At 35.2% G+C, this 72,089-nt stretch overlaps 1 long non-coding RNA gene across 1 annotated transcript; it reads right to left on the bottom strand.

The window, feature by feature from the left end:
* Positions 1-28,440: 28,440 nt before the first annotated feature.
* Positions 28,441-51,558, bottom strand: LOC129882627 (uncharacterized). Its single transcript, XR_008765812.1, has 3 exons — positions 50,875-51,558; positions 40,004-40,066; positions 28,441-28,784 (listed from the first exon to the last, which is right to left on the bottom strand). It is a non-coding gene; the product is annotated as an uncharacterized LOC129882627 (long non-coding RNA).
* Between the last annotated feature and the right edge of the window lie 20,531 nt (positions 51,559-72,089).

Below are 72,089 nucleotides of genomic sequence, written 5' to 3'. Positions count from 1 at the left end.
AGTTTCTTGTTATGTTTTTTGGGCTAACTAATGCCCAAAAAATATTTATGGATTTGATGAATTGGGTGTTTCATCCATATATGGATTCATTTGTTATTGTCTTCATTGATGATATCTTGATTTGCTCCAAGACTGAGGCAGATAATGTGCAACACTTGAGAATTGTACTCCAAAAGCTTAGAAAGGAGAAGCTTTATGTCAAGTTTTCTAAGTGTGAGTTTTGATTGAGTTTAGTGGCGTTCTTAGGGCATGTAGTGTCCAAGGAGAGAATTAGAGTCAATCCGGCTAAAGTCAAGGAAGTCTGAGGATGGACTAGACCCATCTCAGCTACCGAAATTCACAGTTTTAAAGGTTTGGTAGGGTATTATTGCCGTTTTATTTAGGTATTCTCTATAATAGACTCCATCAACCAGGTTTCCTCAGAAGAATATGATATTTCATTGGTCGAATGAGTGTGAGGAGAGCTTCCAAAAGCTCAAGGTATTATTGACTACTGCACCTGTGTTAACCTTGCCTGAGGAGGGTGTTGACTTCAACATGTATTGTGATGCATCGGGAGTAAGCTTAGGTGGAGTTTTGATACAAAAAGAGAAGGTGATTGCCTATGCTTCGAGGCAATTAAAGGCTCATGAAAAGAACTATCCCACCCTTGATTTAGAGTTGGCGGTGGTTATCTTTGTTTTAACGTTATGGAGGCATTATTTGTATAGGGTTCATTGTGAGATATTCACTAATCACCAGAGTCTGCAATACATCTTGAGCCAATGGGACTTGAATTTGAGGCAAAGAAGGTAGGTTGAGCTTCTAAAGGGTTATAATTTGACTATCTTATAACACCTCGAAAAGAACAATATGATAGATAATGCATTGAGTAGGAAGACTTCTAGTATGGAAAGTCTTGCAGCTATTTAAGCTGAGGAGCGACCCTTGGCTAGAGATGTTCAGAGATTGGTCAATGGTTTGGTGAGATTGAAGCTTTCTGATGAAGGCTGAGTTCTTGCTTTTATAGAGGCCCGCTCTTTTTTGATGGATCAAATTTAAGAGAGGCAGTTTGAGGATGAGAAGTTGTGCCTCATTTGAGATAAGTTCATGAGAGGTAAATCTAAGGAAGCATTACTTAATTCTGAGGGTGTTTTGAGGATTAAGAGTCACATTTATGTGCCCAAGGTGGGTGAGTTAGTAAGATTGATACTTGAGAATGACCATTACACTCGATATTCTATTCATTTAGGGACAACAAAGATGTACCATGACTTGATTCAACACTATTGGTGGTGTGGTATAAAAAAGACATCATCAAGTTTGTGTCTAAGTGTTTGACATGCCAACAAGTTAAGTGTGAGCACTAGAGGCCTGGGGAGAGTTTCAGAGGATGCCTATTGCACCTTCGAAGTGGGAGAGGATCACGATAGATTTTTGGTGGGTTTCCCTCTACTGTGGGAAGATTCAATTCTATTTGGGTTATGGTTGACCGGTTGACCAAATTGACTCATTTCATTCCAGTTAAGGTTAATTTTAATGGCAAATAAGTTGGCTCAGCTTTATATTAGTCAGATTAATAAGTTTTATGGGGTTTCTATTTTGATCATATCGGATCAGGACTCATTATTCATATCTCACTCTTGGGAAGCCATGCAGTATGGATTGGGTACCCAATTGGATCTGAGTACCACATTCCACCCTCAAACAAACGGATAGTCTAAGAGGACTATTCAGGTATTTGAGGATATGTTACGGGCATATGTTATTGATTTTGGTGCTTGATGGGACCAATACTTGCCCCTGGCGGAGTTTTCTTACAACAACATCTACCATTCCAGCATCCATATGGCTCCTTTTGAGGCCTCGTAGGGCCGCATATGAAGGTCGCCCATTGGATAGTTTGATTATATGAATATGGATATCCTAGACACCGATTTACTCTGAGATGCTATGGAGCGGGTTCAGTTGATTCAGGGTAGATTGTTGAAAGCTCAGAGTCACCAAAAGAGCTACGCTGATAGAAGGGTCCGACCATTGGTGTTTATGGTTGGTGACCTAGTATGGTTGAGGGTCTCTCCCTTAGAGGGTTTCATGAGATTTGGGAAGAAAGGCATGCTCATCCCTAGGTTTATTGGCCCATTTGAGATCTTAGATTGAGTGGGAGAGGTGGCCTACAAGATTTCTTTGTCACCTAGTCTATCCTCTGTACATCTAATAGTTCATGTCTTGATGCTACGAAGCTATATTTTAGATGAGTCTTATATGATTTCCCATGATTCGGTTGAGTTGAGCCTAGAATTGACATATGAGGAGGAGTTTGTGGCTATTTTAGATAGGCAGGTTAGGAAATTGAGGACTGAAGAGATAGATTCGGTGAAGGTTAAGTGGCGACATTGGTCCGTGGGGGAAGCTACTTGGGAGTTAGAGTCAGACATGCGGGCTTGTTACCCCTATATTTTTGAGACTCTAGGTATGTCCCTTTCTATATGTTCGAGGGCGAACATGGTTTTTAGTAGTGGATGATGTAATGACCCTGAAGGTCATTTTTGAAATTTTTGATAAAATTACCATTTTACCCCTCCCATTAATTTCCTTGCGTCACTTTTTGTTGAGTCTGATAGTTAATTTTTGGAAATCTTATGAAAAGTTGAGATTTTGCTTGAGAAATGGATTTTTAATGGCTGAAGTTGTCAAATTTTGAGTTTCAAAGTTGTCACGACCTAACCCCGTGACTAGTGACCGAATTGGACCCTCATATACACACCTATTATCTATAGTCAATCGGCAATTAAACATGATATAAGATTTATATGGGTAGCACGTCGTCTCAAATTGTTACGTATATATATATACCAAAATCACCTATTTCTTGGGGAGTCTTAATTGTCAAAAATAAGATAACATAATATGTAAGCCGACAAGGCTTCCACTCTGAATGTAAACGTCCAAAAACATAAGTCATATTAGTACACCGGACAACATCTATATACAACCCATTCATGTGTCTACAGACCTCTAAGAGGATTAACAATAGTATATAACGGGACAGGGCCCCGTCGTACCCCTAAATACACAAATATATACATTATAAGGATTAGTACCCAAAGTTTGGGCTCCGAGACAATGGAGCACTTCAAACCCGTTGAGTAGAATCCTAAGTTGGCGGCTCTCCAAAATGAGTATTTGTACCTGCGGGCATGAAATGCAGCCCCCCGAAGAAAGGGGGTCGTACGAACTATGTACCGAGTATATAAAGCATAAAATACCGTAAAAGAGATCACATCTGCAATAAAGATTCAGGAGCTAATCACTATACCTGTGTCTTATGAAATGAATACATGCATATCATCATCATATATCATACCCGGCCCATTAGGGAACTCGGTGTCACAATTATATCAATATATTGTTATATGTATATATATATATATACCATACTCGGCTCTTTAGCAGGGGCTCGGTGAATAGAGTAGTGTACACTGATACCGTACCCAGCCCATTATGGGACTCGGTGCCATAATTATATTGTCATATCATCCTAACATCATATTATCATATCACGTACCCGGCCCTCTAATAAGGGACTCGGTGAATAATGTAGTGGAATCCATACATGATAACATACCCGGCCTATTGTAGGACTCGGTGAATAATACCATAAAAATATGCACGAATAGGGTATCATTAGCAACCTTGTGTAATTTGATCATTATCGGAGACTTAATGGAATAACCAAAACAGTCCATCATTTGACACAAAAAAAGATTTATTATTGACAATAAGCCTAGAATGTTTCCACCCGACTCATGTTACCAAAGCAGTAAATTCGGAAAGCCAAGTACCTCAAGTTGTATCTAAATTTTGAAAATGAAAACAGCAAAACTGGACTTTATGACCTTCGTGAAATGTTTAGATCTCTGTCTTAAGTTTCCAATGCAAAAGAAATTAACTCAAAATTCATTTTCTGTAAAAACGATATATCATCAAAACACTAACAGTTATACATGAGGGATTTTTCAATCCAAAATCTGGACAGAATTTTTCTTATGCTTCATCCTCATTTTTTGACATAATAACAGCAGATATAGACTACAACATAAACATAAGAGTTGTAGGTACGTATATTAGATTTCCAAAACATATTTAATATCTAAAATCGGAGGTCTACACAATGAGATATTCTAGAATTACTACCAGCTACACAATTCCAAAAACGGATTTGAACATTCATAATCTTCATACACCTTATTCCTCCAAATTCAAGAACAACAACTCATCAACAACATCAAAACAATATCAACCATTATTATACATCATCACTAAGCTAATTCCATCTATTTAAGCTACCTAAAACAACCCTTTAACCCATAAATCTCAACAAATCACCAAACGAGTTTATAACACTATTTTCTCCGTTCTAATCCGTTAAAACTCTAACTAAACTTTTTAACATTGAAAAGAAGACTTTAATATTATTTAAATTTGTAGAGACCACATTGAATATTCTCCTTATTGATTGATATCTACCTCAAATTGAAGCTAACGCGATGTACAATAATTTTCTCTTCATGAGCTTCGGATTTCGGAACTCGAATTTTGGTCGGATTTGGTATTTCTCTCAAGAACTCCCTTTCTCTCTCTCTCTGGAAATTTCCAGAATTGTGTTGGTCTAAAGTATGAAGGAATAGATACAAAAAATCAGATTTAATTTCGTGGGCATTGGGTCTGACCCGAATTAGAATTGGGTTGGGCCGAATCCACTATTTAGTTTGGCCTGTCAGACTTAAAATATCTATATCTTATTACTCCGATATCGTATTTTATCCCACGACCTATGGTTAGAAAGATATTTTCATTATCTACAACTTTCATTTTGAGAGTTTTCCCAAATTCCCAAATTCTAAAGAGGTTATGGCCTCCCGAAGTCAGCTTATCCGTAACGTGACTTTAAGAAAAACATATCTGATGGCTTCTATTTTAATTTGGCCCAAGGGTCCTTCTTGAGATGTATTTTACTTCACATAAATTATTCATATAACTTAACATCTACAACAAATCATGTCCTTTTAAAATTCAAAATTAAAAATCCTTGAATTTATAACCGTTAGCTTACGAATAATCCAAGATGCAAAAATACGGAATGTAACAAAAGTCATTTGCAGTTTCAGGTCTCGAAATGGAATTTTGTTGATTCCATCAGTTTTAGAATATGAAAATTGGTCTAGGAGAGTTGTCAAAATTAGATTTTGAGTTAAAAAGTAGAATTTAGGTCCGAAGTAGGAAATTGAGTTAAAGTTTGATCCAAGTTTGACTTGGGTCAACATTTGGGGTTTGGGTGCTCGGATTGGATTTCTAATGGTTCCAATAGTTTTGGAAGGTGATTCTAATGCTAGAAATGGTTTTGTTATAATTTTTAGAGGCCTCGAGGGTATTTTGGATATTTCAAGTGCCGAAACTAGTTTAGTTGCGAGTTATCTGATTTCGGGTTAAGGAGACCTCAAATTCGAATTCCAATAATTCTATTGAGTCAAAAACATCAAATTTAGTAGGGTTACATATCTGGTTTGTGCTCACGGGGTTTCGATCGAATCCTGAGTGTCCATTAGGAGACTTAGCCTTATGTAATTGTTGCTGTCAATTAGTGCCTCCAGTTACTCTTCGCGTTCGCGGAGTAGCCCTGCCATAATGACAATACACCATTATTTTGACATCTGCGTTCTCGAGGTCTTGGCCATGATCATGATGAAGCAAGGTTCTGACCTTTGCATTCACGATGTAAGTGAATCGCGATCGTGAAGGGATAAGTTGACCTAAACAAAGTCTTTTCTAAAAGAAGGGAATAGGCTCAATTTCCTCCATTTTTATCATTCTAAGCTCGGGATAGGCAAATTTCAAAGAGATGTTTTGTGGAAAATTATTGGGTAATTCATTTTCAACTTATAACTTTGATTTCCATTGATTAATTCCGGATTTTAATTTCAGAATTTTGATTTCAAATTCGAGATTTTGGGATTTTTAGCCTAATCCAAAATTTTATCAAAAGTTGGGTTTGTGAACTCATTTTAACTCCACTTTTGAAACGGTTTTCACCATTAGATTTCTTATTAATTGGAGAATATTTTCATCTAAAAATAATTAGATTTCAAGTTCAATTTCTGATATGAGATTTTTGACCATTTTACCATTTTCACCCGAATTGCTTGATTTTAGTGTCAATAGCTTCGAAATGTGATTGTAGTCTATAATTAATTATATTGTGGTGATTTTGAGTATCTTCGTAGAGGAAAAATAGTGACTTCAGATTGTTCGTGACTTTAGGCTATGGCATATGGAATTCTAGCATTTGTTAAGTATGTTGAACCTTGTATTTTTTCTATGTGAGAGGACTAGAGTGCGTTGGGTTATTAGATTGAATTTAATTATATGAGTTTAAGTGTGATAGTGGAATTTGGATAGGGGTAATTTTCTAAGTATTGTAAATTACGAGACATTGATCTATTGTGTGATTGTAGACTATATTAAGTCTTATTGAATATTTATCCTGTTTCACTCATTACTTGTGCATATATTTTATCTGTGATGGCTGAGAAATTTATGAGTGAGGTACTAGATATTTGGACCGAGGTTTTTATCGGTCGAGGTGATTTGCTAAGGTATCTTTCGGCGGTCGAGGTTTTCCAACGGCTATTATGGTCGAGGTTTTTTTCGACAGATATTGGCTGAGGTCTTTTTCAGCGAATACATGGTCTATGTGAGACCCCCATTGGTTTCATTCTGAGGTGATCAGCAGATGTGTATCGTAGGACAGACATGCATTATGATATTTGACATTACATTTACATCTATTTCATCCTATGATTGATTCTGATTTGATATTTCTAGTTTTTGCCTGAGTATGGTGGTGAGAACGTATATGTGCTTTCTACTTGTAGACTATCTAGTATTCTGGTATAATTGTGACATAAATTATAGAAATTGGGCTATCTGAGTGCATGTGTGTAGTTGTGGAGGATTGTGGTTGAGATGTCAGGAGTACTCCAAATTGCTGTACTTAGTGTTTAGTTTCTATTTTAATGAGTACCGTGTTTGTGATGACCCTCTCTCTGGGTCCATATATTCAGGTAGTGTCTATGCCAGGGTCATTCAATTCATTCCTTTCTTCACCCTGCAGGTTTCATGAGAATCAAATTCAAAACCTCAGGCTCTTTTACATCCACTCTAGAGGATTGCATTTCACCAATTGAGCTTCTCTAATACCAAGTTTGTCATGCCCTAAGAGGGTACCTTAGGTGTAACCAACACTTAGAATCCATTGCTACCTTCCAAGTGAACTACTTGGTCTGATCACACATTCATTCAAAATTTAATTTAAGAGAAAAATAAATCTTAGCGGGCTAACTCAATCAACAATCTCAATCATTCAAATTGGAAACATAATTTGAAAGAAAACTAATCAAAAGTTATAGATATCAAAACAAATCCATCACTATTTAGTCTATGAATCCTCTATCTCTACTATCTAGATGGTGCCAATGACATGTTCATGGCTACCTCAAAAGAACTACTCATAAGCAATAGAAAGAATGAATATGATCCCTCCGAAAGTAAGGAGGTCTCACCACTATTAGGAAAGAAACAGATCTTTAACGAAGCACCTATTAATGATCTCTAGTACATGTCTCTACATCATAAGACCCAAATGGATGTCAGTATATGGAATGTACGAATATGTAATATGGCAGAATGATACAATAATACGTCAAAGGTACTCATGATAGAATGAAACTCACCCAACACAATATGATATGTAAGTATAAAATATAACAATGCTTTAAGAAGGGGTCAGTAATATGCATCTTATTCAAAACATGTCATATACTTTCATGCATAATCTGGGAGACTTTCTTAACTGACAACAATCCCACCACCCATAAATAGGTGATGTACAATGAAACAACATCGTTTTCACTTCCATCCAATATTATTGCCAAGGTAAAGGACGAATCTACCAATTTTGGATCCACAATCAATCAAGTCCTATCTTGTAAGAACAATGAAAAGGGAAACATCTGGCTTAACGGTTCAATCCTCTTCTACGCTAGCTACGTAGTTATTGAGTTTTACTCTCACTCAATTCGATGCTTCATACTACTCTCAAAACTCAATATGCTCATGCAACTTAAACCAATTAGTTCAATCAAAACTTTCAACTAGTCTCATTAGACTCTTATCAAAACTCAATCTCATCTCAATCATTAATCTCTTTCAAATCAATTCAATCCAATCCACTCATTTAGATTAAATACTCAACTCTCTTAAATCTCTTTAAAATATGTAATCTCGACTCAAAATAATGTATAGTGAAAGCAGGATCAAAATAGTTATAATCTTAAAGACTCTTTCAATTCAACTCGGGTTCGACTCATGCTCAAATCATCAAGTTCTTTCAATATATATATATATATATATATATATATATATATATATATATATATATATATATATATATATATATATATTCAAAATCAATCACAACTTATTAAAACTCTATCTCGAAACCATCATTTATGCCCAAAATATTCATGTTCAAAATAATAAAAACTTTTAAAGACTCCTCAAACTCAACTCATGTGAAAATTCAAACTCTTGTAAAATCAATGATCAAAATCAAATATATTCCTCAATTAGGGTTCATGTGAATAAAGACATGAGCATACATTTAAATTGAAATACTCAACCAATGAAACATCAATACGTATTTAAATAAGTGCAAGGAACTCCAAAAAAGATAATAGATAACACAAGAATTCAATTCAGGAAACTCGAAAACTCCAACTAAACTCAAAATAGTGTATAAGATAATTAATCATTCTTTAAGAACTCCATCAATGCATAGAATAAATAAATGATATATCAATTGGGGTTCATGTGAATGCAAACATGAATTCATACTCTTAACAAGACTTGACTCAAGAAATCATTAATGAATATTAAAATATATACAAGACCTATTAGGGCTTATAAAGAATTCAAGAACTTAATTCATGAACCTTGAAACTTAATTCAATTTAAATTAATGAAGATGTAGGGTGCATGGATGAACTCAATCCAATGCTATGATTAGCAACAATAATATCAACAACAATAGCAATAGTAACAACAACAACAGCAGCAGCAATAACAACAACACAAGCAACAACAAAAACAACAACAACAACAATAACAACAGCAATAGCAACAACAATAATAGCAACAATAATAACAACAACAACATCAACAACAACACCAACACCAACAGGAAAAAGAACAACAACAACAACAATAGCAACAAAAAGAGCAACAACAACAATATCAACAACAGCAACAACAACAGTAATAACAACAGCAATAACAATAATAATAATAGCAACAACAACAACAGCAGCAACAACAGCAACAACAACAACAATAATAGCAACAACAACAGCAGCAATAGCAATAACCACAACAACAACTAACAACAACAACAACAACAACAACAATAGCAACAACAGCAACAATAATGACAACAATAACAGTAATAACAACAACAATCAGCAAAAGCAACAACAACAACACCAACAACAACAATAAAAACACTAATAATAATAATAACAACAACAACAATAATAATAAAAAAATAGCACCAATAATAACAATAATAAAAATAACAATAACAGCAACAACAACAGCAACAGCAGCAATAACAACAACAATAATAAAAACAACAACAGCAGCAACAATAGGAACAACAACAACAACAATAGTAACAGCAACAACAACAATAACAACAACAACAACAATAACATTAACAACAACAGCAGCAACAACAGTAACAACAACAACAATATCAACAACAGCAACAACAACAGATTGAAGTAGAAAATTAAATTTTTAATGATTGATGTATAGTCATGACTCATTTTCAAAAGATAAGTGAACTTTGTTTGTTTTTTGGGGGGCCCACGGTTGATATATTACAATTGAGGCATCTTTTCAAAAGATATTTTTTATTTATTAATATATTGAAGGTTGATAGTGGCCTTAATTGGTGGATTGGTGTCCCCATGTTCAAATATAATAATAAAAACAGCTAAGTGGAGATTTTTAAAACCTGTCCGTTGCCAGCCTTACCCCTATTTCTCGAATTTTTTAGAAAAAAAATCATAGATTCATGACTTCTTCTTTCCATATCTTTTTCCTTGAAAATCTGGCTTTCACCTCACCACCGTCGTATGCCATTATCGGCGGAATTTTCTCTCAAGCAATTGGTCAAAGAAAAAGAGAAAAGGTAAGATTTGTAAAATCTTTTTCTCACCTTCTCCCTTAATGCCTTCGTTTTTCAGTTCAAATCTAGATTTTCAAGTCCGAATTTTGCCTATAAATAACCGTATTGTTCACTTCCAAAAGGACCCAGAATTCACATCTGAAGACACACACACAGATTCACAAATCTACTAGCTTTACTACTTTCTTTTTATCTTCTCTGATTTTTGAGTTTTGAGTTTCTGGCCGGAATCTTTGAGAAGTCAAAGCCCTAATTTACTGCTCCACACATGGTCAGTAATTGCCCTTGTATTAAGTTTATTTTTTCAGTTTCTGAAAGTAAAATATTGTTTGTATCTTTTATCTTGATTCTGCTCATTTGAATTCCTTTAGCTAGTCTATTTTCTGAATTCTAGGCATAAAAAATAGTTAATACGAATTAATGTAAGTTCGAAGAACTGTTGATTAATTTAGCTGATATGCGTTTGTTTAACTCCTGTTAATGTGAATATTGCTTCATAGATATTTTGTATGGGTGAATTAATTTTAGGTAGTAAGCTAAAGTTACATCACGAGTACATACTCTGTTTCTATTCTCTTTTGTTTACCTCACTATTTTAGTTACATAGGTTGAGATTAGAAATGTATCCTTGAAGATGTTTTTTAGTCAAAAATCAACACCAAGTTTGGGTCTTCATGTCTAAGCTAAATCCTCGTAGAACAAGTATGGTGTTAACTGCTACATCTTATCTGTTAAGATCCAAAACTACTCGAAATAAAATGGATTCATGACCCTCTTATCTTTCAATTTGCATTTTATTTCCAACAAATTTTAACCAAATACTTATTTTGTTGCATTTACTTCTCGCGTAATTCATGACTTAGGTTCTATCTGAATATGGGCCGTAAAAATCTAATAATAGTAGATTGCAACTACATTTTTTATCAAATAAGAGAATGAGTTGTTGGTGGTATCTTCGCATAAATGTGTATCTGCGATCCTATACTCTAAACTAGTGCTACAAGTTTTAGCTTAAATCTGCCATTTTTCGATGTATATTAAGTTGAGAGTTTCTCCTCATTGTATAGTTTCAGAACTATGTTTTATGTATTTTTTTTCACTTGATCAAAATACGACTCAAACTTACCATTTCTTTAATATGTAAAAGGTGTAATAGCCAACATCTCCTTGTATAATTTTAAGGCCTCGGTAATTGATTTCTTTAAAGAGAACTCTTTGTGGAAATTTGAATAAATCATCAAGCTCACTTTCACATTCTTTTGTCTAAACATGATCACATTTTGAGTTTACAATGATACATGTGATCTCATTTCAAAGTTTCCCCTTTTTACAACTTGAATTTTTTATATCACCTCAAGTTCGCTTTCACGTGCTTTTGTTTGCTTTATTTTTTATTTCATTTATTTGTTTAGGTCTAGAATATGGTATTAATCGTTTTTCTCTTCTTATGTTTCATGTACACTGTTGGAGAGCTGGAGTTCCAATTTGAAATTCATTTTGGCCCAAAATACTGGGCCACCAACTATTAGGATCGTCAGAGCTCGGAGTCATGTAAATTAAGAATCAATATCTCTTAGCCTTCCTTGTTACTGCTTTAATTATGTTTCTCTTGATACATTAATTTATTTATATATATGTTTACATATATGTGATATTGATACTAATCTCTCTTCTTTTTTTGAGATTTTTATGTGAGCTAATATTATTTGTTAATATGTGTAATAGTATGTTTAGAATAAAAATAAAATGTATTCTTAAGAATAGATGAATGTTTAGAACTTTTATTTAGGCATTTAAGTTAAGAGAAAGGGAATAAGAAAATTTATCACTTAAGATTTTTTTAAATCTGTTAGAAACTAGTTTAAAGGCTAAGAGAGATATACTTTTTTAATCAAGAATAGATATGGTTTCATATCATATTTCTACAAAACTAATATATTTATAGAATGAATCTCAATAGATAGGCCTTCTTAGATTCTTTTAATTAATTTCCTTATAAAAATAATTTTTTATTATTATTTTGGCCACTTAGATTATTTTTAAAAAAAAATATGATTTATTATTATATCTTTTCAAATCGAATATATGGCCTAGGTACTTTACTTTTGAACTAATGTATTATTTCAAGATTTCAGATTTATAAATACAAGGTATATATATGTCATACACACAAGGTATATATTTTATTTTTATACTAAGTTTTACTATATTTGATGTATTATTTTGTTATACACAATATTTTTTTTTCCATATCTACTATCCCTTTATCAATGCTATTTTTCTTCTTTTTTTTTTTGTAAATGCCTACACGTTAATTCACACATCATTTTACTACACATGTATTTATCGCAATTTTGTAATAATAAGCTCTCATAAATGTAAGCAACATACATATGCATATTTTATTTTGAATATGTGTAAGATCACCAACTATACATAATATATTAACATTTTGTATCATTATTATTTTTGCGAAAACTCCATTTTATTGAATTTTTTGATCAAATGATATTTATTATACATCACACATATTTCTATATATTTACACCTTATTTATTATTCAATTTTGTATACATCATAATTCCATATATGTTAATAAAGTTAATAATTTATCATATCCTTTAAACTCAACATTTATATACAATAAATTTATATAAGCTCATTTATTTCATGTGAATTTAACAAAAATCTATATTTTCTTAAAATGGCAGCATGTGCACTAAAGCTCCCGCTATGCGCAGGGTCCGGGGAAGGGCCCGACCACAAGGATCTATTGTACGCAACCTTACCTTGCATTTCTGCCAGAGACTGTTTCCAATATATAAGAAAATCTATATTTTCTTAATATATAAAATTGTCGTACACTTCAAGTACATTTACTTATTTACTTATTTATTTTACCATATGATAAATAGACTACTATTAAGTTTGTTTCACATATACTATAGATATATATGTCATATCTTGTATTTTCACCATTTTTCTCAAATTAATGAAAACTTTTCTTATCAACATTTTCTAAAGAAAAATAAATGAATAAAATATCCCTAATCATTTTTCTAAACTAAATTTAAGGATTATCTTCGGATAGACTCTGATGGATGTTTAACACCTTCCCCTTGAGTAAGCAAAATTCTTACCTAGAAGATCACTGGTTTCGCAAATCAAAACAGCGTTTACATTTACATTTTTTTAAAATTGGTTTTCCTAATATTTTCCTTAAAATTAGGTGGCGACTCTAAACATTTTTAAAAAGCAAAGGCATAGCCATTTTATGTTGCGGTCTATTTTGACCAGTTCAAAAATAGGGTGAGACATTTGATAACTTGTTTGAAGGGTACGACATTTGATAAATATTTCGACCAGTTCGAATATATGTCTTCTCCTAGATTCACTACTTCAGTCTCATCACATTTTTCGAACTCATCGTCATTCACCTCATTTTGTTCATTCTTCTTATAATATGACATGATATTGACATGTTTTAGATTATTTTTACTGAAATCATAAATAAAAACAATTACATAGCAAAAGTAAAGTTTTAAAAGTAAATTTTCATAATAAAGGAGGCTTTCATTTGAAATATAAAGATGCAAACTTTGTCCATGATCATGGACCAATTTGTCTTTTTTGAAATCATTACAAAGGAAATTAAAGCTTAATAAGGTAAAAGTGACATAAAGGGTGGGTCTTAGGCCTTAACTGGACTACCACTAATTTTAAAAAATAACATAAAATTCATTTTTATCTATCAAGACGAGCGAGGAACTAAGAGAGGAGTGGTGGTCCAATTTGGCACTTTCTCCTTTGGCTTGATATCTCGAATGCCTAGCATTTCGATCAACACTTCAAGAACAACATCACCTTCTTCAAAAAGATTCCCAATTCCTTTCCCAAAACCATCATCATTGTCATGCTTTTGCAATGAAAAGGATTGGTATAAGTGAGACAAAGATTTCGGTAGAGCATGATCAACTTCCTTCTTGTTCTGATCCTCCTTTGTCACAAAAATAAAAGCTTGATGGGGTGCCATAATCACAAATTCAGGTTTTTCCTTTTATCTTAGCAATGCTATAAATTTCTCAAAATTATCAGGGTTAGCTAGAATTATATCTTTGTCACATGCCAATCTTCTTCGATTTCAATCATATTAATAATATCCCTTTCATGATTTGACAGGAGGTTACTATTTACAGTGGGAGTGATAGTTTGAAGAGTGACAACTCTTTAATCAATTAAGTCCTGAATTTTATTCTTTAAGTTGATGCAATCCTCAATGGTATGTCCAACACTTCCTAAATGGTAGGCACAATAAAGATCAGGTCTATAAAATATGGAGTTTACATTGATATTTTTTGGATCAATTGTTTCTATCAAATCAGTAGCTTTCAACCTTTTTGAAAAGTTGTGTTGGGCACTCAACCAAAGGAGTAAAGACTCAAGAAGGGCGGGCTTTCCTCAATGTTTGAGCGAGGAGGATTGTATCTATTTCGTGGAGGTGGAGGTACTTGACGGTAATTTAGAACATTCTGGTGAGTAGGTGTTGGAGTATACAATTTAGGTATTATAGAGCTTGATAGCTTGGAAGGGTATTTTGGTAATATCACAATAAAGTTTGGTAATTCGAGTGGAATTTTAGGTTATTTGGTGGTGGAGCTTGGTAATTCGATTGGAAATTTGAGAAATTTGGTGGTGGTTCTTGGTAATTTGGTTGGACATAAAAGATAGTGTAATGATTTTGTTGAGCTACGTGGTAAGTTGTGGGTGGAGAAGTCTTTTGGACATTAAATCCAACATGCCTCTTTGATTTTGATCTCGGTTCAAATAAAATAGAGGAAACATCTTCCCTCTTCCTCCTCAACAACCTTGAGGATATAGCTTGGGCAGCCACTCGAGCGATATTTCTGATTTTGAGACCATCCTCAATAGTCTCACCAACTTTGACTATCTCAGTGAATTTTGCTCGTACCATAAGTAATATCCTCTCATAGTACTCCAGTTCTTGCATGCACAAAAAATTTCAATGATCTCTTTCTCAGTCATAGGAGGTCTGATCCTTGCAGACTCTTTTCTTCAACGGTAGGCATATTCTTGGTAGCTTTCAGTAGACTTCTGCTTGATTCTCTCTAAAGAGTGTCGATCGGGAATGATTTCCAAATTGTAAGCAAAACTTTCAATGAAATTTTTAGCCAAAGAATTCCAACTTGGCCATTGTTTCATTTCTTGAGAAGTAAACCATTCCAATGCTTCTCTGCTTAGACTTCGGCTAAAGAGCCACATCAACAACGCCTCATTTTTACAAACTCCTACAAGTTGGACACAATAAGCCCTCAAATGAACTAAGGGATTCCCAAATCCACTAAAAATGTCAAATTTTGGTACTGTGAACCCTTCTGGGAGATTCAAATTCGAATGAAATCCACAGGTCTTCATAATTGAGTCTCATAACATCTGGGGTGTAGTGAAACTCCTTCATTACTTTTGCAATTTCTTTCTTCAAGCTCTATTTAGTTATTTCCTCTTTGGACCTCCATTCTTTCTCCTTCTCCTCATCCTCATGGTGGTTGGTTTTGAGATATGTGGTGAGAGGAAGGTATGGTTCTAATAATGTTGGGTCATGAAAAATGGCTTCTGAATGTATGAGTTAAATGATAAGTGGGTTTTGAATGCCTTGAGCAGGGGTTTGATATGCGAAAGGGAAAGTTTGGTAGATGTCGGTGTTTGAGTTTTTAGGAGGAGGTGACTTCTGGTATGAAGATGTCAAGACCCCGACCCACCGTAACTGGCACCCACAATACTTATTTCAGTGGAAGAACTATTTCTACAGCCAAGCTTATCAACTTAAGAAATAAATATTAAAAACCTTGCAGAAGAAGGAATATAACCAGAAAATAATATTGAGTTCCCATAAACTCAGCCAATAATTTTAATAACTACGAAATTGCGAAAGTCAACACATCCTAGGAACTGAAAGTCATCAGTACCAAAACTCTAACCAGTGTCAATATAAGAAAAGGGGAAACACTCCCCAAACAGAAGTCAAAATACTAAAACAGAGTCTAAACATCAGAGTCCCAAAAGAAGGACTGAGATTAATGGAAAAGTCCACAGCAATATGAGAAAATAGCTCACCCATAGAATTTGAACAAACTTCTAATATTTCAACTGAGGTCTCTCTACAACCGATTGAATATGCCCTGTACTCAACAAAAGGTGTTGAATATGCCCTGTACTCAACAAAAGGTAGAGCAAGAGAAGTATCAGTATAAAAAGATAATGGTGTACTGATAGGATCATTAGGTTAGCCAGTAAGAGGATCATAGACAAGTAAATTTAACACAATAGAAATATACATATACAAAATAAGTCAAGCAATCTCAAGTTCAACTATAATTCAGCAATATCTCAACTCAATAACTTCCACATGCTATAACTTTATACTAGGGTCCTCTAAAGGGACCTATAAATAATCAACTTTATGTCGGAACGTGACACCCAATCTAATTATGTGTTGGAATATGACACCTGATCCAAATATATGTCAGAACATGACATCCGATCCAAATATATGTCGGAACATTACACCCGATTCAAATTATGTTTTGAAATATGACACCCGATCCAAAGGTACCACAATCACAAATATATTTAGTATTTACAAAATTTATATCACCAAGAACAAGTTCCTCATACAAACAAGCCAGTAAGTGATCATTTCACACATAGTCTAGCATGTTTCCCTATTCATATACATACATGCATATGATGAAGCAATTTAGCAAGTATATGAAACACATACGGGAAACTAGACCATCACCTACCTCAAATTCAATCTTCAACAAGCTTACAATGCAAGAGTCTTTCCTTTTCGGGTTCATTCTTCTCGTTCCTGGTCTAGAAATCAGTAAATGCATATAAAGAATCAACACAATGGCCCAACTATCAGGAAATATAACATAATTTTACACCCTAGGTCAACCCTTGATCCTAACCTTACCCTAGGTTTAATTCCCACCATAGATTTTCAGATCAAATCCTCCCCCAATAATTACCACCCATACTTTCTATTTTTTAGGAATCAGAGTATGAATCTAGGAGTAAAAACCTTATATTATGCGTGGAAATCTGTGGAAAATTGGTAGAATTCTCTCTAGGTTGCCTCTTGAAGTTTTAGAAACTGATTTTGCAGAAAAAGACCATTTCTGAACTTTTTTACGACTTATGTCGCTACTGTCCTGCTATGGCAGGATACATCCCTCTCTGGAGGGAATAATCCCACAATGGTGGGATATGCAGAAATAGTGAGATTAGAGTTTGTTCTCCAAGCTCCCATTTCACAATATACCACTTCCAAAGATGTATTAAAAGTATACCCTTCACACCAAATTTAATTCCAAGAACTCGCTCGAGTGTGATTTTGCAAAACTGTAAATACTCTGAATCTTCTTGGATATTAGCCTATCTAATAAAATTATAGACTTGACTTTTGATCATTCACATGATCGCCCTAGATTTCACCTAACTCAGAATTCGTCCAAATCCAGCCTAGGCTCAAATTTTCCAAAGTTACTACCCAAAGTTTTCTGGCCCAAAATCCTTCCCCATTGTCCTATTCCTAACGACGGGGATGGGTCGTTACAATAGATACCAATTTATCCATCACTCATCCTTGAGTGACTGACTAAGGAAAATAGGGTTAAGGTAAAGATAGAGTAGTATCTATTTCGTCGAACTATTAAGGATACTTGTTTCGCATGTCTTTCTTAGTCACCCAAGTAGCTTCGTCTTCCGGATGATATTTCCATTGCAGTTTAACCATGTTGATCTCCTTATTCCTTAATTTTTGGACGTCATGATCAAGAATTGCAATTGGCTCTTCTTCATACTGAAATTCCTTGTCTAATAACACCAAGTTCCATTTAGTGATGTAGTCCCCATTCCCATAGTACTTTTTCTACATAGACACTGGAACACCGAGTGTACTCCAGAAAAACTAGGTGGTAAGGCCAACCTGTACGCCACTGGCCCAACATAATCAAGAATTTCAAAAGGATCAATGCAACAAGGACTGAGTTTTCCCTTCTTGCTAAATCTTATCACCCCTTTAATGGGTAACACTTTTAGAAGTACTTGTTCACCATCCTCGAATGTCATATCCCTTACTTTTCAGTCAGCATACTCCTTTCGACGACTTTTAACCGCTAGAAGCTTATCTTGAATGCTTCTTACCTTATCTTAAGCATCCTTCACTAAATCAACCCCCAATGGCTCCACTTCTCCAGGTTCAAATCACCCTATGGGAGACCTATATCCCCTCCCATACAGCGCTTTGAATGGTGACATATCAATACTGGAGTGATAGCTATTTTTGTAGGAGAACTCACACAAGGGAAAAAACTTGTCCCAAGATGCTCCTAAATCTGAGCCTTAAGCTTTCTTAACTCTGCCAGAGCCATACGATTTGGAGGAATGGAAATTGGACGGGTACCCGACTCTAATTCAATGCAGAAATCTATGTCTTGGTCAGAAGGCATACCAGATAAGTCTGAAGGGAAAACTTTTGGAAACTTACACACTAATGGGATAGACTCAATAAAAGGAGACTCTACTTCCACATTACGAATATAGGCCAAATAGGCGAAACAACCCTGCCCCACCATTTTTTTAGCTTAGAGAAAGGATATGACCTTAGCTGGCTTAGGCTTATACACCCTTTCCCTCTCTATCTTTTCCCTCCCCGTAATCTCTAGAGCCACAGTCTTTTCTTTGAAAGTAAGTACAACAAAGTAGGGGTACAACCAAGTCATGCCTAAGATCACATCAAAATCTGTCATGTCTAGGATCACTAAGTCAACCTAAGTATGGTATCTCATAAACACAACAAAACAAGAACGATATACATGGGTGACTATGATTAAATTTCCAACAGGGGTAAAAACATAAACAGGGACATCCAATATGTCACACAATGTATAAAAAATAAAGGCATATCTTACAGGAACATAGGAATAAGTGGAACTCGGATCAAATAAAATAGTAGCCATCCAGTCACAGACAAGAATAGTACCTGTGATAACAGTGTCAGACGCCTCTGCCTCAGTTTTTCTAGGGAATGCATAAAACTGACCCTGGACATCCTTTTAGGCCACCTCCCTGCCTGGCTGGACTTCTCCTTGACCTGCACTACTACTATCTCGGCCCTCACAGCCTCTCAAATTTCCTCCTCGCCCACTTTGTAGACATCCTCTACTATTGTTCGCTCCAACTACTGAGACCACTGCTCAGGCCTGCTAGGGTGCTAAAACTATCCCGTTGGGGTGAGGATATTCCCTCCGTATATGTCCCATCTATCCACAGTTAAAATAGCTACAATTAAAAGACGGGCGGCTACTTGGGAATGATGCTCCCTGGCCTTCATGGGCTTGATGCTGCTGTGGAGTACCTGAAAAAATCTTAGTGAAAGAGGGCTTCGCTGATTGAATTAGCTGAGCAGCAATCACCTGCCTGCCTGACACTCTGGAATAGGATCCCTAGAAGTTACCTACACTCTTGGGCCTTTTAGCCAAAGCCTTGGATTGCCCATCCTTCCTCACACCTTCAACTTTCTTAACAAAGTATGTGACTTCGTTGAAACTCCTATCGGATGAAGTCATATGAATAGAAATTACTTGTAACTCGGGGTTCAACTCCTTTATAAACAACCTGACCCTCTCTTCTTTAATAGTGACCAGATGAGTAGCGTACCTGCATAGTGCATGAAATTTAGACTCATAAGTAGCCACTGATAACCCTCCTTACTCAAGGGACATAAATTTGTCCTTTCTTTCCCTCAAGGTACGAGGCACATACTTCTCTAGAAGTAGAGCATGGAACTAAGCCCAAGTGAGTGGGGGAAACATAGGCGAACGACACTCTACATGGCTCTCCACCATTGCTTGGCCTCACCCTATAGCTGGAAAGTCACAAACTCCACTCCATGCTGATACACTATACCCAGCTTGTGCATCCTCTTATAGCAATCAAGAATAAACTCGTAGGCATCCTTATTTTTCAATACCATGGAAAATAGGAGGTTTGAGTTTGAGAAACTTAGTGAGCATGTCATGCTCAGTACCCATCATCATCGGACCCATCAGTGGCCTGAAGAAAGAATTTGTGCCTACCACCCCATCTGTTGGTGGAACTTCAACAGCAAATGGATGATCAACAGGAGCTGGTGCTGCAGGCATGGTGGGGATGGCGCCCGTGCCAACTAAGACACTCAGGAAGGCCATGATCTGCTGGCCCAAAATTGGGTCTAGAGGGGCAATTCCAGCAGCCTCAGTTTGGTTATCCTCCTACTGTTCAGCCTGCTCCTGTTTATCTCCAACTTCCATCTCTCCCTCAAACTTATTTTTGAGAGCAGAAGGGGTCTCATGTACCATCACCTCCTCAATAGGGACCTCTACTCTAGCAGATGTTGCCCTTCCTCTGCCCCTACCTCGCCTACCTCTCCTGCCTCTCCCTCTGCTATGCCTTTGAATGACTGGCTCTTCTTCGGGCTCAACTGGAGCTAGTGGCCTGACATTGTTGTAATGTTTTTTAATCATCTGCAGACAAAGTGAAAGTGATTAGATACCAATTTGGATCACCATATACCAATTGAATCAAGTTATAACATAAAGAAAAGAAGATAGTGAAATTTTTCCTAAAATCCTGTAGCCTTTGGAAGAAAAGCATGAAAATATAACACAATTTTAACTCTCGGCCAACCCTTGATCCTAAACTTACCTTATAATTAATTCCCACCATAGATTTTTGATTCAAACCCTCCTCCAATAATTACCACCCATACTTTCTAGTTTCTAGGAATCAAAGTATGAATCTATGGAGTAAAAACCTTACCTTAAGCGTGGAAATCCATGGAAAATTGGTAGAATTCGCCCTAGATAGCCTCTTGAAGTTTTAGAAACTGATTTTCCAGAAAAAGAACATTTCTGGACTTTTTTGCAACTTAAGCCGCGACTGTCCAGCTCTAACAGGACCCATCCTGCTCTAGCGGCCCCACTTTAGCTGGAATAATCCCTCTCTGACAAGATATGTCGAAATGGTTAGCTCAGAGTTTGTGCTCCAAGCCCCCATTTCACAACACACCCCTACCAAAGATGTATTAAAATTATACCTTTCACGCCAAATTCGATTTCGAGAGTTCTACTCGCCCGAATGCGATTCCATGAAACCATAAATTCGACGTATCATCTTGAATATCAGCCTATCTAATAAAATTATAGATTTGACCTTTTATTAGTCACATGATCTCCCTAGACTACAATTAACTCAGAATTCGTTCAAATCTAGCCTAGGCTCAAATTTTTTGAAGTTATTAGTCGAAGTTTTCTGGCCCAAAATCATTCTTCATTGGCCTATTCCTAACGACGGAGGGTAGTTCTTTATAGAATAGCTAGCATGATAGGTGTTAGGGATACTTAAATCGATAATTGGAGGTTTGAGGATTATAGTAGTGGGTGGGTTATTTGGGGACTATTCTGATATTGGATTCGGAGTAGGACAATGGAGTGGGGCCTTCCGCCATCTGGAATAGGGATGTTATTGGAGATGTCTAGAATTTCCAAATCTCAGGTCTTTTGCATTTCAGCCCTCATTTCAATAATCTATTGCATCAGTTGTGCAATCAGCTTATTCTGCTTGGCAAAAATAGGCTTCATCACAGTAATTTCAGTCAAATCAATGTCCTTACAATTTTCAATCACTTTTTCTTTTACTTTTGACATACTTTGGTTAGGGAAAGAATCTTTAGACCTCGTGAAGTTTGGATGTTCGGCCATTTCTCAACTTAGACCAGTTCTAATTACCTGTAAAGAAGAATAACTCAACAAGTAAACATGTTAGTCTCTATAGATGATAAATAATACAAGATATCACATAAAGAACAGCAAAAACCCAAGAGTTTCTTCATTTAAAGATAAACTAGCCCACAAATATAGGAAAATGACTAAATATACAGGATTTTGCCTATTCAATTTGATATTTGTGAATAAGGAACATTGACTTATGTTGAGCCAAGGTTTTCTTGCATTTTCACGGTTGTATCTTGATCATCTATTGATGTGAAATTTGTATTTTTCTTGTAAAAAATAAAGGAGGGAAAGTAAACTTTTGAAGGATAGGGACCGGGCCTTGAAAGGCTACCTATGTATCTCACGAAGGAGAATTCAGGTCCTACGTAGTTCAAATAGCTAGAATCTCTTTTCGAACGAAAAATCAACCTTTTTGAGATGTGAATGGAGTTTGAATTTTGTTGGAAAACTTAAGACTCGATGAGCATTTGAACAAACTTTTGATAATGACTTGATATTTGTGTTTATGAGGCTCTAGAATTTATTTTTTTGAAAAAGAGTGGATTAACATGTCTCAAAATGAAGCACCACATTCACAAAAATAGTTATAGTATATAGCACATAAACATTTATTGCACAAAAATAGTTATTGCGTGTTCTAAATAGATATGTGACCCTTTTGTGCCAAAGGTAGGCCTAACGTTTTGAAGGATGTATAATGCCATTTTGAAATATTCCATTGCCCAAAAAACTATACAAATAATAGGGAATACATGATAGGAAAATAGGGATATAAATAATTAGTCCCACGCAGGATTACAATCCTAAACTAAGACTTCTTGAAAGACCCTCCGTTCTTAATAGCTCTGAACGCCAATGCCTTTTGGATAGATTAGAACTCGTGAAAATTCTTCTTCGTCTAGACTAAGCTATTAAAAATCTAACCCTGAGGGAAAATAGTTTGCTAAAAGACATATACAACCTTCAAATTTAAATACATAAGTATGATCGTCCATTTAGGTCTAGGATCATTTTGGACTCAAGGTGGTCTCTCTAATGGGCCCAAATGCCTTGGGTGTTAGGTCAACTTAGGTCAATCTACTAAATTAAGGTTTTGTCTTTGCTCTATGCTAGTTGACTAAGAGTGTCTTTTGAAGGACTGGCAATCCAAGCAAATCAGGCTAGAACTTACGATAACCGTTGGACGCATGATGAACTAATAAATTGCCGATTGTTCTGTAAAAGGACTAAGTATAAAACATCCCGGCTACGGTTCAGCAAAATTGTTCTTTAATATGCTATATATTCAATTGAAATATGTCATTAAATACAAATGACAGTTCAATATATAAATTTAATACATAACTGCACATTTAAGGAAAATAAATATTTCTAATTATTACAACCCAAATAGTTAGTCAACTAAGCAATTAAATCTAATGGTTAGAGGCTAATTAAATCCCCAGCGGAGTTGCCATTTCTATTATGTCATTGAAAAGACAGAGTTTAAAATTGATTTAGACTTTTGAAGAAAAAATCAACTTGAAAAAGGAGCTGCGACTTAATTTTGAAGAAATTAAGAAAACTTTAATTTAACAGACTTTAACATAAATAAATTTTAACAATTAAAGAAAATAGGTAAGAGCTCAAATTATCATTTCAAGAAGGCATGAGCACTTGAAATGGCTGCTAACACACGATTCTCCGATGATTTGAAAAACTCATTTGACTAACTTAAAAAAAAAAGTAAATAAGACATTAAATGTTATAAGTAATAAAACATTTTAAAATATTAGATGCAAGTAAGACATTTTACAATATTAAGTAAATAAGACATTTTAAAGTATCGGAAAAAAATAGTAATTTAAAGAAAAACTGAAATTATTTAGAAAGAAAATAAACTTTGTCGAAAATGACCAAGTAAAAGAAAAGTAATTAAATAAACAAATTATTATAAAAAAAGGTCCTCTCTTAAAGGGGTTTAATTAAGTTAACTAAACAAATTAATGTTAGAGTTAATATCAGTCAAATAAATAAATTAAATAAATGAATACAAATTAAATGAAGTAAATAAATTGGTCCAAACCCTTAGTTTCTGTCCATCTGAACTAAGTGGTTAGGCCGAATTGTTGCTTTTGGGCCTTTCTAGCCCATTTATTCCAATCCTAAAGCTAAAATAAATGATTGCCCCAAAATGGGTGGGCTTTGGCCCACTTCTGAAATGTATACATCAGATGTGTACGACTGTTATATATCGATGTATATTGGCTATATAAAACCTAATTTTATTCTTTAACCCCTGTATATTAGCTTTCTGTACACCTGTATAATAGCTTCCATTTATCTCATTGGCCCATTTGACGAGGTTGACTTAACGAAGAGATGAGTTTGGGCCTTTATGGCACAACTCAAAATGCAAAGAGGAGGCAGGGAGTCCAAATAGACTCGCATGGAGTTACATGCACAAAACAAGATGATAAGGATTAATGAAGGTTAACCATCATTTAGACATAAGATACTACCATAACAAGTTCAATACAAATCATTGAAACGATGATTTAATTAAGAATAAACATCCAGAAACAAGTTCAATACAAATCATTGAAACGATGATTTAATTAAGAATAAACATCCAGAAACTCCCAACTTATGTCTAAGATGAATAAAGCATTCATGTGAGCAATTCATGAGGAATAAAATTTAAGCAATAAACTACTAAGAGAACTATATATGGTTAAACATCATATTTAACTTAATAATTGAGGGGAAGCAAGCAACATCTTGGAAAATTTTCCAGCAGCAACAGTTAGAAACAAAGAGATCAAACTGAGTGAGACCACAATTAAATGCTAACATTTGGGGCATTGCTATCAATTGTTAGACCTTTCAATAATAACCAAATTATCCTCCTATTTTTACACACCAAATATAGGATTAATGGCTAACAAGTTCTAAAACAAGAGCATAGCTACTGCCAAGCATAAGCTTCTAGAGAACAAGGAAAATAAGTCATTATATCAAATTATAAAAAAAATTAGAGCTAAGCAAATTTAGAGTAAACCTATTTAAACAGAAAAACCATTATACTAGCATATTTAGACATGGATTTAATAAAATAACTTCAGCAAATAAGGAAAAAGCAATGCACTTTTTTTTAACGGAGACATAAGAATGAACATAACATCATTATGTAATACGTTGTAATATGTTGTTAATACTAAAACAATACATAAACAAATATGGGAAAAAACCTAGCCAACTAGTAGCCATATTTCGATCATGAGAAGACTTTCTTTTGGTAATTTAAACATGGACAAAAATATAGAATTTGAATAGCCAAAAGTAATTCACTGGATAATTATCTAAACTATGACAAAAATAAGCTAAAATATTGAGGGCTAGAAAGGGGAAGAGATACAATCTAGTTAAAGCATTATATGAATAAATAAAGGAACATGTTGAAAACAGAGCAAGGTAAAAATAAAACAAATTCGACAAATATTCAATTAGGCAAATTTGAGGTTAAGAGAATCAGCTTGGAATTAAGGAAACTCAAAGAAAGGAAGACACGCTTGTAAGAGAACACAAACAAAGATCATGTCCATAATATCCTGAATCGAATAAACACTAAGACAAACTAACATATAGAGATCATTATACTAACATGAAATCAAAGTCACGACCTCCAAAATCGAGAACCAGCAGAATCACAGCTAAACAACTAGAGATAAGAGTGGTGACTCTATAAAAAAACAAGATTCATAACTCTTATTTTATCAAAGATATCGAGAATATAGAGCATGGGAAGCATTCAAACTATTTGATATAGAAAGCAGTGATATTAAACTAATCGAATCATTCATAAAATAATGTTGACATTCAACTCACATTCAAGTTGCACTAAGAAACACAACCATATAACAAACAACAATAAAATCCTATAGATCAAGACCATTCAGACAGAATCCATCACAAAACATACATTATTCAAAAAGGAAACGAGAGATAAGAATGAGGATATTACCTTTCCTGGATCAGTGTTCTGGGATGAGATGAACGGAAGCCTCTTCACCATCGGCACTAAGTCTTGATTCGAGAAGCCGAAATAAAACTTGAGCAAGGATTTCAAAAGTAATCTTCTTTGGTATTTAGGATTAGGTAATTTTTTATTTTTCTTAGAAAAATATGACATTCTCAGTTTCTTCTGTCAAAAAAACTCATCACTTTAGAAGAAGGGACCTTATATAGGAGAAGAATTGAGGAAAATGGGGGAGGGGGGAACGGATAAATATTCTCACATCCCTTCCAAAGATGCCCAATTTCAAACAACTCGAATAAATTGTGAAGATAGGTGGACGGTGAAGGATCGATTGAAGCTTCTCAAAGCTTTACGTGGCGAGCTCTCCACAAACCAAGGATGAATAGGACAGAGCTGTTGCTTGAATCATACGAGTTGTCAGGAATGTTGGGAAGGGGATGATGAACAGTGTATGCATACGGGTATGAAGGTATGTATTGGAATGTATGTGTACGGTGTATACATCATCTAGGAGTGTATGCAAGTGTTTGTTCTTTTTGTTTTGGGAAATGGGTTTGCTAAGAGAAGGGAATGGGCCGTTGGTTTTGGCCTTTAGGGTCGGTGGGGTTGCAGTTGTATATGATTGTAATGTTGGTAGGAAAAATTACATCATATATATATTTAAGAGTCAATATTTCAAGTTTTGAATGTAGTTTTTAGTATGTTCAAGTTATAATATTTTATTTTCAAATCTTAACATATCTCTATTTACTTAAAATTAATTTAAATTAAATCATTTATAATTTTTTTAATTTGTCTCCACATAATTAATGGAAGTAATAATCACAAAGATGACACATTTATTGAAACAATCCAATCACTACAATCAAGGGATACTAATAGTTTCTCTTTCTACTTTACCATCTCTCTTCAACTTCATTCTAAATATTTTCTTCTACACCATTTCAATAGCTTTATTTTCAATACGATTTCAACGGTTTATCAGGAAGCATAAAAATAAAAAATCTTGTCAAACACCAAGAAAGAGTCCAAGATTTGTAGAAGATGAACATGACGTAAATATTAAGCCACCAGCCTTCAACATTTTAACCCAGGACCCTATCAAAAAGAATACCACCCCAGCAAACAATAATCCAACTCCTTTAAAGAAGAATCAGAATACATCCACGAAGAAGAAAATACAAGTCAAGAACAAAGAAACCACAGAGAAGGGGAAAAAAAGAAAGGGGAAGATGTTGGATTCTCATTCATCCAATTTTTCAGATTCAAATTCTGATTCTGATTTCGTAAGTAAGAATAAATCAAAAAAGGCATAGAGTGTGGAAAAGGGTGAGCCTTCAAAACCATCGAGAAAAAAAGACCTAATAGTTCGACATTGAAGGATTAAAAAAATTATTTCTTTCCAATACTTTATAACAATTATTTTTGAATATATTCTTTTTAAGTTTCTTTATGCATATCTCTATTATGAAAGTTGTATGAAATTACTACGAAATTGGTATACTTTATGTCTTGGTATTTTTTGAAAAAATAGGATGATTTTGATATACCTTATGTATATTTTTAGATTGTTTATTTGTTATTATAGACTATATTTTTTATTGTGTGTTTTTACAATTGCCCTAAATTTGTACAAATCTGACATTTTGATGAAGGTGTATTTATGTATTTTAAGATTATATTAAATTAATATGTAATTGGGATAAAATGTTTTATATACAAACTCTTACAAAGTATGTAGTACCTTTTTTATGAAATTTGTATATAAAAGACATGTAATTGATATGATTATAGATTATGTATCATAGACCTAATTTTGCTTTTTTTTTTATAATTATCCAAAATTGAGTTAAATTGGATAAGTTTGATATATATTTTTTGCATTTGACATGAAATTGGTATGGATTTTTGTAGTGTGATATAGTTGGCATGGAATGTGCACTATGTGAATATCAAATGGCATGAAAGTGACACGAATTTTGGCAAATATTTTGACATGAATGTGTACTCTGTCAACCTAAATGGAAGGGAAGGAACTTGACATAAAAATGACATGTAATTTGTATAGACTTGACATGAAAGTGACACGTAATTTGTATAGACTTGTCATAATGGTATGCAATGGGTGTATAATGTATATATAAATGACATTTAATTACTATGAAAGTCATGTGATTTAGCTATAGTGTTTATATATTGTCACGACCCAATTCCTTAAGTCATGATGACATCTACTATAATCCACCAGTAGATAAGTCAATCCGTCAATCCGGAACTTCAAGTAATGGGTTTGAGGGAAGAAACTAAACAAGAGTGGCGAATTATAAAGATAGGCAGAAAGAATGAGCGGAAGTAAAACAAAACATGATATAAACAACTAAAGATCCCTCCTAAAACTTGGAAGTCACAAGTATAGAGCTGCTACAAAATAAAAGATGAGTACAAGTCCCAAAAATGGACCAAAAATATATACAACAATTGACTAGTCTCAAACGGCAAAAGATGGGCCATCCATACTGAAGGAGACAGGAATGATCCAAAAATGTCAAGTGCTCACCCTAGTCTCTGAGGCTGATTCCAACAGGCTCGATCTATCCACAGCGGTAGCTAGTGCTCGGTCCTACACCACAAAAGTAGATGCAGAGTGTGTATAAGTACCAAGACAACAGGTACCTAGTAAGCATCATAGGACGAATGAGCAAAAAAGGTAAAAACAATATGAAAAAGAGAAATAGCCTAAATAGAAGTCAACATAAGAATCAAAAAGGAAAAGAGTACTATCTATGAGAACTACAACTAACTATACCCAACAGGGCCCCCATAAGCCCAGCCGGAACATTCGTGCGTAAGTTAAATAAAAACCCGGACGAACCCCCATAAGTCCGCTGAGTACACAGAATAGCTACAACTACCAAGGCTACAACCAAGAATCTGCGATGTTAGGAGCCGAAGTACTATATCATTTCCAAACCCAGAATCTCCAAGAGTCAATCGATCTAGGGGTGACTTTGGGTCGAGGCCAGGACTGGGACCCATATACTCCCCCGAATGTTTAAAGTGTCCAAGGCCGGGACTGAGTACCTGGATACTTTCCATAATACATTGGTACAGTCGAGGCCGGGACTAAAAACCCGGATGGTCTTTATAATACATCGGTATAATTAAGGCCGAGACTGGGTATCCGAATGCTCATTATACTAGCAAGCCGGTAGAGGCCGAGGCTGAGTACCGAATGCTCTCCGATAATTCAGAACGGAGGCCGAGACTTGATACCTGGAAGCTCACAGATAATTTATCCCATAATGCCAAACATTCTATTTCCCAATTAAAATACAAAAGTACCAAAAATCTTTTCCCAAATGAGTCAACCAACATGTCGCCAAAAATGTAACTGGAGCCAAAGTCAATGATCACGAAATCTAGTGTTGCTGACGCATCATGAAAGTCACGATTATATCAATTTATGGATGAGGATATTTTAAAGAGCAAGGGTAATACCAAACTAAGTCCAAACTACTAGGCACTAGACCGCTACACCATTCTACAATGTTCTAAGTCTATCGGAGCGACGCCGGGGCATCTAAAGCAAGTTTACATCCCATACTAAGGCCAACATACTCCACAGTATCAACAACATGCTCATTCAACTCTCCTTATAATACTAACAAATAACGACAAGACACACATACTTCTAAATCTCCGAAAAACCCAATAACAAGCCTAATACATGATTTCTAATAGCTAAAATATACAATCAAACTACCCAATCCAAATTTCAACTACTTCAACATGCTTTCACACATTCCATCTCAATCTAAAGAAACGTAAATCATAGCCTACCTGTAGGCTGAACATGCGGGCTTCAAATCACTATACCGGAGCTTTTCCCTTCTGAACTATCTCAAAATATTGCCACACTATCAAAAACAGAACCACGATGTCAATACGGTTGATTAGACACTAATTTCATAATTTTAGAGCCGGACCATTTTGGGGTCTAAAATGGGAATTGTGGGATCCGCATACGAAATTCTGGATTTGAATCCCAAAACAGGTTCCAAACGTCATCCCGAGCTCACAAATCAGATTTATAATAAATTTGGGGTGGGAAATTACATGGGACGAGCAAACAACCACAACTCATAAATTCTAACTAAAGACCTAAAAATGTCAGCATCAAGATCAACTAATTTCAAAAAAAGAAGACCTTTCCAACCCAAAAAATTATACTACGATGATCCGTGTGAAAAAACACACAATCTAGACTCAAAAATCACTCAAAATGGAGTTATATTGACCATGATACACTCTTCCAAAATTCAATAAAATTTCATTCCGAAAAAGACTAAATCAGTAACTAAACACGCATTTTTACCTCAAACAAAGCTTCCCCTCGCGTATCTGAGCTCACCACGAGATTCCTCACGAAATTCTATTGAATTTAGACCCTTAAATCACAAAAATTGGGTTTATATAGGACAAAAATAATTTCTCAAAGTTCTTCAAAAATACAATCCGAAAATGGATACTGCTGCAAATAAAATCATGATTTTTATCTAAATCGAATGCTCCAAATAAGTTTTCAATCTCTCCAATGCATTTTCCATGAAAAATATCACAAATTTGCCGTTTGAATCACCCAATTTGGAGCTATATAACTCAAGATAAAGAGTTTTAAAGTAGGAGAAAAACCCCAAAACGGGTTGCACCAGATGCTGCCAAAATTAGATTTTGAAAAATCCAAAATCTCCGATGTGTTGCTCGGGATTCGTTCAGAATCCGATACAAATAAATAAGATATGCTATCCCACTAAATTTGATATTCCAGACTCAATGGAATATTCAAAATTCCCATACGAGATCATTTTAATAAAAAGTGGATTCCACACCCAAAAGCTATTTTGAGCCACATTCCACAATGGACTTTGATATTAGTCCGGAAATCCCGAAAAGCGAATGAAGGGTCATTCTAGATCAAAATTGACATTTCGAACCTAACCGCGCTGTCAGAATTTTCATTCGAGTGCGTTTTCCATGAATGTTGACCAAAGTCAAAAGCGTCAAATGGTCCAAACTCGTATCGATTGCCTCGATAATGATTCCAACAGTTCTACTAGTCTAATTTGGTCATTCCGGAGCTGATGGAACCCTCATAATTTGAGTTCGAGATCTCATTGACCCAAAACTCGAAAAGTCACAACTAAACCAACTTAGGTCTTCAAAATACTAAAATGGACTCAGGACCTCTAAAAATTCAACCAACACTTCTTCTAGATCAAAAACCATCTCCCAAATCCAACAGAATCTTCAGAATTCCATTTCGAACATCGTAACTCCAAAATTTGACCAAAGTCAAATCTTGACTTAAAATTCCTCAATTTCTCAACTTAAGGCCTATAAACTTCGTTACAACTCCAAAAGTGATTTCGTAAAGTCTCCTAAACCAATTTCGACATTTTGGAGTTGCTGGAATCAATGAAATTTCATTCCAAGACATGTAGCTCTGATTGACCCCAAATACCACTTTTGAATACTTAAAACTTATAAAAACTCAAAATTTCCAAAGACTTAACTTTTCATAGAATTTTCTAAAAATCAACACCCGGTACCAATCAAAAACAACTCGGGGCATCTAATGGGAGGGGTAAAATGGTCATTTTACAAAAATTTCAAAAATGACCTTCCTCATTACAACATTCACTACTAAAGGAACTTTTGTTTGTGAAAGTAGGGACAAGAGTATACCTGGATGGACAAATAAGATGGGGAACTGCTCGCGCATCTATTGCTTGGTCTCCCATGTAGCCTCTTCGATTAGACAATGGCACCACTAGACCATAATCACAAGGATGGACTTAGAATGAAGCTGGCAAACATCTCTGGCTAGAATAGAAACTGGCTCCTCAACAAATGTCAGGCGATCATCCAACTCAACAGAGTCATACTGAAGCTCGTGAGACTCATTTGGAATGTACAGGCGTAACATAGAAATATGAAAAATAGGGTGTATAGTTGAAAATGCTGGTGGAAAATCCAACTCATAAGCAACTTCTCCAACTCTCCTTAGAATCTCAAAGGGCTCGATATACCTGGGGTGAAGCTTACCCCACCTACCGAATCTCATCATGCCCTTCAAGAGATACACCCGCAAGAATACCTAATCTCCGACCTTGAAGCACAAGGGCTGACTCCTATGATCAGCCTACTCTGGTGCCTACTCTGAGCTATCCTTAACTTATCCTGAATAACTCAAACTCTAGCTATGGCATCCTAAAGTAAATCGGTATTGTGCGTCCTAGGCTATGAAGACTCAAACTAACCAACCAGATTACGACAACGCCTACCATATAAAGCCTCAAATGGGTCCATCTGAATACTAGAGTGGTAGTTGTTGTTGTACGCAAACTCTGCCAAAGCTAAGTACTGCTCCCAATGACCCTTGAACTCTAATACACAAGCTTGCAGCATATCCTCCAGAACCTGAATAGTATGCTCTGATTAACCGTCGGTCTATGGATGAAATATCATACTAAGATCAAACCGGGTGCCTAACTCTCTCTGAAAGTCCCTCCAAAAATTGAAAGTAAATTGAGATCCCCTATCTGATATAATAGATATCAGTACCCCATGCAGATGGACCACCTCCTGAATATAGATTCGAGCTGGACTATCTATAGTAAAAGTGGACCATACTGGCAAGAAATGCGTTGACTTGGTCAATCGATCAACAATGACCCAAATACCATCATTACCTCTCGATACATACTCAGCTATATCTCTCTTCATACCATACCACTAGTAATGTTGTCTCAAATCCTGATACATCTTCGCGGTGCTCGAATGGATAGAATATCTGGAATCATGGGCTTCATAAAGTGTTATACCCCACACTTTTACACCTTGAAACATGTTCCTAACCTTCTTGAAAATAGCCATGTGACCTCTACTGTCCACACACATCAAACAACTCTAAGGAAAGAAGAATGTGATACCCTGTAGTAGGGAAGGTTGAAAATAGATTCATAGGAAGTCGGAAGGAGTTGGAGGCCAAATAATGAATCGTAGGGCTCAACTTACCTATGTAAGCTATTAATTTAGAAGTCTTACATACTTAAGCCACTTGAGTACATACCAAGCTTACGTATCACGAATTACATAGGTTCTTAAAATAAGATGAGACTACGAACCCACGAGGAGGAGGATAGAATGACACATGGCAGCATAGGGAGGTGACACGCGCCAGAAGGTGACCCATCTTCTTGGGTTCAAGTATGTGAACCACCTACTTGGGGGTGGTGGGTGGACCCCACTGCCATGTGACAGCCCTTAATTGGCAGCATGTATGTATTGGCCTAATAGGGGTTGGACATGTGTCACCCTTAGGGGATGACATGTGTCACCCCATAAGTCAATATATATCTACATGTTAAATGACTCTTAGTCTCATTTTCATCCAAAAACTTTAGCAAAGAAAGAAACAAAAGCCCTAAACTAAGAGAGGAAAAGGTGACGGCCTAGGGGAAAAAAAGGTAAGTCTGGATTTCCTTCCGTAAATTAATTATATAGGGTATAACACGATGATATGGAGGTATTAATAGTATAAAATCATGGTTTGGATCAGCACCAAATGAATAGCAAGAAGCCACAATGTTTTAACTGCATTAGAAAAGTTTCCGAGGTGAGTTTTGGCCAATTTCGAGTAAGGTAAGGTCTTTCCTTCCAATTTGAAGTTTATGGTGTTTTTATAGGATTTATTATACACCTTTTATGCAGATTGAAGTGTAAGAATGTTGTAGAAATGCTCGACGTTAGAAGCAAACTAAATTGGAGTCATTGTAGTTAAATTATAGTCGAAATGAGGCGTTATGTGTGTGGGATGCTGCTGCAGGTGTGTGGTGGTGTGTTGCAGGGATGGAATATAGAATAAAAGAGGTGTGGGTGCTTCTGGTTGCATCCAACCGACCCTCCATTTCGTATGGTTAAAAGTGTTGCAAAAAGGAAACTAGAAACCCTATTTTGGTATCGTAATTTTCAGCAAGTTGTTTGGAGCTTGTGTGGTGTAATGTTTCCATGTTTTGTGTGTATATGAGCTTCAGGTTATTGTTGTTGGTTGGCTGTATTACTTAGGGATGTAATTGGAAATTTGTATAGGGCATGTTATAGGGTAAGTGTTGCCCGATTTCCGGTAACGCCTTAACTAGCCGAGAACACGAGCGAGAAAATGAGTTCTATGAATACTTGGGTGCAACTTAAGATGCTAAAAAGTCAAGGGTTGTTGATATTCGTATTGCTTCCATGTTGAATATGTTCAAAGGACGACGAGGCGAACATGATAAAGAGTAACTCGTAAGAGGTATGTGAAGCTTCCCCTTGGCATGTCTTAGTCTTAAGTGGGTTGTATATGAAATGTGGGGGTAATTCCATTCTTAAGAATCTCTTATTTACTTCTGAATATTGAACTCCTATAGTAGTTGAACTATTTCCTTGGAAACTTCTATATGTTAAAGAGGTAACAAATGTATAGGCTCTAAGTCTTCAAGACTTTATGATAAGAAGAGTTTCTGGTCCCACAAGCGATTTGGCCTTATGTTAATACATGTCTAGGGTCCTCGAGATTACAATTGATATAGCCCATAATGGAATTTAGAGGGAACTCGAGATGACTACACTACTACTCAGGTCTTCAGATGAAAGTTTAATCTTCTTATACGGTCAAGTCTCTGATAATGTTTGAAATTGAATATGGTTACTCACTACTCTACTCGTGCATACTGTAACCCTTCTATCACCGAGTCTCGGGCCGAGGTATGTAGACGTGAGCAGTTCACTGCATTATCCACTGAGTCCCTTACTAAAGGATTGGGTACACTATACGAGGACATGATAATGCAATGACATAAAAAACTCACTGAGTCCCTCACTAGAGGGTCGGGTATGTATGTATATATGTGATGATGTATTTTAATAAGGTAGTGATGGCGCCAGGCCTATGATGGTCCTACAGATATGATTCACCGTATCCCTGATAGGGTCGGCTATATTGTATAATTTGAGAATACATGTTTTATGAATAACAGGGTACAGGTACAGATTTCTAATTTGATATTTTATCCTCTGCTTCTTTATTTCAGATATGCTTTCAGTTGTATTATGTTATGTTTTACATACTCAGTACATATATCATACTGATCCTTTTTCTTCTAGGGGCTGCATTTCATGCCTGTAGGTACAGATACAGGATTTTAGGAGTCCATCAGCTTAGGATTCCATTCAGCTCAACTAGAAGAGACTTCATTATATCGGAGCCTAATTTTTGCACTGACTGCTGATATATATAATTGTTTTTGTTTATCCAGGGATACGTCGGGGGCCCTATCCCATCATATATTGTCGTTAATATTTTTAGAGTCTGCAGACATGTGTATATAAGTTATGGATGTTAGTTTGGTTTAGCTAGGTCTATATGATGTATTTTACATGTTATTATGTTATGGAAGCCTTGTCGGCTTGCGTGCCCTTTCATGATGTGATACAAATGAAAGAGGCTGCAGGTTATGGAAATATTATCACCCAATAGGGTTCTGATGCATGCTACTATGTTGTTTATAGTTCGACTTGATCACAGTTGATAAATGTGTATACGGGAGTTCAGATCAGACCCCATTCGCGGCCTATAGGGTTGGGTCGTGATATGAAGGATAACCTGAATAAAGTCTCCAACTTTGGGAACACAAAGGCGGCCATCAAATCGTAGTATGCCATCCGAATCTATAGAAGCTTGGCCACCCTCTCCTCGCAATACTAACTCTCGAAGCTCTACCAATGCTCCATCATCAAACTGTCGGCCACGAATCTGGTCCAGTAAAGATGATTGAGCTCCCATAAAAGCCAAAATCGGTCCAGAATCTGAGATTTCCAACCTGACCATCCGATTAGCCAAATACTGGATATCCAAAGATAGGGGTTGCTCCACAGCAGAAAAGTAAGCTAAACTACCCATACTCCTCGTCTTCCAGTTCAAGGCATCTGCTACTATATTTGCCTAAAGGATAGAGATGTTATAATTGGCCAGTAGCTCAATCAAGTCCGCTGTCTAGAATTAAGATCCTTCTAACTCATAATGTACTGTAAGCTGCAGTGATCTGTATATATATCGCAATCAACTCCATATAAGTAGTGCCTGCATATCTTGAGCTCAAAAACTACCGCCGCCAGTTCTAGGTTATGTGTGGGTAGTTGCACTCGTGCACTCTCAACTGTCTAGAAGCATAAGCAATAAGTCAGCCTCGCTGCATTAGTACACACCCAAGACCTACACCAAAAGCATCGCAATATACCAAAAAGATCTCTCCCTCAACTGGCAGAGTCAGAATATGAGCGGTGGTAAGTAACTCTTTAAGCTTTCAAAAGCTTGACTCACACTCTTCAGACCACACAAAGGGAACATCCTGGCGGGTCAAATGGGTCAATGGGGCTTCAATGGTAGAGAAAGCCTCAATGAATTGTCTATAATTCCCATCCAATCTAATGAAACTCTTAATCTCCATAACAGATATAGGCCTAGCCCAACCATGAATAGCCTCAATCTTCGCCGGATCCATCCTGATACCCTCTCTAGACACCACTTATCCCAGAAATGACACAGACTCTAACCAAAACTCACACTTTGAGAATTTAGCATAAAGCTGTTGATCTCTTAAAGTCTAGAGCACAACCATCAAGTGTTGCGTGTGCTTCTCCCTACTCCGTGAGTATACCAGTATGTCATCAATGAATACAATCACGAAAGAGTGAAGATAAGGCCTAAATACTCGAGTCATAAGGTCCATAAAAGTTGTGGGGGCATTAGTAAGCTCAAAGACATCACAAGGAACTCATAGTAGCCATAGCGAGTCCAGAAAGTAGTCTTAGGAATGTCGACTACTCTAATCCGCAACTAGTGGTAGCCAGACCTTAAGTCAATCTTAGAAAACAGGGTCTCACCCTGAAGCTGATTGAATAAATCATCGATACGAGGTATGGGGTAATAGTTTTTCACCATCACTTTGTTCAACTGCTTGTAATCAACACATATTCACATAGTCCCATCCTTCTTCTTAACAAATAGGATGGGTGCACCCCATGATGACACACTCGAGCGAATAAATCCCTTACCTAAAAGATCCTCAAGCTGCACATTGAAGTCCTTGAGCTCTACAAGGTCCATACAGTAAGGTGGTATAGACATAGGCTTAGTTCCCAACACCAAATCTATGGCAAAGTCAATATATGTCTCTGGGGTAGACAAGGTAGGTCAGTAGGGAAGACATCAGTATACTCCCTAACCATAGGGACTGAGAATCAATAGTAGGGGCCTCGCTGGACACATCACAGACATATGCTAAGTACGCCAAGCACCCAAATCCAACTAGCCGTCGGGCCCACATAAAGGATATGATCCCAGTTGGTGAGCGACTATAAACACCCTGCCACAAGACCGGGGGAAAACCAGGCATGGCTAATGTAATAATCTTGGCATAATAGTACAAAACCGCATGATTAGGAGATAACCAATACATGTCCAAAATAGCATCTAAGTCTAGCATATCAAGTAAAATAAGATCTAATCGAGTCTTATTCTCGTGAATAGTAACCGTACAGGATCTACAAACCTGATCCACTATAACGAATCCCCTACCAGGGTCAAAACATGCAATGAGACCTCAAGTGACTCATAAGCAATACCAGACGTTAGCAAAATATATATAACACATAGGAATACGTGGAACCTAGATCAAATAAGGCTAAAGCAGTCTGCTGACAAATAAGGATAGTACTTGTGATAACATTATCTGATGCCTCAGCCTCTACCCTCACCGGAGCAGCACAAAAATGGCACTGTCGGCCTCTCCCATGAGCATTCACCCTACCATCTAACCTTTCTCCCTAGGAAACTCCCCAAACACCTACTAACCATCGCTGCGGCCATGACCCCGATCTATACCTCATAATGGAGGTGATGCTACTACCAACGGTCTAGCCCGACCGGGACTCACCCTAGCCCAACGCTTCAGTGAACCACAATCAAAGCATCCTGAAGCTGAGTGACCCATGATAACTCATCTGTGGTAGGAAGGAAGCGAACTTGATCCCCTCGAGCGCTGCCCTGCGGTTGAACCCCTCGAATGGGGCTGACTACCCTCAAATGCTGGTAGGATGGCCTGAATCGGCTGGCTGGACTGACCTTGCTGGTACCTATTCTGCTAGAACTGCTAGTGGGGCCTGTCATGAGTATCATGGCCTCTAGAATGGGACCCACTTTAGCTTTTCTGATGCCTAGGTCTCTTATTGCAGCCCCTATGGGCCTGACGATGAATAATCTTGATCGTGCGGGCATGATCCACCACATCCAAAAAGAAATGGCTCGCAGAAACCAAGTGCTCAGTCCCCAACCTTAGGTAAGGTCTCAATTCGTACACAGAACATCGTACTTATTCCTTCTCAATGGATAGAATCAGAGTGGCATATCGGGAAAGATGATGAAATCTGGCCTCGTACTCTGCAATCGTCATATGGCCCTGCTCCAACTGAGAAAACTAATCCCGAAGTTGGTCCCTAACACTCCTAGGGATGTATCAATTCAGGTAAGCCTCTAAGAACTGGGCCCATGTCAATGGTGGTGACCCATCTGGCCTGGACTGCAAATAAGAGCGCCATCACTGTCTGGCTTCCTCTCTGAAATGGTAAGCATTAAAGTCGGTACCTCTAGACTCCAAAAGACCCAAGAATTGGAAATGATCCTGATAGGTAGTCAAGTACTCCATGGAATCCTCACCAATGGCTCTAGAAAATGTTGAGGGTGGCAGCCTCTAAAATACCGCTAACATCTTCTGATCATGTAATGACATCACACCCTCCGGAACTGTTGGCGGGGGTGCAACAACTGGTAGATACAGCTGAACCTCAGGTATTGGCTGGACGGGTGGATCTCGTGGTGCTGGTATGCCCATTATAGGGTTTGGGGTATGTGGTACAACCCCAATAGCCATGTGGAGCTGCACAATTACTGCCTATAGTGATGGAGTCATAATTGGTGCAGTTGGGGGCTATGCTGGTGGTGGTGGTCCCTCTGACTGAGTAGGAATAGGAATGTTATGATGCTTCTCTACTAGCTCCAGCTCTATCTCCGGGTCGGGAGCTGGTGCTGCTCCCATACCTATCCCACGAGGATGAACTCTAGGTATGCTAGGCCTTGGTGTGTTATCATGACTGGTGGTACCGTGCGTACGAACCATCCCTATGAAATAGTAGGACAAATGAGATTTCACGAAATTAATAAGACACAACACTGCACGAAATGATACAACATAGAGAATGTTCCTAATGACATCCTATAGCCTCCCAAAGATAAGTTACGAACATCTCTGCACCCATCCGCGAGACTCTACTAGATGTTAGCTCTATTCAAGTGAGACCAATGAACCTGGGGATCTGATACCAACTTGTCACGACCCAATCCTTATGTCATGATGACACCTACTATAACCCACTAGTAGGTAAGCCAACCCATCAACCCAGAACTTCAAGTAATGGGTTTGAGGGAAGAAACTAAACAAGAGTGGCAAATTATAAATATAGGCAGAAAGAATAAGTGGAAGTAAACCAAAATATGATATAAACAACTAAAGATCCCTCTTAAAACCTGGAATCACAAGTACAGAGCTGCTATAAAATAAAAGATGAGTGCAAATCTCGAAGTGGACCAAAAATATATACAACAACTGGCTAGTCTCAAAAGGCAAAAAATGGGTCATCCATACTGAAAGAGACAGAAATGATCCAAAAACATTAAGTGCTCACCCTAGTCTCTGAAGTTGACTGCAATAGGCTCGATCTATCCACGGTGGTAGATGGTGCTCGGTCCTGCACCACAAAAATAGATGTAGAGTGTAGTATGAGTACCAAGACAATAGGTACCCAGTAGGCAGCATAGGCCGAATGAGCAGAAAAGGTAAAAACAATATGAAAAAGAGGAATAGTCTAAATAGAAGTAAACATAAGCATCGAAAGGGAAAAGAGTACTACCTATGAGAACTACAGCTAACTATACCCAACAGGGCCCCCATAAGCCCAGCTGGAACACTCATGCGCAAGTTAAATAAAATCCCAGACGAACCCCTATAAGCCTGTCGAGTACACAGAATAGCTACAACTACCAAGACTAGAACCAAGAATCTGCAATGTTAGAAGCCGAAGTACTATATCATTTCCAAGCCCAAAATCTCCAAGAGTCAATCGATCTACAGGTGACGTTGGGGTCGAGGCTAGGACTAGGACTCGGATGCTCCGTTTAATATTTAAATTGGTCAAGGCCGGGACTGAGTACCTGGATTCTTGCTATAATACATTGGTACAGTCGATGCTGGGACTAGGTACCCAGATGCTCTCCATAATACATCGGTATGATTCAGGCCGAGATTGGGTACCCGGATGCTCGTCATAATAGCAAGCCGGTAGAGGCTGGGGCTGAGTACCCGAATGCTCCCCGATAATTTAGAACAGAGGTCGGGACTTAGTACCCAAATGCTCGCAGATAACTTATCCCATGATGTCAAACATTCTACTTCCCAACTAAAATACAAAAGTACCAAAAATCTTTTCCCAAATAAGTCAACCGATATGCCGCCAAAACTGGAACTGAAGCCAAAGTCAACGATCATGAAATCTAGTGTTGCCGACACATCACGAAAGTCATGATTATATTGATTTATGGATGAGGATATTTTAAAGAGCAAGGGTAACACCTAACTAAGGCCAAACTACCAGGAACTAGCCCGCTACACTATTTTACAAGGACCTAAGTCCACCGGAGCAACGCTGGGGCATCTAAAGGAAGTTTACATCTCATACTAAGGCTAACATACTCCACAGTATCAACAATATGCTCATTCAACTCTCCTTAGAATACTAACAAATAACGACAAGATACACATACATCTAAATATCCGAAAAACTTTATAACAACCTAAAACATAATTTCTAACTGCTAAAATATACAATCAAACTACCAAACCTAAATTTTAACTATTTAAACATGTTTTCACACATTCTAGCTCAATATAAAGAAAGGTAAATTGTAGCCTACTTGTAGGCTAAACACGCGGGCTCCAAATCACTGTGCCAGAGTTTTTCCCTTCCAACCTGCCTCAGAATGCTGCCACACTATCAAAAACAGAACCACGACATCAATACGATCGTTTAGACACTGATTTCATAATTTTTGGAGATGATCCAATTTTGGGGTCTAAAACGGGAATTGTGGGACCCGCATACGAAATTCTGGATTTGACCCCCCAAAAAAGGTTCCAAACATCAGCCCGAGCTCACAAATCAGATTTATAACACAATTTGGGGTAGAAAATTACACGGGATGAGCATCCAACAAAAACTCATAAATTTCAACTAAACGACCTAAATATGGAAGCATCAAGATCAGTTAATTCCGACGAAATGAAACCCTTCCAACCCAAAAAAAATTACACTATGATGATCCTTGCAAGAAACTCCACAACCTAGCCTCAAGAATCACTCAAAACGGAGTTATATTGACCAAGATACACTCTTCCAAAATTCAACAAAATTTCATTTAAAAAAAGACTAAATCAGTAAATAAACATGCATTTTCACCTCAAACGAAGCTTCCCCTCGCATATCTGATCTCACCACGAGATTCCTCAAGAAATTCTCTTGAATTTAGACCCTTGAATCACCAAAATTGGGTTTATATAGGTCAAAAAATAATTTCTCAAAGTTCTTCAAAAACTCAATCCAAAAATGGACACTGTTACAAATAAAATCATGATTTTTACCTGAATTGAATGCTCCAAATCAGTTTTCAATATCTCCAATGCGTTCTTCATGAAAAATCTCACAAGTTTTCCTTTTGAATCACCCAATTTGGAGTTATATAACTCAAGATAAAGGGTTTTAAAGTTGGAGAAAAAACCAAAAACGGGTTGCACCAGCTACTGCCAAAATCAGATTTCGAAAAATTCAAAATCTCCGATAGGGTGCTCGGGATTCGTTTAGAATTCGATAAAAATAAACCAGAAATACTACCCCACTAAATTCAATGCTCTGGATTCAATAGCACATTCATAATTCTAATACGAGATCATTTTAATAGAAAGTGGGTCCCACATCCAAGAGCCATTTTACGCCACATTCCACAACGGGCCTCGATGCTAGTTCGGAAGCCCCGAAAAGCGAACGAAGGGTCGTCCTAGACCAAAATAGAAATTTTGGAACTAACCGCGCTGTTTGAATTTTCATTCGAGCGCGTTTTCCAAGAATATTGACCAAAGTCAACAATAGGCTAACTTTCAAAGTCAAAAGAGCCAAATGGCCCCAAACTCGTATCAATTGCCTCAATAGTCATTCCAATGATGCTACTAGGATAATTTGGTCATTGCAGAGCTGATGAAACCATCATAATTTGAATTCGAGATCACATTGACCCAAAACTCAAAAAGTCGCAATTAAACCAACTTAGGCCTTCAAAATACCAAAACAAACTCGAGACCTCTAAAAATTCAACTAACTCTTCTTATAAACCAAACACCATCTCCCAAATTCAACGGAGTCGTCGGAATTCCATTTTGAGCAACGGAACTCCAAAAGTTGACCAAAGTCAAACATTGACTTAAAATTCCAAAATTCCTCAATTTCTCAACTCAAGGCCTCAAAACTTTGTTACAACTCCAAATCTAATTCCGTAAAGTCTTCTAAGCCAATTTTGATATTTCGAAGCTACTGAAATCGACGGAATTCTATTTTGAGATCTATAGCTTCGATTGACCCCAAATACCACTTTTTAATACTTAAAACTTATGAAAACTCAAAATTTCCAAAGACTTAACTTTTCATAGGATTTTCTAAAAATCAACACCTAGTACCAATCAGAAATGACTCGGGGCATCTAAAGGGAGGGGTAAAATGATCATTTTATAAAATTTTCAAAAATGACCTTGATGGTCATTAAATATATTTGGCATGGAGTTTGGTATTTATTTTCAATTGTGTTGGAATTAACTTCCAATGAAATTGGTATGAATTTGCCTTTCATTACTGCCTCTAAACTTGCATTATTTTGAATTTTCTTTTGTAGTTTTCATAAAGTTGGTATTCAATGTTTATTATGTGTATTTTATTGGACTGTAAATGGTATGAAATTAATATGTTAAGATATAAATTTTCAAGAAAGAGAGATGCACATATTGGAACAAAAAAGTATGTTGATTTTCAAATAGAGAAAATTATATATTACTTGCAGCATATGACATCGGGAGGGACACAACAAGAAGACATGTTCAAATTATACTCCTGAAAATTTGTCATAATTTATTTTTATATAATTTAGTTGTTTAATTGTGACAAATACATATTTTAATTTTTTTGGTCTTGTAACTCAATGAATTCACTTAAAAAATTAAGTCCACCAATGCATACAATTGATTTCCAATTAGTATCCTACTGATATCCAACTAGAAATATTAAGTCTAACCATGTATACAACTGATATCTAATTGGTATACAATTGAAAATATAAATATAATTAAGATTTCAACCGAGTAAGCCAAGCTAAAACTAGTTAATATTGTATCCAATTGATATACATCTGGAAAACATAAGTGTAACAACGTATGCAATTGGTATCTAAATAGAATTTCAATATATTTAATTCTTACTACTTTGTCTATGTAGTGGATTTCAAAACTAAAATTGCAATCTAGATATCAATTTTAATTAAGATTTCATATTATTATCTCCTTATTGAATCAAGATTGAATGAACGTTAGCATATTTCATACTAACAAATTTTTTTTAATGTTAATTCACAAAATTTATATAAAAAATAAATTAATTTTAAATCATGGATGAAAGCATAAAATTTGTATTGAAGACAAATAGGAAAGAAAAAAGAAAAGAATCTTGCATACAAAAGTTAAAGAAAAAATAACTAATGTGGGTATATTAAGGAAGAAAATTGTGTGAGAATAATAATGAGGGATTTAAAAAAAAATAAAAAGATTTAAGAAATGAGAATACTATTTCTTTTTAAAAAATGATAACAATTTTCAAAACAATAAAAAAAATCATAGAAAGAAGGAGGAAAGAGAAACTAAAACATGATATTGACACTATTAACTAGGATATTAATTAGGAGATTGATAACAACTAAAATAGTGTCCAACTAAATGCAGAAAATCAATTATTGATAAATATGACCATTTATAAAACACTATTTAAGGAAAAATATATTGTTATTTAATTACTTAATAAAATATAATCAATTAATTTATAAATTAAAACTAGGAGATTAATTAGGAGATTGATAACAACTAAAATAGTGTCCAACTAAATGCAGAAAATCAATTATTGATAAATATGACCATTTATAAAACACTATTTAAGGAAAAATATATTGTTATTTAATTACTTAATAAAATATAATCAATTAATTTATAAATTAAAACTAGAGTCCTGATTGAATAGTAATTCAGTATTACCATTAATACATTGATTACCTTTTTTATCTGTTTATTAATAAATTAATTACTGCATTATATTTTCAAAATTTTTATAACTTGAAAGAGTTAATGTTACACCCGGTAAAATTATCAAAATACCCCTAGATGAGAGATTGCTCATTTAACACATCTTCCTTAACTTTTTCGATCAATCCAAGGCCAGAATATTGATCAGGGTAAAAAATTGTATGGGAGAATGGTCTTAGTTGAATTTTAGGCCAACCGAATCAAAAGATAAATCTTCGGAATGAAGCGACGAAAACAAAGAAGTGGGTGACAGATCTGCGTCACGAACCTACCACGGATTGGACATAATTCTATCCTAATTATTTTCAACGGGGTTAGCATTCGATTGGAAAAATTTTTTAAAAAAATTGCACTATGAGGGAACCAGCCCGCGTCGCGGATCTTTCCCCCACAGGTGAATTTTTCTTCCTTTTTTCTTAAGGAGGGGCATTCTAGTCTTTTCCCTATCCCTCCTACACCTACCCCAATATAACACCCCAAATATTTCTACAACAAGACAAGTCCAAAAAATTTTCATTGGCTAAGTTTTCGTATGAGTACGGAATAGGGTCAACTTCAAATGTGCATATCTCTTATTATATAAAAAAATTGGCATTTCATGACTAATCAAATTAAAGGTCTTTGAGTCCTCTTTCCAAATCCACAAAGATTGCCTCATTCTGAATTCAATGTCAAAAGTTATAATCATCTTACCAAAGACTACCGTTGCAGTAGTTTGGCCCTTGGCGCGGCGTGCCAGCAAAGTGCCCGAAACTAGCTGCAGTAGTTTGGCCTGTGGCGCAGCGCACCACTATCGCGCCTGCAGAGTTTTGAGCCCATTTTCCAGATTTGTTTTGATGAAGGGCATCTTGGAAAATTACCTAATAACATATATACGAACTTAGACGCCTTTGGGACCATTTTTGTTGTGTTTTGTCTCCCCAAAACCCTAAACTTCATCCTCTTCTCTCTCAAATCATCCCCTCCAATTTTTCTTTCAAACTCAAAGGATTCAAGCTTCCCATTTTGGAACAAAAATCAAGATTTCTTCAAGTTCTACACTAAGGTATGTGGGTTTTCATCCATGGGTTCTTCCACCCATGGAGCCCAAATGTTTTCTCAACTTAGTATATCAATTTTAAATGATGAAATATTATGGTATTTTACATGGTGGTTCCAAAATCATAGATTATGGTATATTTTAAGTTTATTTACTCCTATTGATATCTATGTATATTTACTCTCAATTTCAAGTGATGAGTTTTTATGAATTTTCATACTACGATTTCAAATGCATAGATTCTTGAATATTTGAAGTTTATTTACCTATATTAGCTTATGTTGATTCTTATTTACATGAATTGGATGGTTTATCAAGGTTCTAATATGAAGGCTTGAAAGGTAGTTTTAAAGTGTATAGGGTGGATTGTTTTCAGATGTTTCATATGATGCATTTCCATCACTCTCATGCATTAAATATGTTTGAAAGTTATACGAAATGAACCCACCTAGTCTTCTTATGTTGAAATGAAGTTGAATTGAAATTTTTGACTCCAAATGAAAGTTTATGAAGCAAATACCTATATTTAAGGGAGTCTTATGAAATGATTGAATGATGACTTTTAGCCAAAGAAAGGATTCAATGGGAAAGGATAATTCTCACATAGTTGAATCAAATGAAATGTTTTAATGAGTTATTCCACCAATGATGATTTGATGTCTAAAGTTATACAATGCTTATGTTATTATGATATTTAAATATTATTCCGCGGGATTAACCTAACACTGAAATGTTATTATGATAATTAAATATTATTCCGCTGGATTAACCTAACACCGAATGTAGCATGTAGATGGGGAATCCACCTAAGGGGTGCTTAAGTAAAGTCTCATATTGCATTAACTATGCGTCAACATTGGAGCCCTTGTAGGCTATTTAGGATAGTGGATCTACAATTATCCCTTAAAGTCAAAGTTAAAAAAATTATCAAAGTTGACCAACGTAGGGGGTTATGTTGGATTTCATGTAATAGCTCACATGGTCTTAAATGTCGGTTATGGTCACTTCCCCATAAAATGAATGTTTTAAGGCTCCATATAATGATGTCTAATGCATGTATTCACTTATGCATATTGCTTACTCATGTCTCTCTTATGTTCTTCATTTCATAGCATACTCACATACTTAGTACATTCAAAGTACTAACGCATATTTTTACTTATATAATATCACCATGTAGGAATAGACGTCGCTCCTCGACCCCCTCCACGTGACTAGCTTGGATTAGTTTGAAGATTGTTTGTGGTGAGTTCCCATATTTTGGGAACAACATCCTTTTTATTCTAAGCTTATGTTATGAGAACATTAAGATTTTTATTAAGGAAATTCTTGACACTTATTTTGAGCGTGAGCTAGGGACATGTCATAGCCCCCGCCAAGTCTTTAATGTAGAAGGTATGGTTGGACATAGAAAAAGATGTTATGTTATCTTTGACTCTTATTAAATGTGAACCCCCTTAGTCCCTACATCCCTTTTTATTTTCCGCTTGAGTTGTTTATCATTACCAATGAAATACTTAATGAATGATAAGAGGCTTAGGTGAGGTACCTCTGGGTGTCTCATTAGCCATGTCACGTCTAGGACCTAGGCTTGGGTTGTGAAAAACTTGGTATCATAGCATGAGATTTTGAAATGGTCCTCGGAGTCCAACATACCGCATCAAATAGGTCTTGTTCATGGTTGTCAAGCGTACCAAAACTATGAATGGAAACTATAGGATGTTTAGGACAGTTTTTCACTTCTTTCAAATTCATGTCGTGCCTTAGAATGTCCTAAGCTTTCCTCTAACTAACGACCTGTTTTGTGTTCCCTAGATAATGCCTCATGAAAGAGCACCTCAAAGAGCAAAGGTTGATGATGAGGACCAAACTCCTCCGATTCTGGATATTCCACATCATGAGGAAGGGGTAACCCATGCTGAGTTCTAAAACATCATCACGTTGTTGGCTAAAGTTGTGGCCAACCAAAGGCATCAATGTGTCCTTCCTCCCCAAATGCAAAATTTGGCCTCTAGGATTCGGGATTTCCAAAGGATGAATCTGCCCAAGTTCGATTATTCTAAACTAGATAAGGACCCTATGGAGTTCATTGATGAGGTGTATCGGATTATGGAAATTATGGGTGTGCCACCAAATGAAAAAGGTCAAGCTAGTGGCCTATCAACTCAAAGGTGTGGCACAAGTGTGGTTTGAACAATTGGTTGTTGAGAGGGATGAGAAAATGGGGCTGATAGGATGGGAAGAGTTCAAAGGTGCTTCCCTAGACCGTTTCTTCCCATTGGAGTTAAGGGAGGCAAAAATCCAAAAGTTCATCAACCTCCGTTAAGGAAGTATAAGCATGAGGGAGTATTCTCTCGAATTCACTAAGTTGTCAAAGTATGCTCCCTTCATGGTCTCAGACCCAATAGCTGAGATGAGCAAGTTTATTTTTGGTGTCTCAAACTTAGTTTCCAAGGAGTGAAAAATGGCCATATTGTTCAAGGAGATAGACATCTCTCGGTTAATGAATTACGCAGAATAAATTAAAGAAGAGAAGCTGAGAGAGAGATCAAGGGGGTTCAAAAAGGCTAGAGTGGATGGTGGAGGGTTTAACCCTTAAAGGTCTGGTTATGGTAATAATGGCAAAGGTCAAGGTGGACAACGATTTGGGGGACAAGGTTCCACCAATACTCCTTCCAAATTCAACAAAGACAAATGTCCCAACTTAATGGTCCCAAGAGATAACATTAGTACCCAAGCTTTTCCCTCATGTAGGAAGTGTGGGAAAACCCATAAAGGGGAGTGCTTGGCGGGCTCAAACGCATGTTTCAAATGCGGCAAGATGAGTCATCATGCTCGGGATTGTAGGGGTGGTAGTGTTGGTAGGTCTCAAGGCCAAGTTTCTCATGGACAACAAGCTCAAGGAGGTGGCCAACGCACCAACTATTTCTACGCATTGTTTGGGAGACAAGAGGTTGAGGAAGCACCAAATATTGTTACCATTATGTTAAAGGTCTTTACTTTTGATGTATATGCATTATTGGATCCCGATCCAAACTTGTCATTTGCTACCCCATTCTTAGTGAATAGGTTTGATGTATCACTCGAAATGTTATTAGAGCCTTATTTGATGTCTACCCCCGTTGGTGAGTCGGTTGTTGCTAGAAAGGTCTATAGGGGTTGTCCTATGTCTATCTTGCATAAAGTTAGTCCTTGTGATCTCATTGAGCTTGACATGGTAGATTTCGATGTCATTCTTGGAATGGATTGGTTACATGTATATTATGCTTCCATAGATTGTAGGACTCGTCGATTCAAGTTGCAATTTCCAAATAAATCTGTTATTGAATAAGAGGGTCGTGATTCGGCGGTGAAGGGTATGTTCATTTCTTATCATAAGGCCCAAAAAATGATTTCTAAGGATTGTATTTACCACATTGTGAGGGTTAAGGATGTCGACTCCAAAAATCCTCTTCTTGAGTCGGTTTCCATAGCCAATGAGTTCCCCGGTGTCTTTCCCGATAACCTTCCTCGTATTCCTCCAGAAAGAAAAATTGATTTTGGTATCGATCTCCTCTCCGACACCCAATCTATCTCCATTCTTCCTTATCGGATGGCCCTGGCAGAATTGAAAGAGTTGAAGGAATAATTAAAGGACTTGTTAGAAAAGGGGTTTATAAGTCCCAGTATTTCTCCAGGGGGTGCTCCTGTGCTATTTTTGAGAAAGAAGGATGGGTCACTACGAATGTGCATAGACTACTGGCAATTGAATAAGATAACTATTAAGAATAAGTACCCAATTCCTAGAATAGTTGACTTGTTCGATCAACTATAAGGGGCAAGTCATTTCTCCAAGATCGACCTTCTGTCTGGCTATCACCAACTAAAGGTGAGAGAGTGTGACATTCCCAAAATGGCCTTTCGAACAAGGTATGGTCACTTTGAGTTTATAGTGATGAGTTTTGGGTTGACGAATACGCCGGCGATATTTATGGACCTAATGAATAGAGTGTTTAATCCCTACTTTGATACATTTATTGTAGTCTTCATTGAAGACATTTTGATTTACTCTCAGGGTGAGGAAGAACAAAAGAATCACTTGAGGGTTGTACTTCAAACGTTGAAGGATAGGCAATTGTTTGCAAAATTTTATAAGTGTGAATTTTGGCGGAAGGAGGTGACATTTCTTGGTCACATAGTGTCTGATGATGGAATCAAGGTTGATTCTAAGAAAACGGAGGCTTTGAAGAATTGGCCTAGATCGTTGTCTTCTTCGGACATCAGGATCTTCTTGGGTCTAGTCGGGTACTATAGAAGGTTTGTAGAAGGGTTTTCTTTCATCTCATCTCCTATGATGAAACTGACCCAAAAGAAAGAGAAATTCATATGGACGGATGAGTGTGAAAAGAGTTTCCAAACCTTGAAAGATCTACTTGAAATAACCGCTAACACACAGTTGTCTGACGATTTGAAAAATTCATTTGACTAACTTTATAAAATTTATTTTATAAGTAAATAAGACATTTTAATCTATTAGATGTAAGTAAAACATTTTAAAATATTAAGTAAATATTCAACTAGGGAGATTTGAGGCTAAGAGAACCAATTAGTAATTAAATAAACTCAAAGAAAGGAAGACACGCTTTTAAGAGAACACAAACAAAGATCATGTCCATAATATCTTGAATTGAACAAATACTAAGAGAAACAAACATATAAAGATCATCAGACTTACATGACATCAAAGCCATGACCTCCAAATCTGAGAACCAATAGAATCCCAAGTAAACAACTAGAGATAAGAAAGGTGACTCTATTAAAAAAGCAAGATTAACAACTCTTATTTTATCAAAGATATCTAGAATACAGAGCATGGGAAACATTCGAACTATTCTATATAAAAAGCAATGATATTAAACTAATCGAATCATTTATAGAATAATATTGACATTCAACTCACATTCAAGCTGCTCTAAGAAACAGAACCATATGACAAACAACAACAAAATCCTAAAGATCGTGACCATTTGGACAAAATCCTAAACAACATGTACATTATTCGAAAAGGAAATGAGAGATAAGAATGAGGATATTACCTTCTCTGGAACAGAGTTTTGGGAAGAGATGAGCGGAAGCCTCTTCACCACTGATACTAAGTCTTGATTCGAGAATCGGAAACAAAACTTGAGCAAGGATTTCTATAGTAATCTTCTTTGAGATTTAGGATTAGGTAATTTGGTGTTTTTCTTAATCTTATTTGAGATTTAGGATTACGTAATTTGTTTTTTTTAGAATAATATGATATTCTTAGTCTCTTCTCTAAAAAAACCATCACTGTAGAAGAAGGGAATTTATATAGGAGAAGAATTGGGGAAAATGAGGGGGGAGATAAAGATTCTAGGGTTTTCGGATGAAATTAGAATTTCAAAATTCAAATTTCATGAAATGGATAAGGAATATCCTCACATCCTTTCCAAAGATGCCGAATTTCAACCAACGGATGGATTCTGAAGCCAGGTGAATAGTGAAGGATCGATTGAAGCTTCTCGAAGCTTTATGTGGCGAGCTCTCCGCAAATAAAGAATGAATAGGATAGAGACATTTATGGAATCGTACGAGTTGTCGGGCAACGTTGGGATGGGATGATGAATAGTGTATGTGTACGGGTATGCGCCTATGTACTAGAATGTATGGGCCGTTGGTTTTGGGGTCGGTGGGGTTGCAGTTGTATATGACTGTAATGTTAGTATATGTGTAAGTATATATGTGTTGTTAAGGAATTGTATATGTTAGTGGGAATGGGATGGGTTGTTGTTGCATAGATTGTAATGTTGGGTATGTGTATGTAGGGATGGGAAGTGGGGTGGTATGTTGTTGTTGTCTAATTGTAGTATAGGGAATTGGAGTTATGGTGATGCCACGTAAAGGAAAGGTGGGTTAGTATATGTGTTGTAAGAAATTGGATACGTGTTGGTGTATATGTGTGGGTTGTGTGGGTTTGTAAACTGTTTGGGTCGGTTGGGTGGTGAATTATAGGGAAAAAGTACTCAAATTGAAAAGGGGATTGGGTGAAAGCCAATAGATTTGTAAATTATAAAAAAGGTATATAATTTTAATTATAGCCAATTGAATTAAGAAATTAGTCATATTGAATTTGATTAGAGAATTTAGCTAGAATTTAAATAGGACGGATTAACATTAATTAATTAACGAGCTTCTTAATCTTGACAAAGTAAAATAATTAACTCAATTTTAAACTAATTAACTTAAAATATAAATTTATTAATTAAGCCAAACTAATTAATAAAATATTTAGTTAGAAACAAAATCTTTTGATACAATTATCGAAATAATGATAAAAATTAATAATTATATAAAAATACATATATCGTTCAAGAATTATAAAAAATGCCAAAATTACTTTAAAATAATTATAAAAATATTTTTGTACTTTTACTAGCTAATTATTTTTAAATTGTTTGAAATTGAATAAACTCGATTACTAATATATGTTGTGGAGGATTAAAATTGAGTATCAACAATAACCTTTATTAAAAACAAAATAAAAACTGAATAGGGTTTATTGTAATTTTACTTGAATAGGTTTATAATTTTTTGTATTTATATATGTAGATTACTTATTTTCTAATCTCGATTCTTTTTTTGTGTGTGTATATGTGTTTTTGTATTTATTTATTCAGATCACTTATTTTCTAATAATGTGATTTTGATTTATATTACAGTGCATTTGTAGTTTCTGACAGAAACATGGCAATGACGATGACCACTGCAATGGCATCGCAACCACGTCGTCTTCTTATCAATTATTTACATAGTACCGTCATCACTTAAAAAATTAGAAAAAGAGTTATTGTGACAATTGATGATATATCAAAAGTTGTTACAAATCTCCAATGTCTTGTTGGTGAGTAATATAATGTCATTCATTTTTTACATTCGATTTGGATATACCATACTTATTATTAAATATTCACCTAAATATAAGTATAACACCGCTAGAATAGATAGCAATGAAGAATTCTAACGGATATAGAAATTATTGAGAGGTAAAGTTAAGGAAAAAAGAATTAGATAGGTGTCTACTTGGATAATAATAAATGAGAATTATGATATCTAATATGTATTGGTGTAGAAGGCCTTCTTTTGATTGAGAACAAGAAGTCTTTTTAAGAATTCTATATTAAGTAACTATAAATTTGATATATGAAGTGTTTCTACGGGATGACCCTTGAGTTATATTTACACACAGAAATGGAGACGGAACCATTGATTCAAGATACATGGTCCATCAAACTTGATAACTTTAGTTTGAGCTTTATATTAGATATTTCATTTTCATCCGGATAATAAAATTCATCAATTATTAACAATAACTACACGTTAATTAGGATATCAATTGTGGACTCTAAAATATACAAAATAATATTATATTTTAATAAAAAATAATGAGAAGTTATATGAAATTTAAAATACTATTGTTTTCTATTTATTTAAAAGTCCTAAATATTAATTCATCTATAATTTCCTTTATAAAAAGTTATATTGTCCCTTTATTAAGATAGCTAAATAGAATCTAACATTAACCATTTTTAGAAACTTAAACTTCTTCGTATTTATTTTCTAACTCAAATATATTGGTTAATAATATTTATGTAATGTTTCAAAAATGTGTAACCAATGAAGATTTTGTTCATTTTATATAATTTTTTATTAGTTGACGTGTTACACACGTGCGAAACATGTATACAAAACTAGTCTATACTATATTAAAAGCATGAAGACTCTTAAAATGTTGATTAAACTTTTTTTCCTTCATTAAAAGACCATCCTTTAGACAAAATCGTCTTTTCCTATTTTCTATATAAAAAAATATTTAATTGTTTTTTAATATTTAATAAAAGTCATTTAATTGTTACCTTTGTGACAGAGGCTACAACTAAGTTAAAAAGACTCCTATGAGTTTAGGAGTTTTTTTGTTACGGATGAAAACTTAGACGTAGGTCATTTAATGGTTTCCAAGTTTTGACTTAGGTCAATTAATTGTTTTCAAGTTTAGGACTCTTTTTGTTAGGGTTTATTCTAATTTTTCATCATAATTAAAATTAACTTTTTTGGTAGAAAAAGGTTTTCTTGGATCTTTTTTTCTATAAATAAAAGAATGACATCCACATTGTAGTGTTAAAAATTTTGCTTATTACTTCTTTTAATATAAAGATCACTTGGTCAGACCATATTAAATATTATGTATCTGTTTTTATAATTTTTTTTGTCATCTAATTTATCGCCGTCAATTTTCATATTTGTTAGCTTGCACATGACACCCGGTAGAATAATCAGGGCGATATGCTTATTATTTCGATTCCAATATTTTAGCAATCAGAATTAACACTTTACTTTAATTTTAGGATAATTCAAGCTTAAATTTATGTTACAATAGACAATAATATATTTGAGATATAATATTTATTTATAGCCTTTATTCTAACATCAATTGCTATGTTTTAATAATTTTCTTCTTTTTGTATGTAGTTTTATTGATTAAAGAGATACACACGTGCAAAGTACTACACTAAAAACAAAGGTTCTACAACAGCTTTCAGCTCGTCATTGCCTCTCTCAATGATAGAAAGACGAAAAAAAATAAGTAAATTGGATCAGCCTCTAGTTCTCAAAAAGTATATGGACAAGCAATTCCAAATCAAGTTGGTTCGAGGTAATAACGTAGTCACGATTGAAGCACTGGAATGGGTAAGGTTTCTAGAGCATACAGTAATACGAGATCCTTAGCTTTGGTTTTTCTTTTAAAAATCTGTCAAAATACAATTTGAATGCTTTATGAAGAACGTAAAATCGAAAATCAAATTCATCTTCATATTCTTTTTTTGTTTGTTAATAACATCTAAATAAATATTTCACGTTTGTGATTATAGCTGACAATGCACAATTGAACTTTGACTTTAATGACATCTTTTTTTTTTTGCTCTTTTTTAAAAAATAAATAAAAGAAATTGGCATTATTCTATTCACTGCATCTTAATTTTGCTGTCTAATTATTTATTTAAATTGATTCTTTAGCATCTGAGTGAGTGCATTTATAAATTTAATCGTTGATACTTTTTTTTTTTTTTTAGATTTCTTATCAAATTAGAATATCAAAATTTTTAAAAGGGAAAACTCAGAAGGAGGTGAGTTCTCGTGATGTTTTGTATTTAAGTTCAAATTTTCGAGCACTTTCACTTTCCTTTATGGTGAAAGTATAGACTATTTAGATGTCATTATTTTTATTAAATTATATATTTTTATAAAATTTCCTTATAAAAGAAGTCCTTTTTTATGGTTAAAAAAACTATATTATAAGAGTTCGAGTGTTTCCTCTAATCAACATATCAACATGTATTTGTATTCATCTATATTATATTAAAAGCATGAAGGTCTTTAATAATACTGTTTGAACTTTTTGTCTTTCATTAAAAGACTCTTCTTTAGATAAAATCATCATTTACTATTTTCTTCAAATTATTAATTAAATATCTTCATAATATTTAAAATTAAGGAATTCTAAAATATATAGTGAGAGGTGTGTAAAACATTATCCAAACACACGTGAAAGTTTTGGTTATACTCTTCTGTTTCGGGGAGAATTTCCTTTTTGATTAGGAGTCTTTTTTTGGTTATAATTAGAACACTAAGCGATCGTTTGGTTTGAAGACAAGTTATGATAAAATTAGTTATGCTAAAGTTATTTTTTATTGATTGTTTGATTTGTCACATTCAAATAATATGCATGACATAATTTTTAAGAATAAACTATTTGTTTATAAAAATATCCTCCATTTTATTTCATTTTTTTACACTTTCTTTGCAAGTTATTCACTCTTAAAAATAACATTTTCACCTTATTTAGCTTAAATATTTTTGTGTGCATTCTCATAATTAAGCCGTGTGTTTTTAAATATAAAACATCCATCTTATTAGCTTAAAAATATATCTTTCATCTTAAGTTTGTAAAGTAAAAGAGATTTTATCGTTGATGTCACTTAATTTAAGCACATACCACTCATATATTATAAAATATTTAAGTTATCTTCATTTTAATTGATATATAAAATATAAATTTTCAAGTGATTACAAGACTATTTAATTAAAAGTATGTAATTCAATAGTGGAGCGACCATTAAGAGAAATCAAAATACAAATAAACATTAGAGTCAATCAAATAAATTCAACGTATAATATATTCATAAATAAAAAATATATTTATATAGTGTACTTTTTTAATGAAAAAATATATAATTATAAAATAATGAGTAGTGAAGATTGTGAATGTTATTATATATAGTATTAAAATTATTTTAATATACATCTATGTAAAAGTGTTGTATAAAAGAGGATTTAAGAGGTACTTTTGTTATTTTATATTTTTATCCCGGGATAAGTTATTCCGAGATTAGTATTCCACTCATAGGTAAGGATAACTTATCCCAGTCATAATTATTAATTTTAGAATAAGTTGTCCCAAACTTATAATCAAACAAACTATTGAGGGGTACTAAAAATTTGTCCTAGGATTATTTTATCTTCTCCGTCACACCAAATGACTCCTAAGAATTATTGATATCAAAGTCAACTAATTAAAGGTATTTAAATTTTTTATTAATATATTAATCCTTTTCTTATTTTAATTTAGCACAAGAGCATTGAAGTTCTAAAACCATATGAATTCTATCAGGACAAGAACTATTTTATCCTTCTGTTTGTTATATATAAATCCTATTGCTAATTAAGAATAATATATTTATTTTTGATTTTCAACTAACGTATCTGTCTTTGAATAGGGTCAGAGATCTATGGTGGTAGATAGTAGATGAATCAATTCATATAGAAAGGAGACTTGGGATCAAATATGTTTTCATAATTGCCAATTGACAAATTATCTTGACAAGGTCATCTTTGAATACACTAATGTTTATGGAAATTTAAATTAGATTTTTCAGTTTATATATTATATATTAAATAGGGATAGTATATATATTCCAAATCTATATTATAGTTAGTGTATTTTTTTCACTTTCATCTGTCATTTATTTTTTGTTTTATCTATTTTTATTTTTTTATACTGGTGTTTCTGCTATGTAATATATTACATGTTTAATATTATTTTTTTGTGCTGGTTGGTATAAGGGTTTGCTGTGTGTCTGAATTCTATTCTCAATATACAGGAGGTAGATAAATGTTCGGTCCGATTTTGAGGAATTTTTGTGTCGATGTTAGGTTTAATCGTATTAATATAAATTTCGATTATCGTATTATTTTGTTGTAGTTTATGTTTTATTACTATATGCTGTTTTTATTATTTTATGTAAACATTAACATATTTATAGGTACAAACACTATAAAATAATTTAATTGACTTTCATCTTTGCAAGTTCATAATATATAACATTTATTTATTTTTATTTTTATTATTATATTAATTTTACTGACAAATTTTATTTATTTGATCTTTTTATATATAACTTTTTCTATTTATGTGGCACACATGTGTAAGGCACATACTCTAAACTAGTTTTATAAAAGTACGAAGGTCCTTAATAATGTTGATTGAACTTTTTGCCTTCATTAAAATACTTCGCTTTAGAAAAATCATCTTTTCACCATTTTTCTTTTATTATTATATCACTATTTTAATAATATTAAATATTGACTATAATAAATATAATAAAAAATTAAATGAAGAAGCTTTTCTTATTGTGGTTAAATTCCTAATATTTTTCCAACTAAAATAGATTGAAAAAAACAATAGTCAAACAACTTCTAAATATAATAGGCAAAAAAGGTTTTAAAAAGTCCCCAAAAAAATCGTCCACACAAAAATAGCAATAAAAAAGAAGTCCAACAAAAGGCAAAAGTCGAAAAGGAAAATAGTTAAATTCGTAATTATAACTTAGAACAAATAGTAGAAAAGGAAAATAATGGAGCAACAACACTCTTATTAGAATTAGGAGTTCTTAAGTCTTAATAATTAGGACTTTAAATAAGTAAAAGTATTTTTCCATCTTTAGTTTGGACCAAAATTTACAAAAAAACATATCGTCTCCTACTATTTTTTGTTCTTATTTTAATTTAGGTTCAAGTCTTCTTCTTACATTCATTATCATCATTCTTTTTGTCTTTCTTTATTTCTTTTAGTTAGTAGCTTTAAGGATTATATATGAATTATACATAATCGATTGACAATAAATTCTCTCCTTTTGGTAATTTCTCGTGGATCTCTTTCAGTTGAAAATTTTTGATTCAAAAATTGGACGAAACAAGCATGCTACCGCTGAATGAAGCTGTAGAAAAAAATCAAAGGTTTATCACTTTCCTCTTTTATCTTGCTTTGGTTAATTGTGACTTTGTTTTACTGTATATGTTATTTAACTATATTTTGATATATTATTCATTAGTAGTATAGTGTGATCTCTAATTAAATTTATTTGTTGAATTCAAAATATAAGGTTACAACTAAGTGCTCAATCTTGATATGTAGAGCTTTTATTTGATTGATGAATTTATAAATTTTGGGTTATAAGCTACTCTTTCAATTTGGGTTACCTATTTGAATATGATAAATTTAATATTTTAAAAAATGCATTGAGAAATAACTATAGTTAATAACAAGGATATATTAGAAACTAAGTGAAAAATTATTTCTTAATTTTATAAACTAAATAAATAAGAGTGGACATCGATTTTAATATAGTAAACAAGTAAATATTGAAAGTACCCAAGAGGCATTGAGGGATTGACTAATATTTAGGAATTTAAATAAATTAAAAAGATATTTACTTTGAAAGACACAATATATTATAACGACCGAAACTGTCGTTAATGATGATTTAAAAGAAATCACAAGAAATTAATTCGAATGGATCCCATCATCCCGCCTGAGCGGGATGGTCCCGCCATAGTGTCGCCGCTAGAGCGGAAATATGACTACCAGAGCGGGAGGTCGTGAGATAGAACTTAAGTCGCGAATTTCTTATTTCTACCACTTCTCCAAAGTGGAAGTTAGAGGCGATGGCTTCTACAAAATCCTCCAAAAAGGTGGCTCTTGACCTCTGGAGAAGAGGGGAGGGAATCTTAGCATTAAGAAGAATCAATGGTTTCAACAACACTATCCCTCTATGGTTGTTTGGCGCCAAGGTAGGCTGGGCTTCTTTTTTCTGAGTAGTAAATCTATACCTATTGTGTAGTATAGAAGGAAACTTAAGGATAAATCATATAACTAAGTTGTGGTCATGGGTCGTCATGGGTCACGGGCAGAAACTCCATTGGGATAGGGGTCTAGTTTGAATGTGACCTAGGTAAAAGGTGCTGCAAGGATTGGGGAAATATAATTGTCGTGATATTATTGTATATAGACGGTTATCTTTTAACGAACTTATTGTGTACAAATATATATAACCAAGAAGATTTTTGAAGATAAACCCTAAGAGTTTGATAGTGTGGGTGTTGGTTTAGTTTCCGGAATTGTACTAAGGGTGTAATTACGCTATGTATATGCCCAAATGTGCACCGATAAGGGAAAAATGTTAGTTTTACATAAATGATTAAGTGCTAGCGTGTCCTGATAGTGTGGGTGTTGGTTTAGTTTCTGGAATTGTACTAAGGGTGTAATTGCGCTATATATGTATATGCCCAAATGTGCACTGATAAGGGAAACAAGTTAGTTTTATATAAATGATTAAGTGCTGGCTTGTCCTGTGATGAACATGTTCTGTCATTATAATGTGATCTATCGTTGGTATTTTATGATAAGTTTGCATAACTGAATTGGGTGTCACATTTCGATAACTCTATGGATCGAGTGTCACATTCTGACATATATGTGGATCAGATATCATATTTTAAAATAAATTTGGATTGAGTGTCACGTTCCGATATATTCTTGAATTGGGTGTCATATTCTGACACATATATGGCTAGATTGGGTCCCTTGAGAGGGCCAAGTATCTGTATGTGTGAATGGTTTAATGAGAGGACCTGATAATATCTGTAATTCCATGTAATGTAAGGTTAGTGGCAAGTACTCCATGGATTAAGAACCTATAACGAACTATTGAGTTGAGGTGTGTTAGTTATAAAACATTGTAAGCCTGAAAAAACTTAATAATGGGTAAGAGGATGGATTGTAGTAGGCCTTGATGTAGCATATGTGTTATAAACATAAATTATATTGATAGGCTTAGAAGTGGAGGTTCGGATGGTCAAGAAGTCTTTTTTTTGAGATCTCCAGAGTTAACGGTAGTAGTAGTGGTGTTTTCTAAACCGGGTTTGGTTAGGAAGTATAGTTGTGAAATAGATAGGTCCTTAAATTGTGAGACAATTAGACCAAACCAGTGAAGGAAGGGGAAATCATTGAGCGGTTAAGGCTGTTAGGTGGAGATTGTGGAAGTGAATGAACAGTATTAAGGTAGGCCCATAACCCACAGGTCTTAAATTGTAACTAGAGTGGGTAATGAATTTCTGGAGCATAGAGTGGTAAAGACATTAAGGATGAGGGTGAGGAGTGTACCTATTGGTTAGGGTGGACAAATTAATAAAGTTTAATTATTATGATCTTTCTTATTTTTCTTTCTGTTCATATACTATACAATGGGTATCAGACTGAACGATGATGCCTACTAGTACCTGTTGTTTGTACTGATACTACTCTTGCTATGCCACTTGGCATAGTCTGGTTGCAGGGTCAGTTATGTCTCTTAGGTGAAGACGAAGGCAATCCTCCAGCAGTTTCTATTTTTCTTCTTTATGGTAGAAGCTGGGTCATTGTTCCTTATTTTATTACTACTCTTAGAGCTCTTGTAACTCTTTAGGACTAGTATCCATGGGAGTTTTATGTATCCTTTTTGTACAAGTATATTATTACAGATTTCTATAGACATCCGTTTTATTTACTCAAGTTTTGATTTAAATTCCATAATTATTTTTTTATAAGGGGTTAAGGGTTCTCCTACTTAAGTCATAGAGTGGGTGCCCGCATGACCCAGTGGGTTGGGTCATGACAATTTGGTATCAGAGTCCAAGTTACTTGTATTCCAGTACAAGAGAAAGTGTGGAATAGACTCCTGCGGATTGGTGTGTTGACATCCATATCTGATCTTCAAAAAGCTATAAAGCATTTTAGGAAGCAATTCCATTCCTTCTCTCTTATTCGTGCGGTCTGTCACTTATGGTATGGATTGAGTCTAATTGGTATCTCTAGATTCCAATTGTTATCTTAATAAAGTAAACTGGATGCTGTTGTCACGACTGAAGGAACCCAAGTGAAAAAAATTGAACCAAGAAGGTTCCAATTGGTATCTTGCCTTAGAGGCGGTGAGAATGCATAGATGATCAACTAGTGGTCATCCATTAAGAGGAACTTAATTGATAGATTTTAAATTTTAGTGAGTTATATAGCTGAATATTTGATTATGTGCATAGTGACTCCTAATTTAAAGTGTGAAACACTTTTGCGTGCATGTTGAAATTATGTGGCATATATTTGATAGTAATTTTGTGAACTTGATGTTAGAAAAGAGACATAATTGAATTATGTGCATTGAACTTGTGTAAGACCCAAGACTATTAAGGAATGAGTTCTGATGTGTTAAATGATATACTCATGTGAGAAAATGCGACCTGGCCACCAAGTGTAGCCATCTCTTAGCATCGTAAGACTAATTAATGCCAGTGAATGTGTTTCCAAGGTATACTCATGGTTTCCAATCAAATTGATTATGTATATGAGTTTTACCCTAAGTTCAAGTATGAATTACGATCATGAATTACAAGTATGTTCAAGTTATGATTTTCATGCAAGTATGAAGATAGGTGACTTAAGGCCCTATGTGGTGACTTAAGACCTAATGTTATGAATTATGTATGTATGAATTATATTGTGGAGGGACAATACTCACATTGCACTTATGTTATGAAATGAGCTATTCTATAAATTTCAAACAAATGATCATGTCTATGATATGTTAACTATGATTACTATGCTATGTATGTATTTCATGGGATTTGACTTAGCACCGAGAGGAATTGAGGTGGGGGACCTACCAAAAGCCTTAGTAGCAACCTCATATCCCATAAACTACGTGTCACCGTAGGTTGCCTTATGGCTTAGCTAGTGGATCTATAAATAGTGTATGTACATGACCCGCCTAGCGGGATAGAGTCTACCTTGGCAAGTCGATTCCTCTTTTCTTCATTGTATGGGGAGACAAAAGGATTCCATGTTATACCTCGCATGGTCTTATTATCGGTTGTGGTTCCTATCCCACATATATATGAGTATTATGTTATTTTATGATCTTCGGTTATGTCTTTTACATACTTTGATCATTATGGTATTCCTCATGGTTTACTTATCCTCTTTATCATGTATATTCTAAATCATTACATCTTATGATCTATATTGCATACCATGCCCACATACTTAGTACATTCAAATGTACTAACGCATATTGTTGCTGACATTATCTCATAATGTAGGGGTTGAGATTGAGGATCATATTCATCTACGTGGCTAATTGAGCTTGCTTATTAAAGGAGTTGTGGTGAGTCCTTATCTATCGAGGACTAGCTTTGAAGTTTTTTTTTCTTACTTCGAAAAGACATTTATTTCTTTACTATGAGAGTAAGTTAGGGACATGCCTTAGTTCTGACCCATGTTCATGAGTAGAGGCATCTTGTTGGACAAATATTTTGAGTTTATGTTGTCAAGTGACATTCTTCATTATGATTCATATTCTAGACTCTCTTATGATCTTTCTGTATTTACTTTACCTTATGTATGCTTTATGATATGAAAAGAGGCTTGGTTGGAGACTTGCAGTATTTCGATCGCCGTGTTACAACTAGGCCCTAGGTAAGGTGGTGACAAAGTTGGTATTAGAGTAGAATGTTTAAGATGTATTAGGGTGTCCAATATGCCGTGTCAAGTAGAGTTTTATTCATGGTTGTGAAGCGCGCCATATCTATGAATAAGAGGGTATAAGACGTCTTAGGAAATTCTCATATCTTTCATTATCTATGTCGTGCTATAGAGTTTTCCTTAAGACCTTCTTTCCCTAACTCTCTTCCTTTGCGATTTTCAGAAACATGCCTCTAAGACAATCATCATTACAAAGGGTAAATAATGCTAATGAGGCCCAAGATCCTTAAGACAATCGTTCCCTACCCAATCAAGTGACTAATGCGGAGTTCAGGACCACTATTGCTATGCTAGACAAAGTGGTCACCAACCAAGGGGTTCGACTCCTCCCAATGTTCCTACTCTGGCCTCAAGAGTAAGGGACTTTGCACAGATGAACCCTTCAAAGTTTCATGGATCAAAGGTTGATGAGGACCCTAAAAAATTCATAGATGAGGTCTACAAGATAGTGAGCATTATGGGGGTGTCATCCGAACAGAAAGATGAGTTAGCAGCCAATCAACTTAAGAGTGTTGCACAAGTATGGTATACCCAATGGATCATAGAGAGGGTGGATGAAGGTCCTATTGAATGGGAAGCCTTCAAACTTGCTTTCCTTGATCGCTTTTTCCCTCTTGAACTAAGAGAAGGTAAGGTGTTGGAGTTCATTAATCTTCAGCAAGGCAATATGGGAATGAGGGAATATGCCCTCAAGTTTACTAAGCTATGCAAGTATGCTCCTCATTGATTGCCGATCCACATGCTCGAATGAGTCAATTCATATCTGAGGTGTCTGACTTGGTTTCTAAGGAATGTCCTATTGCCATGATTGTGAAAGAAATGGACATATCTCGGCTCATGAAGGTGAATTCTCTCATGCTAGGACCGGTGGTGGTAGTAGTGGCCACTCTAACAAGTCCAAGGTTTGGGGAAGAAGTTTGCTAAGGATAGGGTCCCATACCCTAAAGCTCAAGAAGGAAGAGATGTGAATGCTAGTAGCCCTTATTTTCCTAAGTGTGCAAAGTATGGAAAAAATCATGGAGGGAAATGCTTGATGGGAATGGGTGCTTGTTATGGATGTGGAAAGATGGGCCATAAGCAATCCGAGTGCCCTTGTATTGCCAACCAGGGTGGGAAAGGTCATCCACTAGGAGGTCAAGTGCAACAAGAAGCCCAAGCTCAACCTAAGGATGGCCAACGTAACAACTAATTTTATGCTCTTCATGCTAGGAAAGATGTGGATGAGACTCTTGATGTGGTCACGGGTATGTTACGGGTATTTAACTTTGATATTTATGCATCGCTTGATCTGGGTGACAACTTATCTTTTGTTACTCCTTACTATGCTATGAGATTTAATGTGTGCCTCGATGTGTTGTTAGAACCTTTTTTAGTTTATACTCCTGTGTATGATTCGGTATTAGCCAAGAGAGCTTATAGAAATTGTCTGGTATTGATCTTGCACAAAGTTATTCCATGCGATATTTTTGAACTTGACATGACTGATTTTGACATCATTCTTGGTATGGATTGGTTACATGATGCTTATGCATCTATATGTTGTAGGACCAGTGTGGTTAAGTTTCACTTTCCTAATAAGCCTATTCTTAAATGAGAGGGTAAAGATTTGGTGTTTAAGGATTGATTTATCTCTTGTCTTAAGGCCCAGAAAATGACTTCCAAAGGGTGTATTTATTATATTGTGCAAGTTAGGGATGTTGATTCTGAAACTCCCACTCTTGAATCGGTCCCTATAGTTAATGATTTTTTTAATATGTTTCTCGATGATTTTCTCGGTGTTCCTCCCAAAAGGGAAATTGATTTTGACATAGTTCTCCTTCCTGATACCCAACCTATTTCTATTCCTCCTTATCGTATGGCTCCGACAAAACTTAAGGAGTTGAAAGAGCAATTGAAAGATTTGTTGGATAAGGGTTTTATAAGGCAAAATATTTCACCATGGGGTGCTCCTGTGTTGTTTGTTAGGAAGAAGGATAGGTCAATCTGAATGTGTATAGATTACTGACAATTGAATAAGCTTACCGTAAAGAATAAGTATCCAATTTTGAGTATATCTGACTTGTTTGACCAATAACAAGGAGCAAGTTACTTTTCTAAGATTGATCTTCGATCCGGTTATCATCAACTAAAGGTAAGAGAGTGTGATATTCTCAAAATGATATTTCAAACAAGGTATGGTCATTTTGAATTTGTAGTAATGTCGTTTGGTTTGACTAATGCTACTGCTATCTTCATGGATTTGATGAATTAAATTTTTAAGCCATACTTGGACATGTTTGTTTTGGTTTTCATTGATGATACCTTGATCTATTCTCGAAATAAGGAAGATCATATGGATCACTTAAGAATTGTGTTAAAAATATTGAGGGAGAATCAATTATTTGCCAAATTTAGTAAGTTCAAGTTTTGTCTAAGGGAAGTTTCATTTCTTGGCCATGTGATGTCCGGTGATCGGATTAAAGTAGATTCAAAGAAAATGAAGGGGGTTAAGAATTGGCCTAGACCATTATCTTCTTCAGACATTAGAAGTTTCTTGGGTCTAGCCAGGTACTATAGAAGATTTGTTGAAGGATTTTCATTTATTGCTTCACCTCTAACTAAGTTGACCCAAAAGAAGGTAAAATTTCAATGGTCGGATGAATATGAAAAGAGGTTCCAAATATTGAAGGATCGTCTTATGTTGGCTCTTATTTTGACATTGCTAGAAGGTTTAGATGAGTTTGTTGTTTATTATGATTCCTCACATGTTGGTTTGGGTTGTGTATTAATGTAACATGATAATGTGATAGCCTATGCTTCTAGGTAGCTTAAGGTACATGAAAGGAACTATCCAACCCATGATCTTGAACTTGCGGCGGTTGTGTTTGCTTTGAAAATATGGTGTTACTATCTTTATGGGGTGCATGTTGATGTGTCATTGACCATACGATTTTGCAATATGTGTTTAGCCAAAGGGACTTTAACCTTAGGCAAATGAGGTGTCTTGAACTCCTAAAAGACTATTGTACCATCCGGGTAAGGCAAATATTATAGCCGATGCTCTTAGTCGGTTGTCCATGGACAGTGTTGCATATGTTGAGAAAGGTAAGAAGGAGTTGGTTAAAGATGTCCATCGATTGTTATGTTTTGGTGTGTTTGGTTGACTTCAATGATGGAGGTATCCTGGTATATAATGGCTCAAAATCTTCTCTTATGGCAGATGTTAAGGCCAAACAAGACAATGATCTGGTGTTGGTTAAATTAAAGAAGTCGGTTGTTGAAAAAGCCATTAGGCTTCATCCAAGGGGGAGATGGGGTACTACATTACCAAGGATGTTTGTGTGTTCCTAATATTGATGGATTAAGAGAGTTAATATTGAATGAGGCCCATAACTCTCGATATTCAATACATTCGGCATCCACCAAGATGTATTATGATTTGAGAGAAGTGTATTGGTGGAACGGCATGAAGAAGGACATAACCGAGTTTGTAGCTAAGTGTCCTAATTGTCAACAAGTTAAAGTTGAGCTTCAAAAGATAGAAGGTTTAGCTCAAGATATATAGATTCCTACTTGGATGTGGGAAGATGTGAATATGGATTTTGTAACAGGTTTTCCTCTTACTAGAAGACAACATGATTCTATTTGGGTCATTGTGGACCAAATGACTAAGTCAGCACATTTTCTAGCGGTTAAGACTTCTGATGATGCTTAAGATTATGCTAGGTTATACATTTTTGAACTTGTGAAACTTTCATGGTGTTCCTTTGTCGATTATATCGGATAGAGGTACTCAATTCACTTCACATTTTTGGAAGTCATTTCAAAAAGGTCTTGGTACTAGAGTTAAGCTAAGTACCACTTTCCATCCTCAAACCAATGGACAAGCCGAAAAAATGATCCAAACTTTGGAGGATATGTTAAGAGCGTGTGTGATTGATCTTAAAGGAAGTTGGGATGAACATTTGCCATTGATTGAGTTTGCCTATAATAATAGCTATTACTCTAGCATCCAAATGATTCATTTTGAAGACTAGTATGGGAGAAGATGTAGATCTCCGATAGGATTGTTTGAAGTAGGTGAAATGACATTGATTGGTCCAGATTTGGTGGTTGAAGCTATGGAGAAAGTAAGGCTCATAAGAGAAATATTGAAGACGTCTCAAAGTCGTCAAAAGTCCTATTCGGACACTAGGAGAAGAGACCTTGAATTTAATGTGGATGATTGGGTGTATTTGAAGGATTCACCTGTGAAAGGTGTAACATGATTTGGGAAGAAAACAAAGTTGAGTCCTAGAGATGTAGGACCCTATAGAGTAGTGAAATGTGTTGGTAAAGTGTCATATTCGTTAGATTAGCCATTTGAGTTGGCTATGGTTCATCTGGTATTTCATGTGTCGATGTTGAGGAAATTTGTGGGTGATCTAAACTCCATTGTGCCATTGGAAATTGTGAACATTGAATAAAATTTGACTTGTGAGGAGGTTCCAGTGGAAATATTAGATAGGCAAGTGAAGAGGTTAAGGAATAAAGATATTGCATCTATCAATGTGTTGTGGGGAAATCAACAAGTAGAGAGTGCTACATGGAAAGCGAAAATAGACATGATGAAGCGTCATTCGCACCTTTTTCCTTCTGTTCAAGCCTAAAGGTACTAGGTTGTTCATGATCGAGTCAATTAAACTCCTACATTTTAGTTCCATATGTCATTCATATGCATGTATGATTCATGAAAGTGATTTTTTTCATAAGCTATGTTTTATGATAAGTATGATGCTTACATGTTCTATGCATTTTAAGGTTTCCTCATGTTCATGTTGGATTGCTAGTCCTCTTTCTATGTCTTTCCCACACTAGTTGAATCTCATTTGAGGATGAATATTCCCAAGGCAGAGATATTGTAAGACCCTGTAAGACGAAAAGAAACAACAACAACAAAAAATTTTCATAAAGGATTGAAACTGACTAAAGTCTATGAGTCAGTCTACGACTCATAGAAGTTATTATAGGTCTTAAACTTGACTTGTAGAGGCAAAGAATAGGATTGTAAATTTAGCTAAGTCAAGTTAGGGTCTACGAGTCTTATGATGACTCGTACAATAGTCTATGACTCGTAAAAATGAGTCGTAGAGCAGGCCTCGAACCCTGCAAACCATTAACCCTCAGAATTTATTTTATGACTCAACCTAATGAGTTATAGAGAGGTTTACAACTTGTAAAAATGAGTCGTGATGAAACTTAAGAGACTATTAACTTACAAGTTTTTCAGACCTTCAAGATGAGCCATTTTGACGACCCATAGAAAAGACGTTGATTCATAAACACTACTCATAGCAAAAGTATTGAGGCTTGATTTTCAGGCCTTTCTTAGGACCTGCAGGATGAGTCATAATGACAAGTCATCACCATATCTATGACCCGTAGACTCAAGTTATAGGGTTGCCTGATTGGAATTTTAATGAGGGGTAGTTTGGTATTTTTCCTACATTCTAATAATGTATGTGGGCGTTTTAAGGACTAGATTCATTACGAATTGGATCCTAAATACTCTTAAACTCCGTATTTCCCCCTATTAATTCCCAAACAAATTTTAGACTTTTCTGCCAAGGTTCTTCAAGAGTTTCTCAAGCATTGATTAGGGTTTCTTCAAGACCAAGTCTCCTTTCTCAAATTCATGTCTAAATTCAATTAAGGTATGTGTGGATTGATTCATGAGTCCCTTCCACGCATGGAGTCAAAGTTTTAATATCAAAATCTCATGAAATCTTATTACTTTTGAACTTCAATTTTTATGAATTGTGTTGGGATGCTTCAATTTCATTTATGAGTATGTTTTTATATAAATTACATAATTTCAAGTTGAATTATGAAAGCCCATGGATAAAGGTATTTCCCATGAAAAATTATGTGCATTATGTTCATTGAGTTCAATGTTTCCAAGGTATTCTCATAGTTTCCAATCAAATTGATTATGTAAATGAGTTTTACCCTAAATTCAAGTATGAATTATGATCACGAATTACAAGTAAGTTCAAGTTATGATTTTCATGCAAATATGAAGATAGGTGACTTAGGGCCATATGTGGTGACTTAAGACCTAATGTTATGAATTATGTATGTATGAATTGTAATGTGGGAGGACAATACTCACATTGCACTTATGTTATGAAATGATCTACTCTATGAATTTCAAACCTATGATCATGTCTATGATATGTCAACTATGATTACTCTCATATGTATGTATTTTATGGGATTTGACTTAGAACCGAGAGGACTTGAGGTGGGGGCCCTACCAAAAGCCTTAGTAGTAGCCTCATGTCCCATAAACTATGTACCACTATAGGTTTACTTATGGCTTAGCTAGTGGATCCACAAATAGCATATGTACATGACTCGCCTAGATGGTAGAGTCTATCTTGACAAGTAAATTCCTCTTTTCTTCATTGTATAGGGAGAAAATGAGATTCCATGATATAGCTCGCATGGTCTTATTTTCGGTTAGGGTTCCTATCCCACATATGTATCTGAGTATTATGTTATTTTATGATCTTCGGTTATATCTTTTAAATTCTTTGATCATTATGGTATTCCTCATGGTTTACTTTTCCTCTCTCTCATGTATATTCTAAATCATTGCATCTTATAAACTATATTTCATACCATTCCCACATACTTAGTACATTCAAATGTACTAACGCATATTGTTTCCTACATTGTCTCATAATGTAGGGGTTGAGATTGAGGATCATATTTATCTACATGGTTAGTTGAGCTTGCTTATCAAAGGGGTTGTGGTGAGTCCTCATCTATCGAGGACTAGTATTGAGTTGTTGTTTTCTTACGTCAAAAATACATGTAATTCTTTGTTATGAGGGTGAGCTAGGGACATAGTTTAGCCCCGCCCATGTTCATGAGTAAAGGCATCTAGTTGGACAAATGTTTTGAGTCTATGCTGTCAAATGACATTTTTTGTTATGTTTCATATTCTAGACTCTCTTATGATCTTTCCGCATTTACTTTACCTTATGTATTCTTTATAATATTATAAGAGGCTTGGTTAGAGACCTACGGGGTTTCGATTATTGTATTATGACTTGGCCCTAGGTCGGGTTGTGACACTACCTTATCAAGTAGCATCTATCTTCTGGATGTAGGAGTTACATCGAATTTCATGTTACAGATTTCATGGTCTTAAGATATCAGTTGAAGGTCTTATCCCATACACACAAGTTATGATGCATTGACCATAAGTTTTCATATGTTTTCAATGCTTTTAAGCTTTATCCATGCGCATTATGATTGGTCATGTATCCTATGCCATATTGCTCATGTCCTACTACTTATTCATGAAAAACTCACATACTTAGTACCCTCTGTGTACTAATGCATATTTTTCCTAAATTGTCTCATAATGTAGGGATGAACGATACTCAGGCTCCTCATATTCGTGGCTAGAGCCGGATTAGTCCTCAAGAGTTAGTGAGTCCTTATTCATTGAGGACATGACTTTTCTTTCATATTCATGTTATTTACTTGACTTTCTCTTACAATTTGGGTGATCTAGGAGCTTTCCCTAAGCCCCCATCAAGTTTGGAATAAAAGCATGTTTAGACGCCTACATTGATGTGAGTCCATTTGGACATTGGGATTGAATGTCATTTCTTAGACTTCTTGTTGAGTTGATGCTTCTGCTTATTTTGTTATGTTTCTTTCAGCTTAGCTCGGTTGGGATACTTTGGGTTCTCGGTCGTTGTGTCATGTCTAGGTTCTAGGCTTAGGTTGTGACATCTTACCACGAAAAAAAGAGATAATCCAAACTAGAGTGGAAAGATAGTCACCCTCCCAGGCCAGCTGATCTATCCCAGGCTTGGTCAAGGTCACAGTCTTAGCAATGCAATCTAAAATAGCAAAATTTAGAGAGAGCCAAGTCATATCCAGGATTATATCAAAGTCAACCATTTTCGGAATAATCAAATCTACATAAGTTCTGATCCCTACAAAAGTCACAAGGCAAGACCTATACACTTTCTTAACTAGAATAGACTCACCAACAGGAGTAGAAACACGAATAAGCATGTCAAGTAAGTTACAATGTAAATCAAGTCTATTAGAAAATGCGGAAGATACATAAGAAAAGGTGGATCCAAGATCAAAAAATGCAAAAGCATGCGATTACAAACTATAAGAGTACCATTGATAAAAACATCGGAGGCCTTGGCCTCTGACCTCCCGGCAAAAGTATAACAATGGGCTCTCTCACCCGTCTGACCATTTCCCATGCCAAGCTGTTGTCATGACCTAAATTAGGGCTAAGCCGTGACATGGTGATCGGGATGCGAAGGACCCCAACCAAGCCATCTTAGCATACATCACATTCATAAGATACATAAATATATTAAAAGTAAGAAGAAGTAATCAACTCTTGGGAATTGATCTAAAGAATAGCAACTCCATTGATGTCCAACTAGAATACATCAAATCGCATCTAAACATGCCTCTAGTCTAGTATTTGATGGAGGCTTAGGACAAGCTCCTAGCTCACCCAAAATAATAGGAAGAAGTAAAAATATTAGCAATATGAAAAGAAGTCATTGCCCTCGATAAGAGGAGTACTAACCAACTCTTGATATCTAAACCACTTTAGCCATGAATATGATGATCTGAGTGTCGTCTGCCCCTACATTATGAGATAATGTAGGCAAAATATGCGTTAGTACGTAGAAAGTACTAAGTATGTGAGATATGCATAAAAATGTAAAGGAACGGGAACAATATGCCATAAGATGCATGACCAATCATAATGAACATGAGCAAGGCTTTAACAACATTTGAAAACATATGAAACTCATGGTCAATGCATATCATAAAACTTTATCATGAAACTCATAACTTGACATTTAACTTGTGTGGGATAAGACCTTTAACCGACATCTAAGACTATGTGATCTATAACATGAAATCCAATAGAACTCTCATCAAAAAGGGGGAGGCTACCTTGCCAGGGTATACTTCGTCATGGTACTCATCTCAACTCAACTCAACATTGCTATATGTGGATCCACTATCTAGGCCATAAAGGCAAATCCTACACTAGAAATGTAGTTTGAAACTTTAGGTTGCTACTACAATTCCCTTGGGTAACTAACTGAGTTACTGGACCGAACCCCACCTAGAAGCCCTCTAGGTGCTTAGTTAATATCCCAACGAAAACTCATAAAATATGATCATAACATAATAGGGAAAGATAGTAACTACATATCAATTCATATTTATAAAACATATTAGGAATAGCTCATCAACTTTACTGACTCACAAGAATTCATAACTTCGGTGAGAATT

The sequence above is a fragment of the Solanum dulcamara genome, chromosome 3 (assembly GCF_947179165.1).
Source record: "Solanum dulcamara chromosome 3, daSolDulc1.2, whole genome shotgun sequence".
In the NCBI taxonomy this organism is placed as follows: Eukaryota; Viridiplantae; Streptophyta; class Magnoliopsida; order Solanales; family Solanaceae; genus Solanum; species Solanum dulcamara.
The sequence above is the reverse complement of the archived record's forward strand: the minus strand, read 5'-3'. Positions and strand labels throughout refer to the sequence as shown.